At 28.2% G+C, this 72,089-nt stretch overlaps 1 protein-coding gene and 1 non-coding gene across 3 annotated transcripts; both read right to left on the reverse strand.

Annotated features, from left to right (window-relative positions):
- Window positions 1-3,545: 3,545 nt before the first annotated feature.
- TRNAE-UUC (transfer RNA glutamic acid (anticodon UUC)) lies at window positions 3,546-3,617 on the reverse strand. Its single transcript has one exon. It is a non-coding gene; the product is annotated as a tRNA-Glu (tRNA).
- A 3,123-nt stretch (window positions 3,618-6,740) lies between these two features.
- On the reverse strand, window positions 6,741-37,419 carry LOC107453510 (uncharacterized). Of its 2 annotated transcripts, XR_011638313.1 has the most exons (10): window positions 37,233-37,419; window positions 31,159-31,215; window positions 29,904-29,978; window positions 23,059-23,110; window positions 22,100-22,263; window positions 18,122-18,502; window positions 16,279-16,399; window positions 11,014-11,154; window positions 8,605-9,085; window positions 6,741-8,556 (listed from the first exon to the last, which is right to left on the reverse strand). XR_011638313.1 is itself a non-coding variant. In XM_016070378.4 (9 exons), the coding sequence occupies exons 1-9, from the start codon at window positions 37,347-37,349 to the stop codon at window positions 8,958-8,960; spliced, it is 1,236 nt and encodes a 411-aa protein (XP_015925864.1). In that variant the 5' UTR covers window positions 37,350-37,419; the 3' UTR covers window positions 6,741-8,957. The 2 variants fall into 2 exon arrangements, 1 of the variants encoding a protein (XP_015925864.1); XM_016070378.4 differs by having other exon boundaries at window positions 6,741-9,085.
- Window positions 37,420-72,089: the final 34,670 nt, after the last annotated feature.

Below are 72,089 nucleotides of genomic sequence, written 5' to 3' on the forward strand. Positions count from 1 at the left end.
ATGTTGATTTTTCTGTTGTAAGGCAGATGTGTTCTCTTATTTTGTTATTGGCCATTAAGGAAGAGGGGGTGCGACTGTTCTTGTTTCCCAATGGCGCCATCTCTATCCAAGAATTCGACTTCTACCACAATAATACGTTGCACCAGTTTACAGGATGGACCCATTCATATATCCATTCATTCAACCACAGATTGTAGTTTTTACTTTCAGGTCAGAGAATGATCAATCTCTAATTCAGTAACCCCTGAAGTATAATTTGTGTTGGGAACATGGAAGACTTTGGGACTCAACAGATTTAACGTGTACCAGTCACCATTTACTGCACGGGGAGACTTGGGCTGGCAGGATTTGAACTTCTGTTCTTATAAACTTGAGTCCAGCATCCTTCCAACCAGGCTACTTTGGCCTTACGTGCTCTCTTATACAGTCCCTGGCCAAATTATAAGATGCACTATAAGATTCTATGCTAAATCTTAATTATCAGGTGATACTATACAGCTTTATTGTTTTTATGTCACTGAAACCGGTTTGCACTTGTATTTAAATTATACGATATATAATATAAATTTAATGATATATTACTTAAATATAGAATATTTATTATATCAGGTATTATAGTTGTATATTACAATAATTAGACTAAATTATTAGATGCACTGTAGTTTTTTTAATAATTACATGTTTTGCATGAGTTTATATGCAACACTTTTATATTTAAACATACATGTAATGGGTTTTTATTTAGGATATATTTTATATACTTCCTATTTGCATTAATATATTATATTTTCAATGTATTGAATTACAATGTTAACCAATTGATACGCGAACATGAACAAGTAGAAACTGGTTTCAGCAGCGTTAAAACAAAAATGCTGTATAGTATCACCCGATAATTAAGATTTTACATACAATCTTAGAGTGTGTTTAATAATTTGGCCATGCACTCTAGATTTGAAAATAATAGAATGATGGAAAGGAATAACGATGACAAAGGATCTGCATATAAAATAGTAAAAATATATTTTAATTATTTTAAATAAAGTTTGAATTTTTTTTTTATTAAAATTATATTTTTTAATATAAAAATGCATTTTGAAAATATAAGAATGAATAAAACATAATTGATATGTAAAATACAAATTTTTTACATTGATAACAGGAAAAAGACTTCTAAAAATAACCTGAAGCACAAAATTTAGAAAAGATCTTCACATTTTAGAACTAGAAACAGGACTTTTTTAAAAAAAAAAATTTTTTTTTTTATTTCTCGGGAACAATTTGAACGATTTCACTTAAATTTTTTTATTTATTTTGCAATGCAAAATTATTGCATTTTTTGAAATGATGTAAAAAAATGTATACCTTACAATTCAAATTTTTTCGATTATTATTAAATAAAATTATAAAAAAATAATAAATGTTTACTAAAAGTTATTTTTTTGCATAGAATTTTCTTTGGATAAACGGATTTTATAATTGTGTGCAAAATTTTTTTTAATTCGCTTAAAAAATACTCGAGATATGGTAAAAAAAAGTTAACAGTTAAAATAATATTAAGAGATCCAAACTATTGAGTTCATGTTTCCTAAATTGCGCATATTTTGGGCTCAAAAATCCGAATCCTGCGAAAAAAGGATAAGTTCATTGAAAGTAAGTGCATTTTTGTTACTGATTTCGTTACTTAAAATAACGTCTGCGCTAATTAATTAACATATTTGAGGACTCTCCTTTGAACCATTAAGATTGAGTTCTGAAACGATAAGATCTGATCATCAAAAATTAACTAGATAAAACTAAGTTTCTCAAACGTTTTATCTTAATTTGTTCAATATTTATGTTATTTAACTAATTAAAATTCAGAATGCTGTTTTGATAACGCTCAATTTTATTTTAAATATTTTTAGAGACATTATGCGAGACGGCCCTGCATCATGACACTACCTTAAATTTGGTGACTATTTTGTTTCGATGTTTTTGCAAGAACCGAATGATGCACAAATATTTAAATATTATGTATTGCTGTTTATTTTAAGTAATATAGATTCACAGTGGTGATTCAGTAATACAGATTCAAAATGAAAGAATTTTAATTTATTGAAAATTGAGTTTTTTTTTCTTCAAGTATTATTTCCGTATCGTGATCCGTGGCAGAATAATCACCAAGTCTTGGAAACTTCCGGGTAGTGCCCTGCAAGAAACTAAAAAAGCATCACCGAAAGGGACCAAATCGAAAGGTATAAATCGTATCACCCCCAGGCAAACATCTACATGTTTTTTTTTTTTTTTTTTTTTTTTTTTTTTTTTTTTTTTTTTTTTTTTTNGGCGAATGTAGTTGTCGCGACAGATCACGATACGGAAATATCCCCCAAGTACTTATATAAATACTAAAAGTAAATTATTAAAAAATAGACGGTGTTTTTTATAGAAAAAAAAAGCAAGTTTAACAGGCTGAATCTTCCCATTTAATTCAGTATATGGACAGAAGCTACTAGACACTTTCTATTTTATTTCTTTCTAATCTAATGCTCTACAGCTCACAAATTCTATTTATTTTATTAATTAATTATTATTATATTAATCAATTTAGTTCTACATTATATTAAAAAATACATTTTGAAAACTATGTTAAAATGAAAGAAAAACGTATACTCATTATTTACTATTACTAAACCATTAGTACTAAAACATGTGGGACAGTAATGGTAAAAAAAAATAATGTAGAAACAGTCCCAGATGAAGTAGATTTCTTTCAACCCTAGTAGAAGAAACTCTTTTTTAATTGCATAATTTCTCTTTATGATTCAACTGAAAGGCTTAGAGCAAGATATGGTAAACCACATTTTTAAATTGTTCAGGAAGGCGTTTATGATTAAAAAAAAAATAAAAAAAAACATCACGATTTCTATGTCAGTAGGTAAATGTTTCGATGTATTATGTTGTTATGTAGTAGAAATTCCGAAAATTTGTGAAGTACCTATTCGAAAAAAATTCTGACAAATCGTCTGAAGCAAAAATGCTACCTTTAGAAAAACCATGATTTCTTCCAGCTCTTCAAAACATTAAAAATCTATTTGAAAGTAAATTAAAATTTTATCCAGATTTTATTGAATATAAATAAATAAAATCACATTTAATAAATTTTTGTAAATAGTTTTCAGAATCTTAGGATGCGAAGTTAGGGGAACTATAGGTATAAACATAAACTGATTGATATTTGCTAGTCTCAGATGGAACAAATTTTTGTACCATCTATGTTATGCATACAATAATTTTTTTTTTGTACCTTTGGAAAAGGATTTGAATTTGATGTACTGAGAAGGTATAAATATATCTATTGTAATTATTATTTATGTTAAAAATCGTTGAGCGTCCAGGATGTCGGTTGATTAAAAAATAAAAAATGGTTTCTTTAAAGACAGATGTTCAGAATTGTTTAAACAAAAGAGCATAAGCATAAAAATTTATATGAAAAGAAAAAAAAAATTTGAAAAATAATGAAAATCTTTAAAATTAATTTGAATTTATTATCAGAGAGAAAAATTTTCCCATGCCGGGAATCGAACCCGGGCCGCGTGGGTGAAAGCCACGAATCCTAACCACTAGACCACATGGGATCTATTTGAGATATGAAAAATATATAATAAATCTTATTTAATAAATTTTATATCATGTGATGACTCATTTTAAGTGACATGTCTGTGAAAAATGAATACACATTTTTACAATTTCTTCATTGGAAAAACACTGAACAAATTTTATTTAAAGTAGCATAAATAATCGCTATCATTTAATTAATGTTCAATCCGTGCATTTCAATTTTATAAATTTTAGAAATTTTTTTCTAAAATTAATCTCTTACTCATTGAAATTTTTTTTAACTATGCGTCTCTTATAAAAAAATGTTTAAAAAACTGACGAGCCATTTTAAGTGAAATGTCTGTGGAAAACGAATATACATTTCTGCATTTTCTTGATAGGAAAAAGACTGAAAATTGATATTTCAAAAGTGTATGTTTGTTAACTGAACCAATTCTTTTTAAAACTGTCTAATTAATCATTACCACTTATTGAATGTTCAATCTGTGCCTTTCAATTTTATTTATTTCGATGTTCACTGAATTTTTTTTTTTTTAAAGTGTAACTATGTGTCTCCTACAGAATATTTTTAAAAAATTGATTACAGACTATGCTGAAACAGTAACCTAAAAATTAAATCATAAATTCTGTCTGATTTATCTTTTGCAGTTTTTTTTTAAAGAACTTGGGAGTTAGGGAATTTGACAACAATATGAAGCAGACATTTTTAAAAGAAAATTTGCGACACATTTTTTACAAATTCAAATTTTTTTAATGGCGCCATCTAGAAAACTTTTAACAAAGTGTAACATTTGAATTGGAATGCGATATCAAGATTTTACAATATATTTGGTGGCGCCATCTATGAAGTTTAATGTTAAGCGAATAAATCAAACTTTAATATTGGAAACGTATTTTTTGAATAAGTAATCAATGAAAATGCATTGCATATTAAATACTTTGGCTAAAGAAGGTTAGATGTAAAGATGATATGATTTAAAATATTTAAAAGGCACTTTATAGGATTCATATTTATAACTTATAAGTCAGACTCAATTATGAATTCAACAAACTTTTATTTTTGCTACTTTTGTCACTAGTGTTTGAATTGCATTTTTCATTAAATAAATAAAAAAAAAATTTTTTTCGAGATATAGCGAAGAAATAAAACATTGTAATTGTTATGATAAAATTATTAATTAAAATTTAATAGCATTAAATTAAAGACTAAAAGTAGGTTTTGCCAGTTTTTAAAGCCTTAGCACGGTATTACGGGGCCCGAGTCTAATAAGTAAATTATGATCCTATTCATCATAAAAATTTTATCATCTTTTCAAAATTAAAGAATTATTAAGCCAATAATGTCAGCTAGCTATTACTTAGTAAATAGTTTACGGACAAACCGATTTAAATACATTGAAGATTTAAACTTCAAACTTGTGTCAACATGAGAGCTATTGTGTGTAAAATTAAGTAATAAAAACTATAAGAAAAACATTTTGCTAGTTTTAGTTGATTAATTATAGTATGAAATACCTTTGTAGTGTATTTACCGCTCCCCCACCAGAATTATTACTGTGATAGAATTCGATGAACGGATACCCCTAGTTGATTCATTTCACTTGTCGTGAGAAGCCGGGAGAGCTGTTTTAAGATCACCGTACTTTTGAGTGCTGATCGTTAGGGCTGTATTAAGTTCACGGTTGCTCTTGTGTTGCCTTTAGCTGTCGAGTGAATAGGTTGTACATTGTGTGTGATCGAGACTAAGTAGCAAAAGCGCGAGGAGGTGGATAATGTCGTAGTCACAAGTAACAAGTCAACTGTTCAATGTGAACCATCCATCGAAGTAGTCGTGTTCAAATCGAAGTGGGAGTTTCTGTCAAGGCAGGCTTGCTCACATCACGTCCGGGTCACCAATGTGAGGATAGCAGTTATCGACGACAATCTATGAAAAGGTACCCCGCCATAGAATATTTTTTAACATCTCTTATATACTAGTGAATTGGAATTATATTTTTGTACTGGTAGATAGACTTTCAACAGATTTAAATGATTATAATTTTAGATTATGTTATAATTGATGAAATTCAACTTGTTTGACATTGGGTTATGAAGAGTACATTGAATAAGATTTTGAAAACTTTAAATTATATTTTATGAACAACCAGAGGTGAAGCTAGGATTTACAGCGACCTTTATTTTTGCATCCCCGTGCAATATGGTGTAGGACTTAAAAGAGGGCTTTTTCGATATCATTTTAAATTTTAGATAACGTAAAAAATTAAAATTAAAAAACTTGGTTTTTTTTTCTTTCAAATTTTACAATTTTGCAACTTTCCATAATGTTTAATAAGACAAACGTGATAATTTCATAAATTTTCACTCGATTTGGTTTAAAACTCAGCAATTTATGTTATTAATGAAGTTTCCATTACACTTAGATGTTTTTGCCTGTGTTTATTGTTTCCGATTGCGCATTTTTTCTAAAGAAATTTTTCATTCAGTATGCCACCAATTTGTTTAAAACATAGTATAAACTACAAATGTAACTACTATTTGAAGTTATTAATATCCATTTGTCTGTTTTTTAAATTTTTGACAATTTGTTGTTGTAATAATTTCTTTGTTTTTGTGTAATTATGGTTATAAGAATGATCCAAATCGATTTTCATAAGTTTAATCTGTAATAAAATTACATTTTAAAAATATAAAAACTGACAAGATAGAGTTTTAAATTACTGATTCAAAACCATAAATTGTATATTTTTATTGTTTTAAAGTTTTGAGGAAAATTTCGTACAAATTATAAAAATTATCAAGCGCTATTTCTTTTAATCTAATAATCTTCTTTATTTACCACTTTTTTTTTAAAGATATTGTGCTGCCGAATAATACAATAATTACCCAAAGTTTTTTAAGTATAAAATGCATTTTTTTAAAATGAAAGTTTATTAAACTGCGTACTTATAAAAATGACTTAATCTCCCCTCTCAATTTTTTAGCCCAATTTTCGAACGCTACAAACTGCATAAACCTATAGTCTTTCTTAATTTCATTTGGTTGTTTCTAAAAGTTTGTGCACCTGAATTTACCTTGTGTTCAGATTTACCCCTTAATTTTGTTTTTAATAGTATTTATAATCTTTAAAACAGAAAACACAATTGCTTTTTGAATGAAAGTTTATTCAACTTCATATTTATAAAAATAACTTGTATATACATACAAGAAAAATATTTACATATTCACATTAAGATATATTACACTGTGATATTCTTTCAAAGATTCAATTACAAAGTCCCTCAGCAAAGCATTTTTGGCATTTGAAACATTTTCCATAAAAAAAACCAGTCAAATACCATATCACAAAATAGACGCAATTAGATCACAGAAAAATAAGCTATATACAAATGTTTCAAGCAATTGATTAGTTTTAATCACACTATCCATTCAATTATAATTACATAGGAAACTTTTTCAAATATTTACAGTGATACAGTGTGATCCTAGTATGTAAATATTTGGTTTGATATAATTCATTCCATATGACTAAGTTTGACTGTAACAATAATTGCGGTTTGCATTAGAAAAAATAAGTAGTAAAGTTTTTTTCTTTTTTTGTTGTAATGTCAATGAAATACAATGTGTATTCCAAAAATGAGCAACAATCAATTTTAAACAAATGATAGGAGATAAAAATGTATGGTTTGCTGTGTTCTAGAATTCTAGCTGTTTGTAGCGCTGGAGAAACTAGATGCTTATTTTTAAAACGTTTCGAAATTTGTCGACATATGGCATTAGTACCTGAGAAAACTGGAAAACATTGTTTTGAAAATGATCAACATTTACGCAACAACGTTCGCAAGTCTGATGACAAAATTAACAGACGTCTTAGCAAATATATGAGTTGAAATTGTCTGACATGCAGCAGAGAGCATTGCTTATAGTTTCTCTGTCATGTCGCCCTCTGTTGACCAATTTTGTAACTAGCTTTGAAATTTGGCATGAAAAAGATCTGGTTTATTAGTAGAACGTAGAAAATCGTACAATTCTATCTCCTTCTGTTATTTTAAATTGGTTTTTCAAATCTTCTGCCATTTTTGTAATCGGTTTGAGGATTGAAAGTTTTAGCATATGTATTATATTTGTGCTTGTTGTAGCTAGTAGCATTGTCTTACAAATTTTAAATAAATTTTTCTCGGAATTTATGAGTTTTGCGCTTACAGCTTTTATTTTATAATTATTAATAGTCATCAATAGTTGGAGATTAAATTTGGCGAAATTTATAGAAATAATATTATTAATTAAAAAGGGAGACTTTCCTAATTATCATCTTACATTATTTAATTTTAGCGAAAGAGATTCTGTGTGCAACAGGCTATGAATTTCACCAGTGAAAAATACATGACATAAGATATGGGAACTTGCTGAAAAATGTCTATATTTCTAGCATCAATATCATGCACATTTCATTGGCATTCACAATACATTTTGCCAAAGGTACGAAAAAAGATACATGAATTTGCGGAAAGGTTTTTTATTCTGCTGTCAATCTTATCTAAATTTTAGTATCAATCACGATAGAATCAATCATGTAGTGAGAACTACCAAAAAATTATTTCAGATATGTGGACCTGCTAATAGGTTACTGCATTTCTGATATGAAACTTGCACACATTTAACCTGGTGTTGATTATATATTTCACCATTGAGTTGTACACAAAAATGATGTCAGATACCAGACATTTGATTGACAATGATTGACATTTTGTTCCTCAATATTATACACAATTGATTGGTGCTTAGATAAATTTTTCTGTAACACTCGATGAAATTAGCATGACAAAAAAATGAGGTTAGGTACATAGATTATTAAGTTACCAGATTTCATTATTTTTATATAAGTTTCGCATTACTGGCGAAACTTATAATCTCTTTAGGGAATATGAGTAACTTCACTTTACTGGCAAAATGTATCACCTCTTTAAGGAATATGAGTAACTTCACTTTACTGGTAAAATGTATCACCTCTTTAGGGAATATGATTAACTTCACTTTACTGGCAAAACTTATCACCTCTTTAGGGATTTTAGGAAAATCGTTTAAAAGTGTTATACAGCCATCAAAAATGATATTCTAATGAAATTTTTATACAATGCATGGAACTAAGTAAAATAATTAATAATGAAGAATATAAGATGTATTAAAAGATGTTTAAAGTCCATGTTCAACACTTATTTTAGGAATTATTTCACATTTAGAGTATCTTGTAGATCAAACTTATTGCACCCATTTACTAGTTTAAAATTATGGATTGAAAAATTGTAGAAGACATATAGAGATCACTTAGTATTAACAATCACTAGGAACATGAATTTCATCTAAACAACGTGATAGATTTCAGGCTTCAAATTTGATGATTGCGTGGTAAAGGTTTTTTCTGCCTGTTTTTGGAATAAACTTGCCTTGCATAATGTTTTCTTCAGAAAATGTTGGAGAGTATTTTTCTCTGAAAATAGAAATTTGGTAACAGTGAGCAAAACATAAATATTGCAAAGTTTATGAAATAAATATGTTAATAAATACAGAGCCTGACCAAATTATTAGACACACTCTAAGATTCTATGTAAAATCTTAATGATCAGGTAATACTATACAGCTTTATTGTTTTTAACCGACTGAAACCGGTTTGCACTTGCTTACGTTAGTGTATCAATTGGTTAAATTAGACACTATATAATATAAATTTGACGATAGGATAAATTAGACGATATATTATATAAATATAGAATATTTATTACATCAAGCACTATATCAGTATATTATAATAATTAGATCAAATTCTTAGACGCACTGTAGTGTTTTAATAATTACATGATTTGTACGAGTTTATACGCAATACTTTTATATTTAAACATAAATGGGATGGGTTTTTATTCAGGAGATTTTTAATATATTTCCTATTTATATTTATTTTTAACGTATTGCATTACAATGTTAACCCATTGATCCAGGAGCGTAAACAAATGCAAACCGGTTTCATACGAGTAAAAACAATACAGTTGTATAGTATACTTGATAGTATTACCTGATAATTATAATTTTACATAGAATCTTATAGTGCGTACTGTATATAAATTCTGATAATTTTTTTGTTGTTGGAATAATCGGAAATACGAAGAACCACGTAAAACATTCAGAGATTATGAATATATTCATATTTTGTGTATGTAACGCAAATATATTGCAATCTTAATATGGAATGATATTGATGCAATATCATGTTTTGCATCGCAGAAAATGTGAACAAGTGAAAATACAAAGAACCACATGAGAGATTTATAGATTATGACTACTTCCTATACTGTAAAACACTTTTGAGTCAGTTGAATCATGGTATCATTCCAATGCATTACAATCTTGGCTAAGTTTTTAACAGTACCACTGTGCTTCCTAAACTTGATAATACAGTTTTATTTGAATGGAAACATGGTTCAATTTAACCTCTTTTTGACAAATTTGCATGGATTATGATTCAATTCTATGTTGAACTGGTTTTTTGAATTGGTTGCAAGTGGATATTGTATAAAATCTATGGCAAATCTTACGATGGCTAAAATTACTATTGGAAATAATAAATGAAATAAAACTTGTACTTTTCATGACCATTGATGAAAAAAAAAAAAAAACAATTGAAGATGTCATTTAACTATTACTGGCATGAACCTTAAAACAAATACATTTGATTTTGAGATACCTAATTTATAATAGAAAAAATAGTGATATCAACTTTTGTTAAAAGGCAGAACCAGAAAGCGTTATTAATACAGTATCACTGAAATACTGTATTTAAATCAAGTATCTGTATCTGTATTCAAGTTTGTGACTTATCATTCTCAATTTTAACATTATTTACGTTGCACTTGAGCTGCACAATGGGCTATTGCTGACGGTTTGGGAAACATCCCTAAGTATGACCGGAAGACATGCCATCACAATTTTGATCCTCAGCAGAGGGGATGGCACCCGCGCTTCGGTAGCCCGATGACCTGCTCGTGAAGTCGAGCTCCTTACAATACCGATACCGCGCACCCTCGGTTCCTACGCTGGCTGATTAAAGTGGTCACCCCCTGGCTTACTGACCTCTGCTAGTGATGCTTGAATACAGTGTTCTAGTGGGAATCCTATCTTTGCGATCAGTCCACTATGTGAATGTTTATAAAGTAAAATAAAATTTCTTTCTAATTATTCTCCAAAAAGTTCCAAAATAGGTTCAAAATTATAAGGATAAAGAATTATGTGATACAAACTTAAACTAAAACAAAATTGATTTCATAAAATTATAGTTTCAAGATTGGAAAACCTTCGTATTGCAAAAGTTTAGATTTTAGATGTTATTTGGAGATCATAAGACAAAAAAAAAAAAATTCTTCTTACCTTTTGGGTGTGAAGTTTGGTTTTGGATTTTAATTTGTTGAGTTAGCATTCGATGTCTGATTCCAATAAAACAAATTATTGCTCCAAATAATGCCAAAATTATGCTCAAAATCCAAAAAGTCCTTTCTCTGAGCTTATAAGCTGAAAGGAAAAAAATAATACATACATAAAAACAATCAAAATAATTTATACGTATATCAACAAAAACAAACATATTGTTAAATAAGTAATATCGTTTATAAAATCATTTATCTATTATTGACTGTTAATTGTAATCCTCACTTTAAAAAGTTTTGGTTGATAGCTGCCCCCATTTTCGGTGTTGAAGTAAATTAAATACTTTTTTTAAGTACATAACTGAAGTTATCGTTACAAAAATATTTAAAAATTATAAAATAACAATTGTTTGAAAGAATTTGTGCTTATATATTACTAAAAATGAGTTTGGTATTTAGACGAAACGATTTTGCAATGAAGCTATAGAATTGATATCAATGCACTTGAAAATATGTGTAATAAATAAACAAAAAAGAATAAATAAACGATACTATAACTGGGAAACAGTAAATAAAAAATGTGACTATGTGCACTATAAGAAAAATTTAGTTTATTTCAACATCAAAATTGGGGGCAATAATACACCAAATTGTTTTACAATGTAGAGTATAACGTTTTCCCTATTTGTTTTTTTGTTTTTGTTCATTTACGTCGCACTAGAGCTGCACAATGGGCTATTGGCGACGGTCTGGGAAACATTAAAACTTTTTTTNTTGGCAGTTACTGCCAAACAGTGGTCTCATTCAACGTCGTAACTTGGGAACGATCTGCACTGTAACGTGTACTGACATTTACATCATCTTGGAATTGTTGCCAAGCTTAAAGAAGACACTTTAGGCAATTCCAAGCTCCTCGGATATTTCCATTTGAGTACAACCACATTCCAAGCAGTTGATAATACCACGTAATATATCGTCGATAATACCCCGTAAAAAATCATCCACATGCGTCTGAGTCATAATTATTCGACTATGACACTGAGAGGCTTACAGAACACTAATGAACAATTTTACATTTTTACTATCATTCCCCTCTCTTACACTCTCGTCACTGGGACGTACATCTCGGCTTCATTTGGTGGCTTCCTGTAATATATATATATATATATATATTGTTGAACAGACAATCCAATTTCGAGCTTACGCCTAGCAATGTTTAACTTCGTAGCCTCGCATTTGTGAACCCTATCCAGAAGACAAGGAAACTCTTGGATCCAGTATTGGGTGAAATTTGCTTTCGTGGAGCACTTTTTTATGGAACTGTCCCGCACTTGCGTTACATAAAGAAGAAAGCCAGGAAAACTTTCATCGGTTTGTCAGATGGCAAGGTGACTCTAACCCATAATCTGTCTACTATTGAGAATATTTTACGTCGGCACTGTGGTCGGTATCGGTCGGAATTCCCATCGACCAGCCATCGCTGGCATTCGAACCCGGGATACTTCATTGTGAGGCGAGGGCTCTATCCCCTGAGCCACCGTGCTCAAAAGTTACTTTTTAGGAAATTTCGATCCATGAGAAAATCTTTTGAGTTCATTTATTTTAAATTACTCAGGTATTTAAAAAAAAAAGAACAGAAAAACTAGTTCTTGCTTTGTTCAGTTTTAAATAAATAATTTTTAATTTAATGAATTAAATAAAATAATTAAATTTTTAATTTATGAAATTTAATTAAATTAAATAAAAAAATTTTAATTCACCTGAAAAATATTTATTTAAAACTAAAATTTTTAATTAACGGGAAAAAAAAGTTTTTAAATAAATAATTACAAATATTAATCCAAAGTATGATAAATATTCTCCACTACTTTATTGTAAAAATAAACTAATTTTTCAATATATGAGATTTTTCCTTTATTTTAATTAAAGAGAACAGCTAGGAAACTTTTAAAAAATTATAAAAAAAAAAAGCCAATACGCTAAAATAGGTGCTGACTAGTAATTACCAAATTATCACGTCGTAATGCTGACAATCGTTTTTTTTGTCTTGAATTCAATAGCCTCTTTTTCAATGTTTTTTAAGCTCTTTAGTAAAACACCCAAATATCTTCTAATAACCCTTAGCCTTTTTTATAATTAAATTATTTTTTTCTCATCTAAAATTCCCACAAACGAATTTTAGCGGTGCTTTTTTTTTTCTTCAGCACTGAGTTCTCATGAAAGTTTCTTTTTTTTTCTTCTTCATCTAACTGCAGTATCTCATAAAGTGCAAAGAAAAGATTTTTCTAAGAAATGAAAGGATGTAATCTAATCATTCTAGCGGAAATAAAATTTTGATAAAAAATCAGACCTTTTTCACGCATACTTTTAATTTCGTTTACATTGACTGAATTTCTAAAGAAATTTCCATAAATTTTCTGGCCGGGACCCATTTTTTTTGAAGTGGTTAATATTTCTAGNAAAAAAAAAAAAAAAAAAAAAAAAAAAAAAAAAAAAAAAAAAAAAAAAAAAAAAAAAAAAAACAGATTTTGTTACGAGTTATTATTAAATTACTCAGTTTAAACTTGAAATTTCACTGAGCAACAAGTTATCTTTAAATATTTTCGATAATGTTTCGCAATCAGCTTTTTATGTAGTAATTAAGTTTTATTTTCGAATAGAATTTCCTTTTGCAAATTATTCAAGGGTTTACCATTATTTATCTTGTTTAGGTAGAAAACAAATATTTTTATTTAACAGAATTTTTATTACCCAATAATATTTTCGAGAGACCAAATTTTTCACTTTTTAAAAAGAATATCTCAGAAATAATTCGAGCCATTCGTTCAAATTTTGTCATTTGAAATTACTGATTTTAAAATGATATAGAAATTCGTATGTCTTACAATTTAAAATTTTTCGATTGTTTTAAAATAAAATAACAAAAAATATTAAATAATAATTAAAAAAAAATTTTATACAAGGAATTATTTTTGGATAAATGAATTCTATAATTGTGGATAAAAAATGTTCGATTCGCTTTAAAAGTTCTTGAGATAAAGCGAAATAACTATGAAGAACATAAAGCGAAATACATTTATTTTTCATTCCAGAAACAGATTAATGAGCAAAATTAGACACCACATTTTTGTTTTTCAAAAAATATTAAAAATTTGATTTATCACTATCTTGAAATAGACTATACAGTTTAGAGAAAAATACAAACCCGTAAGAAAATAAGCCCTATGCAAACAATGTTGCAAATATTTTGACGACAAAAAACTTCTTACCTGAATTAAATTAGCATTTTCCTCGGAATTCTCGACAAAAAGCTAGATTATATAAAAGCTAACTTACCTCCGAAGATGATAATTTTCATAGAATAATGAAAGTGATTTAATACTTTTCACTTTCTGGAATTTATCATTAGAAAAGCACAGGTTGAGAAGCATTGAGCAATATGATATAAAACATAAAATTTTTAATACTATTGAGTTCAAAAATTTTTTTCTAACTTTAAAAGTAAATACAGATACTCGGGTTAAAAATATAATAAATTTGGCATATAACAAAACTCGGACGAGTAGCGAAATTCTGCAAAACTCGCTGAAGTCACGAAACATAACTTTCAATGATTGCAGTTATGGGAGTGAAAGTTGCGAGTCTGTTTGCATGAGTTTTCTATATTTCTCTGCAACATTTTGTCGCAAAAGTTGAGAATTTGTCGTCTTTGACAATTGAAGTACGCAAAGGAGCGCAGTATTCAGACATTTTCACCAAAAAAATGTACAGTGCGCAACATAAAAAAAATGGATAACTTTAAATAACTTTTGATCTAATGATCTGATTTTCCCGTTCAAGGACTCAATCTTAATGGTTCGAGGAGGCGACTTCAAATATGCTAATTAATTAGTGCAAACTATATTTTAAATTACTAAATCGGACACTAAAACGTACTTTCTCTGAATAAACATACCTTTTACGACGGATTCGAATTTTGGCTCCCCAAAAAAAGGGAGCTCCAGTATTATGGGATGTTTCCCCGGATGACCCCTGACCGTGGCAGGACGGGGTAAAACTTTGATTTATACTCCCTTAATGTTAACTGTACTCTTTGCGTATTTCACCATATCTAGAGAACTTTTTAAGCGAATTAAAAAATTTTTTTCACACAATTATGAAATTCGTTTATCCAAAGATAATTCTATGCAAAATATAATTTTCAGTAAGTATTTATTTGATTTTATTTTATTTCATAACAGTCGGAAAAATTTTGATTTGTAAGGTGCATAATTTCTTACATCATTTTAAAGAATANACTTTGAGACTCGACAGATATAACGTGCATCAGTCACCATTTACTACACGGGGAGTCTTCGGCCGGCGAGGATCGAACCCACGACCTCTTGGATGGGTAACAGCCGACCCATGCGCCCTACCATGAGACCCATGCGCTGGGCCCATTACCCGACCATGCCTAATGGGCCCAGCGCCCTACCGACCCTCTCTGTACATATTATGGGATGTTTCTCCGGATGACCCCTGCCCGTGGCAGGACGGGGTAAAACTTTGATTTATACTCCCTTAATGTCAACTGTACTTTTTGCGTATTTCACCATATCTAGAGAACTTTTTAAGCAAATTAAAAAAAAATTTTCACACAATTATGAAATTCGTTTACAATTATGAAATTCGTTCAATGCAAAATATAATTTTCAGTAAGTATTTATTTGATTTTATTTTATTTCATAAAAGTCGGAAAAATTTTGATTTGTAAGGCGCATAATTTCTTACATCATTTTAAAGAATACAATTTAGATTGCAAAATTTAAAAAAAAAGTGAGAAACCAGTCGAATCGCTCCTGAGAAATAAAATTTTAAAAAAGTCTGGTATTTAAAATTTGATATATTTTAGAAGTTTGAAATCCGAATCAGCCAAAAAAAAAAAAAAAAAAAAAAATTACGTTTTTTCAGAGAAGGTACGTTTTGTGTATGATTTCGAAACTTAAAAGACCGTCTGCACTAATTATAACTATTTAAAAGGTCACCCTTTTAAACCCTTAAGATTAAGTCCTCTAAGTCCTGACGATTCGACAATTAGATCAAAAGTTATTCAGGGTGATAAGTTTTTATTTCAGCACTGAAAATGCACTGGCTTCAAAAGAAAAAAAAATATAACAACCTGGTTGTTATTAAATTTCAACAATGGTTCAAAAGTTATCAATAATTTATTTTTCATAGAGCTCCATAATTGTCAGCCTGTGTTAAATATTAATTTTTGTTATCTTACCTTCGCATTTGTAAAAAGTAGACTCTGATATGATTGGATAATTATCAACGAACTTAGTATCGATAACAAGGGGTTCACTAGTTTCTTCATATCCCTCTCCAGATGGAGTATATCTTTTGACCTGTAAATAAAAATAAATACTTTGTACAATTTATTATCACTTCCATGTTATCAATCTACCACTACAAAAATACAATTCCAATTCACTAGTATATAAGACATGTATTCTATGGTGGGGTACCTTTTCATGGATGAAGGTTGACATTGTCAATAGTCACTATCTCCACAATCAAATTATGTAATTATTTGAAATTTAAGTGCAAAAATGTGCACGAAAAGTTTTGCTGGATTCAGTAAGGATTATATTATTATATCACAATACTATAGCTCGTTCACCAGGAGTTGGCACTTGGTTCCGCCTTCATCACGTGGTATGCGACAATACTATTTCGTTATTTTTAGGAGAAGGTTGCTAACGATCGTATGGCAAAAATATTTATTTCGCAAACTTTATATGCATTTTTTTAACATTGAATATTTCATAAATCTGATGATATTTCGCACCATTTTTTATAGTATTTCTCTCTTTTGAATGAATAGTTTGTCCTTTTTGAGAAATTTTGCTGGGAAAAAAAGCAGTTTTTAAATTTAAAATATATTTAATTAGCTAGAGAAACGAAGGGTATAGTAGCAGATAATAAAGCGAAGTAAGTGACTGAAAAAGAAGTCGCTATTTGTGTTCGGTGAGCATTAAGGGTTGTCTCAATGTCAAGCGCGGAGAGGTTTCTCTTCTTACTCCCGCGCTGAAATGAACTATAATACAGTTTGCGGAATTTCTTATTGCTTTAATTAGCTAACTTAGTTCTCGATTCTTTCGATTGTTCAGGAAGAGGATTTAAAATCGAATTAAAAGAGAAATTTCTCCTAAAAGCCAGGCTGAAAAATCTTTTGTTTGCTATGCTAATTAAAATTTTGATCAGTGTGTTTAGCATGGGTACATTTTATGTAATGTTCATTAAATTTTCCTTAACTGAATTATCTTGGATGATTTTTTTTTTTTTTTTTTTTTTTTTTTTTTTTTTTTTTTTTTTTTTTTTTTTTTTTTTTTGCTTTTCACTGTTTCACTGTTTGCTTAGAAAAAAAGTAAAATTTAAAGAACTGAAATAATTTAAAATAAAACAAAATTTATTTTAAAATAATAATAATTATTATATTTTGAATTTCATTTAATTTTTCTCAGAAAAAGAAATAGATTTTTTTAGCAACTATCTGTTATAAACGTAGGAAAAAAGTACTAATAGTATTAATAACGTAAAAAAATAGCTTCACTGAATTAGGCAAATAAAAAAAACTTTTTTTACTAGTAATGAGTATAAGAACCTCAATTGGAGAATACTTAAAAAATGCTTTGCTTAGAAGTTGCTGCTGCAGTTTAATAATATATCGGATCATATTGTACAATAATATCGTGTAATTGAGCTTAAGACTGTTTAATTTGCACCATATTATGACACAACTTAGAACCATACTGTTCAAATTTTTACGATTAAACAGAGTTTGGAAAGCGTTACAGTTCCCTCCAGCTCGATCGTTAATGCTATTTGAACTTCACAGCACATGCGTGAAAGTTTCTCAACAAATCGCTGCTGGTTAAAAAATAAGATTAACGTTAACATGCGACAAACTCTACACAAAATCTCTCACATATGGTTTAAATCATACCAAAATTTCTAACAGTGTCGAACCATCTTGTTTTGTAATAAAAATCTAGATTCTTATATCCTTAGTGAGGTTTCATTAATTTTGCTATAAATTTTTTTTTTTAAATTGAAAAATATATTACCTGAACTAAATAAATCGAATCAGGCCAAAGAGTTAAAACAGATATGTTGTTGGCTGTGACTAAATGTCCGGTGACTTCCATAGCGTCGTCCATTACATTCCATGAAACTTCGTATTCTGTGAGACCTAGATCATTTGGTGTTTGTGACCAAGTAATAGTTGCCAACAAACTGTGAGAATTTTTACTGCGTTCTAAAGACATTAGATGAGGACCCCAAGATCCTTCACGAGTGTAGCCTGGAGATTTGTAGTTGTGAATTAAACTGTTGACATAGGTCGTTTCGGCATAAGATATAAGGTGAGTTGCATTGGCGGCAAGTAAACCAATTGCTGAATCTTTATTGATCACTTTACCCTTGATGTGCACAACATGGGATGTTGTCTGAAAAAAAAAATCAATAAATTATGGGGACTGAAAAATAAGAAAAAGAATTTTGTTTTATTTCATAAACGGTGTTGAACCAATTCTGAGTTTATGACTAGCAAAGCTCAACTCCGTAGCTATTTAATTTTAAATTCAACCTAGAAGACAAAGAAACTACTGGATCAAGCATTTTATTTTATTTTATAACCATAGGTGAACAGCCGACCCAATTTTTTGGTTTACGACTACTAATGTTCAACCCCGTAGTCTAGTAATTTAGAACCCAATCCAGAAGACAAGGAAACTCTTGGATCAAGTATTGGGAGACATTTGCCTTCATGGAGGACTTCTTGATGGAGCTAACCAGCATTTGCGTTACATGGAGAGGAAGACCACGAGAACCTCCCACGGTTAGCCTGCCAGCAAGGGGACTCTAACCCATGATCCGTCTACCACTGAGGATAATTTACATCAACACTGTGGTCAGGGCGAGTAGGAAGCAGTATACGTATCAGCCAACCATTGATGGGACTCGAATTTGGGTCACCTCATTGGGAGGAAGATTTATGGATTTTTATTTAAAATAGTAATTTTTCGGTGGTTGAAGGGTAAGGGTGTAGGTAATCCAAGTTCGGAACTACCAAACTCTCACAGACCATAGTACAAATTTAATTAGTGGATAATTTAGAATCCCATATCCGTCAGGCTAATAGTGGGAGGTTTGCAGGTGTTTTTCCTCCTTGTACCGAAAATGAGGGGCAGTTTCAATTAATAAATCTTTCAGAAAGGCGAAATTATTTGAATGCTTGATTCAGGAGTTCCCTTGTCTTCTAGGTAGGATTCAAAATTACAAGTTGACTTTTGGTAACAGCAAATCCGACAAAAGATGAGCTGTTAACTGAAATAAATTATTTTGATAATCTCTTAAAAGATGAGAAGAATTAAATAATTAATGTACATGCTAAGTAAAAGGCCTTTGGATTTAAACCAAATTAATTCTATTTTTAAAAAAATACTTTTTTGAATGTCTTACAAGGGTTATTAGGGTTCAATTTAAAAATTTAGTACTTGTAAGCATAGGAGAAAAAGGGCTCACTCAATATAATCTAGAACTAAATATACATCTTACTTGAATATAAAATGCTTTAGACCAGCTTATAACACAAGAGAATTTAATATTATTTGTTTCTGTTAACTCAGAATTCTAGTAGACTATTTTTATGGAAAAAAAAAAAATAATTTGCTAAATTTCTGGGTTAAAATTTTTTAGTGTTTTTCCGACTAAACTAAGGTGACCATATTTTCCAGATGGCGACCTTGAGGGCAGGCATCCAAATTGACCCGAGGAAAGTTTTGTTTATTCAGAGATAGTTATTAAAGTGTTCCGTTCTTTTTATTTTCGTTAGTACACTGTGAATAAATCTAGTTCAAATTAGAGCATTCAGAGCATACCAGCATTCAGAGCACCGGTACTTTTTACCGTAAAATCCATATTTACTGAATCTGATAAACCAAAATCTTACCCAAAAAAATCTGATATACCGTAATTTTTACAGTAATAATTATCGTAAAATCACTGAATTAAATCTAATTAAGTAACTATTACTGTAAAAATTACGGTATAATATTTTATGGTAAAAATGGATATTGTGGAAAAATGGATTAGAGGATTGCACCCTAAGTGCCCGTACTTTATACTGTAATTCGATACGAAATTTTTTACAGTGTAGCACTTAGAATATGTACCTTAATTTAGTTTTTTTCCTTTTTTTTCGCGTGCCTTCGGTAAAATATTAAACAAATAGACGTAGTAGTTTTGATATCAAACAATTGAAATAAAAAATTTTACTTTAAAATTTACATTTTGATTTTCGTTAATCTTACAAAATCAATTACATTGCCGTATGGGACAAACGTAAACTAATTTTTCTACTTCAGTTTAGCAACTCAATGAAACACTAATTGTTAGTTATTTTCATGTACTATTGCCACCAACCGTGAGTTTCTCAGCAAGTTTCCATTCACAATCGTTCTCGTCACGCACGGCATGAGAATAATCATCTCAATAAGGGATTGTCTACAAAATAAATACAGTCTTTGGCTTTTATAAATGATTACTCTCGGAATTTTAAACCTACATTTAAATAATTACACGTTCTAACAAAATTTGTGTAATTCACTGCGAACTCCGTTTAAAAGTTCGTTGTTTAATCAACACACTTGCTTTTAGTTCAAAAGTTTTTCAAAGTTTCTTAAATTCCATCATAATAAGATACTCTTTTTTAAGTTTTTCAAGTTCGAGATAAGTTTATTACACTTACAATTAAGTTATTTAAATTTACAAGTTGAAGTTATAAAGTTCAGTTGCAATAATTAACTTAAGTTTCAGTTATTAAGTTTAAGTTATTAATTTAAATTGAGTTAATTTTAAGCAATTTTAAGAATTTTTTTCAAAAATTTATTAAGCTAAAACTATAAAATTGAGTTATTAAATTGATAGTTTCAAATGAATTTGTACCTGTTATATAGTTAAGGTAAACTAAAATTTTGAAGCTCATACAGAGTATTTGCTATATGTTAGATTTTTAAATTCACGACTTTTCATGACTAATTCCAAAATTTTTCATGACTTTACGAAGTTACTATTTTCTCCAACAAAAACACAGCAATGAATTCAAAAAAGCATTATAAAAACATNCAAATGAATTTGTACCTGTTATATAGTTAAGGTAAACTAAAATTTTGAAGCTCATACAGAGTATTTGCTATATGTTAGATTTTTAAATTCACGACTTTTCATGACTAATTCCAAAATTTTTCATGACTTTACGAAGTTACTATTTTCTCCGACAAAAACACAGCAATGAATTTAAAAAAGCATTATAAGAACATGAATCGAAATGATAGGTATAACCCAAACTGTTAAACTCTGCATCTTCATATTTATAGATTTTAAATTTAAAAATCAGAGTAAAGAAAGAGTTGAAGCAATAAAATATAAAAGCAAATATTTTTTTTCTGCAGAATTAAATTCTAAAGATACTTTTCTTGCTCATCAGAAAGGAAGAAATACTCAAGATTTTTCTGTTCTCATTTCGGAATAAAAAAAAAATTCGCCAATGACTGGCTTGCTTTAGCTAGAATTTTAAATTCATTAAATAAAATAACAAAAATTCTGAAAGTTCACAAAATAATTCGCTCTAGAAATGATGTTTTTTCTTTCATTTTTTGAAAGAACACCATAATTTTTAAAAAAACATTATAAAAACATTCGATATTTTAATAAAATATGACTGTGAGTCGGGATTTTGTTACAAATTCAGATATTCGTAACTACATGAAATTGGGGAGGGGGTAAACTCCATTTTAAAAATTAGATTTTCCAGCGACCTAAATCCATAACTTGCCATGATTTTTTTTATAAAAATAGTTAAAATCATAACATTTCATGACAAATTTTGTTCAATACCGAAACTCATGACTTTTCATGATTTTTCATGACTTTCCCGAAGCACAGATACTCTGCAACCTTAACTTAGCTTTAATCATTAAGTTAGAATCATGAAATTTTGACCTAAGTTTAATAAGTTAGGAAAATTGTTGATTTATTTATACCTGAGCTATTTGTTCCCATTCTTGATTTTTGTCTTTCAAGAGTACTGAATACAGTACTATCCCACTCATATCAGCTTGTTCCTTAGGCATCCATTCCAACAATACTCTATCAGTACTAAGGTCATACACTGATTTTACAGCCAAGTTAGATACTCTAGTTTCGTCTGAAATATTCAAAAATGAACAGAAATGATTAGAGCTCAAATAATAGGCGTTGTTTAGTAGAAACAATGAATACATTTATAAAGTGGGAAAGATTAAAATATTTAAAAATACAAAACAGGCATTTACGATGACGTTAACGATAAGTTGAAATTTTTTATATGCAATTTTTAAGCATCATATTCTATTTTAAGAAAGAAAGATTTAATAAAAAATCTATATAAAAAATGAATAAATTAAATTTCTATGAGCCAAAGCCAAGGAAGAAAAATTATTAAAACTAATTACGTGAAATTTAATAAATAAATAAGAATTTTAATTTAAAAGTATAAAGAAATAAATAAAATTAAGAACAAATAAGTTATTTAAAAGAGGATGCTTACTTTTTTGCTACCAGAAAATACAAAAAAATGCTGGAAAAATTAAGTTATATTTTAAGAACTGAACGACTTGAAAATCTGATTTGTCCAGTATATTTTCCGGACCTGCAACTTCTCCCAACATGGGAAATTTTTCCATTTTTTTAGTAATATTATCAATAAAAAAACTGAGAAACCGCCTCTGCTAAAATTATTTATTGGATCAAAAGCGTATGCATTCTCTAAAACTGCTTAACTAACACTATGTAATTGATGGCAGATAGAAACATATATAAATATTTGAATAAAAATCGAGAATTTTTTGTTTACGACTGATTAAAAATTGAGAATGAAAATTCTCTACACTTGATACTACTATATTTTTATTTTGTCTGGGATGACCAAATAAATATGAAGAATTGAATTGATAATACTCACTCAAATTATTTTCATTAGAGAGTGATTGGCATGCTTTCTGGCACCCAGGAAACTGCAAATACAAAAAGTAATAAATATCATCTAAACAAATTACAAAATTTTTTACAAATTCAAAATCGATAAAAAATAAACAGCATTACCAAAGATAACTTTCCTTTCTACACTGTTAAAAATTTCTAGGAAAAAATGGCTAAATAACAATTTATTGAATGGTTATTTTGCCACATTTAATCAAAACAGTGAAATAACCATAAATAAAATGGTAATCAAACTGTTAAATTTGAGAAAAAATGTTTATTAACTGCTTTCACCTCATACGGTTAAGCAACCAGAATTTTATCGCACCAACAAGAACCATCAACTGAAGCTACTTAGTTCGTCGCAACTGCATACATATCATAACCGAGCGGGCTTATCTGACAATTTCATGACCCGCAGAGCTGGAGTTCGAGTCATAGTGTTGACAACCACAATGTTTTCTCCATTCTCTTCAACGCACGAAGAATATCCAGTGTCCGACACTCTCCAACGCCCAGTACCTTACGAAAAGCCGAGCTCTTATGTCTAGTTAAATAAGTAATTTCTTTATGTTTTAGAAAATGCTAGTTATAAATGGGTAAAACTTGTATAGTTTTGTATTCATGGTTTTATAACCATACTGATTGTAAATGGTTTCAAAACCATAAAGAAAAAAAATGCTCTTCACCGTAAACTTTACGGTTAATCGGATGGACAGACAGCTGCCGGTTATTTTACTATAATTTTAGAATGAAAATTTTAACAGTGTATAAACAAATTCCAAAAATTCTACAAATTCAAAAAGGATATAAAATAAACAGCATTACGAAAAATAACTTTCCTTTCTACTATTACGCCGAGAAAAATTAAAAAGGAAAATACCAGCAAGATAACTATTCTAGAAAGTTTGATTACCTTTGAATGGAGGAAAATTCCTATAAAACTAGATTCAATTTTACTGCCCACTTACTTTAAATCCTTTTTGTTGCGAAGTTTTTTCCTAAATATTTTTTTCGTACATCGTCAAGTGAATGAGGCATCATGCCTATTTTAGAACTCATCGTGAACCGCAACTACCATTTCGTTTAACTTCGTTGTCTGCATCCAAGAGTATCGTAAAGGGCCATTAGTATTGAATCAAAAGGACATAAAATCTGTTATTAGTGGTAGTAGGTACATCTAATGGTTGTCGCGACAAGGGGGGGATACCATCGTTAAGAGAAACGCCAAAGTTCGAAATAATGTTATCGTATTCGTGGATGTTTAAATGGATCTTCTCCTGAAACAAAAAAGTTTTTTTTTGGCAATTTAGCGTGTTAGTAGGAATCATGTACAAGTCATATTTCTGCAGAGCGCCTATCAATTAAATTTTTTTTCCCTATCATGATTATGTTTTCCGTGAATCTTCCCTGTTTTTGCTGAACAAAATTATCGACGAGTTATAATTTATAGTTTGTACCATAAAATAGGAGGTCGGAAGTACCATTTATGAGTTAGGCAAACAAAATTTATAAGAATATTCAATGAGCGAGATTTTTACAAAGTTGATTGCTTTTAGTTTACGTTTTGCATTAACCATTCTCGCGAAAACATGGATTGTTATACAGTAGCGCTGAGCAATATCGTGAAATAGCAAGAAATATCGATATTTTCATATTATATATCGCATATAATATGGTAAAATAATTAAACTTATTAATAATTAATAATTACTTATTAATAATAATATTTTCATAAAAACATTTTAATGGCTGTTCTAAATTACTCCGTTATTCTACAATAAAACTAAAATACTGTTTTTCATTTATCCTTCTTTTTTATTTGTTATAAAGTTGAAAACTTAGACATTCATGTTATTAAAATTTCGTAACAAGATGGATGAACCACTCATATCTTCCGAAGATAAGCACCTGTTTTGAAACAAGTAATTACTTTTTAAATAAAAATTACTCACAGTTTACGAAACTATATCTTCAAATCTTAGCCCAAATATTTTCTGAATTTCATGAAGCAAAATGAGTTATTTATTGTTTAGAAATAAATGAGACAGAAAGTAATAAACATCGTATAAGCTTTTGTCTGAATTTTAAACTTGCCTTGCTTTAAAGTAATATTTTAAAACAAATCCAAAAGATGCTTTTACCGAATACATTTCGGATGTTATTACGAATAAATAATTATTTTTCTGTTATTATTTTTCCCTGTTTTGTTGAAAATATTTTGATGGCAGTATTTTCATTTATTGAAACAGTGATTCTTTTTCAGTTTCTGAAAATGTAAAACTATCCAGCAAAACACTTTATAGAGCATATAAAGTTCCTCTGGCTATTTTTTTTATGAATGTTTAAAGTGCAAAATATAAGACAAGCAAATAAAATGTATAGTTAATAGCAAAATAGTGTTTCGAACAAAATTTTTTTGAGCTACCTGCTTTAAGAGCTCTTTTTTTACTTTTACATTATATAACGGCTATCAATTTACAGAGATTTTAAAATTGTCTAGTAAATATTTTAAAGTAAAAGATAGCAGATAGTAAAAGATTTTTAATTCTGATGGAAATAATAAAACATGTAAAAAAAATTCTTAAAATAAATGAAAGAAAATAGACCTCAAAAATTTTTACATTTAAACAGTGATGAAATTTCATAGAAACTAAACTCATCGTATTAATAAATTTTATTTACTTGAATTTTGAAATAGAGCGTATAATAATATGCTTGTTAATATCTTTAATTCATGTAGGTTAATTTCTACAAAAATTCGAAGTTTTAAATATCGAATAAGTTCCATTGTTGTAAGTATTGAATAGAATTTTATTTCAAAATCTATAAGTAGCAAACACGAAGTAGTTAAATTACATGAAAAATCAATCAAACTCAAATGTGCTGATAACTTCTTTAAAAAAAGATTAAAATTATTTAAATAATGTTTATAGTTGTTGTTGTTAGTTTGCGTCGCACTAGACCTGCACAATGGGCTATTGGCGACGGTCTGGGAAACATCCCGGAGGATGATCCGAAGACATGCCATCACAATTTTGATCCTTTGCGGAGGGGATGGCACCCCCGCTTCTGTAGCCCGACGACCTGCGCGCGAAAAATAATGTTTATGGAAGCGTAATATTAGTTTCATATTTCTTGTCAGGTGTAAAAATTGTTAACAACTTAGTTTCCGAGCAGACGATTTTAGTCAGGTTTCAATGATTTTATGCATTTTTATTTTTATTAACATTTATGAATCATTTGAAAACTATTGGTCGCATAATTTGGTCTATTAAATATTAAAATAATTTGTGAAATATTTTATTAAAGCTACAAAGACGGAGGTTTAAAATTTGTAACTTCTTAACTATTAAACTCTATGTTAATTCCTTAAATTGTTATAATTCATTACGAATAGTTTATGCAAACCCTTATATCGAACGATAAATAATGAAATGTCAAACGATAAATTTTGAGAAATTTAAAACGAAAACGATTTTCTTTTCTCCATTTTCTTAGCTTTGAAATAATTTAATTTTCGTCTGCTTTCCTTTATTTCATTTGACTCGATATTTTTCGTCTGCTTTTATAGCTTCAGTAATGCAGTAATAGCTTCAGTAATGTTCTATAGAGAATAGTGCAAAGTGTAATGGAAGAAATTGCAAAGAATTTGCGGGTAAAATAACAAGAAATATACCTGGGAAAATATATTTAGTTACAAGTCCATTTAAAGCAATTATCGATATTGCTATTGAATACAAAAATAAACTGGATTTCTTAAAATTTTGTTTAAAAAATGCGAACATTCATGAAATCAATGACATGCAATAAATGTTGATCATCTTGAAGTGTGAAAAAAAAACATCTTTGCCTACAAATCTCATGTGAGTATTATAAAAATTATCCTAAATTACGACTTAATCAAATTCTTAATTTTAATTTAACAATTTTGAGTGGTTTACTTTAGAATGTGTCATAATGACTATAACGTCACAAAAATAAAAAAACTAATAGACATTCTAATTTAGCTCTTACATATTGTTGGAAATTATTACAAAATGATGCAAAATAATATAAGTAGTTTTTGTATTATTGTGTTAATAATTGTGACTTTACTAAAATGTAAAATCTAATAGATAAATTTATATCAGATCTAATACTGTCATCGTTTGTAAATAACAAATTTTGTTAGACAAATTTTATTAGGGATAGTGTTATAAATCTAATATTTAAATGTCGTATTTTTCTTTTTTTAATACACTTCTAAATATCTAACCTTGAAGAATTGAAACAATATAATGAATAATAAATCAAGTAAAGAGAAAATTAAAACAGATTTTTAGAAAAGTGTTGTTTAAAGCTTGTTCTAAGACACAATCTTTAATTTCGTTATCATCATTATTATAAATTTAAAAGCGCATTTAACCATAATCTTGTTCAAGTTTGTGAAACAGTAATATAGGACCAAATTGAATAATATTATAGCGGAAATAAATCCTAGTTAAATTTGATCATACGGTAGTAGATTCAAATCGAATGATATTGTGTTGCAAATAAATCCTAGTTAATTTTTATTATACAGTAATATTTTCATCCTAAATTATATTTTCGATCAAGCAAATCTTTGTTATATTTTCTAACCTGGTACTAGATTTACTTGAACGGTAAGATTGCTGAATTTTCAAATTCAACGTTTAAGTTCTGCAACACTTAAAAAATTTGCAATACTTTGAGAAAAATTGGTTTTATTTTGAACCGTAATATCCGGGCTTTACTTTACAATGAACCTTAAAATCTTTCACATTTGTTGCAACGTTAGATTTTAAAATAAATCTCATTACCTTTCAAGTTCCATGAAGTTTTAATAATATGAGATGTATTATTATGGTTTCAGCAACTTTGAAAGATGTTATGGTTCTATTTGATATTCAAATGACTCTAATTACTGAGAAGTCTTAATATTATGGCTCGAATTAAGGTTGAAGTAAACTTGAACGATGCCGTGGTTAAATTCCATATTAAAATTAATCTTGTTTCCTTTCAAGTTCTGTGAAGTCTTTATAATATGGAACTCATTAAGGTTGGGTTGCAGCAAATTTGAATGATATCATGGTTTAAGACACTCCAAAATTTCTATCGGTATATAATGTCTCAAAATAAAATCTTAATCATAAATAAAATATCAGAATCATATTACCTTACTTCATTTGCAAGTAATATATGTATTGATTCAAATTAACCCTTTTAATTCAATCAAATTATCATTTTTATCAAATGTTTCTGCGTTTTTACTCCTGTTAAAATCTTAATCAGCAATTTAAGACCTCAATTTGAAAACTTTTAGGTCATGGTTATCTGGGCTTTAATTTTATTACGCATATCATGAGCTAATTTACGACAATATCTAAATATCAGGAACTATATCAAAGCATTCATTTTATGAACTATGACACGTAAAATACATAAAAATATTAGCAGGAAGTATTCACGTGAATAAGAATGTGGTTTCTTTTCATGGTAGCATTTATTTATTTTGTTACGATTTTTCACTAAAATGAATAAAATAACTCATTACTAAACAAGTAACGAAACCACTTACTTATGACATTATGACACTTTTCAGAACGGTTTTGCAGACATAAATTTTGGTAAATTATATTGAGTATGAATTAGAAATGAATACCCTCGTATTACGATTCTATTTATTGGAATAAATTATACGGCATAGTTTCTCATCTTACGTCGGTTTTCCTAGTCAGCTTAACTTTTTATTTGTTCTCATTTATTTCCACGTGATATTAAACAGGATATTATTACCTCAATTTTTCTTTCGTTCCGCTTTTTTATCGAGCCATTTAGTTTGTATCTCATTATCTATATACTAAACAAATTTAACTGTTCTCAATTAAATAATAGGATATTACGATATTTTCAAATATTTCGATCCACTTTAGGGAGAAACTTTTAATGATGAAATTGATGAAGCAGCATAAATAGAATCATTCTTTGAATAAAAACGGGGTGGATGAGTAAATATAATTATTTCTTTAAATATTTAAATGAAATAAACTACTTTTCAAATCGAATATATTTCAAATAAAAAACTTTTTCCCTCAAATTTTGTTTTCAGATTTATTAAGATTTTAAATTAAGTACCGTTTTTCCTTGTTCAGTTATCTTAAATAAAGCTTGCACAAAAATGGAAAATTGCGCGAAAATAGCTGAAGCTTGCGCGAAAAGAAAATTGAGGTTGTTGCAAGACTTCGAGTTCAACATAGGATAATGCTTATTATTATTTATCTTAGGGTGATATCGGAAGGGTGATATCATTTTTTTACTAACATAAATCAGTTAAAGTTAATATTTTAAATGAATTTTTGGTTTCGTTTATGAAAAGAAGGAAAAGTATTATAACCTTAGAAATGTTGATTTTTTTAAAATTAGGAATGCGAATTTCTTTAAAAACTGTAAAAAAGACAAATCTTATCTAGTGCAGTAGTGCTATTAAGGAATAATATTTACTAAAACTATAGCATAAAACATTTAAGAAATAAGTGAATACATACTTCTATTCCAAGTGCGTGACACTCTTAATTTTCATGTTCTGAAAAAAAAATNAAAATAAATAAAAAAAATTTTTTTTTTTTTTTTTTTTTGAACGAGTTGTAATTCTTATTTTTTTTTGGGGGGGGGGATGGAAGCGGATAAAATTTATAAGGTTTTAAGCGAATTTTAAAGCAGCTGAGGTAAAATATTTTCTCGTAAAACTTTAAAATATGAAAATATGTACACTGAAAAGAAAGTATATATATAATTCGAAAAAAGATACAAAATAAATCTACTTACACAAATATCGGGAACAGAACACATTGGTCCCCAAAGTTCAAAATTTTGATTCAGCATTTCACATGTTTCCCAACACTAAACACAAAAAATAATTATTATTTTAATGTGATTCAAAAATTAAAAAAATTCTTACTATTTTACTCATTTAATTTAAATGTTGTTAAAGTTTATGTCACCTTCCGTAATAAAATGTGTAAAGGAGAATATGAAAAAGAGAACAATAGCTCGTACGGGAGAATTCCAAAGAGAAAATAACAAAATTTTAATCGTACCCCCTATTCGGGTGAAACGTTCTACTCGATTGAGAAAAAGCTCGCTTCTCTAATCAGGGAATCTTGGTGAAATTTCTGAATGGAGTGATTAAGCTCCAATTGTATTTAAAAGTAAATGATGTAACGAAATATAGAAAATGAAGTTATACTGAATATTTATGAGGAGCAGAACGTTTTGCAAACAATTTTGTGCAATACGCAAGCGGACCATCCTGAAAACTTTTAAGATTAAGATCTCATGTTCTAGGACTCAATGGTTAGAGAGGGAGACTTCAAATATGTTAATTAATTAGTGCAGTCGAATAATTTCTGAGAAATCGAATTTTAAAATACGAATTTTTTAGAATTTGAATTCTCAGGAGCTAATTGACCAATTTCGCTCAAATTTTGTATTTTGCCATGTAAAATTACATTCTTTAAAATGATGTCAAAAATTGTATTCATAACAATTCAAAAATTTTTAAACTATTATAAAAAAATTATAATAAAAATATTAAATATTTACTAAAAGTTAGTTTTTGCTTGAAATTATCTTCGGATAAATGAATTTTGTAATTGAGCGCAAAAGTTTTTCAATAAGAATTTTTTTTTTTTGAGATATGTCGAAATACGCAAAAATATAAAATTAACATAAAGGAATCCTAACTTTGGACCACTATTGGGTCCATATTTTCCAGATATTTTGGAGGTCAGAAATCCGATTCCGTCGAAAAAAGATATTTTGTTCAGAAAAAAGACGTTTTCGTGTCTGATTTCGTAACTTAAAATATCGTCTGCACTTATTAATTAATATATTAATAAGTGCAGACGATATAGTAAGCCAATAAAATTGAGCTTATTTTAAGCCTTTCGAGCCTTTAAGATTGAGTCGTAGAATGTGAAGATCCGATCATTAGATCAATAGTTATTCAGAGTAGTCCGGTATTTTTAATATTTGTTTTATATATTTCGCTCACTACATAATAATAAGTGTTGAGACTTACCATGAGACAATCCAAATTTTTTCGACAATTGTCTTCCGTGCGGATTTGATGAGAAAACTGAAATATGAAAAAAAAATTCCAAAAATTAAAAAAATGCATCAATACGAATCAACAAAATTTTTAAGTCGTTATCTTGATGTTTTTACGAATTTAGTATTTTTATCGTAAAACAAACAAGATAGCAACTCTGATTAAAATCAAATCTTACAAGACAAGCCGTCAAAATTTATAAGACTCTGAAAATATTTATTGAGTATTATGATTATAATTGAAAATTTTCATTAATTTGCTAATTTAATTTTCTTGTTTTCTTTAAGTAAATAATGTTTTTCGAGGGAGCTTTAAGGAATAATCTATAGTAATGCAATTTTGATGATAATATTATACTATTTCTCATTAACTGTATGCAAACTTTTTAAATTTCGCATAACGAAAATATAATTAATAGAATAAGAACATTTATTTGAACTTTATTTAAATTTAAAATATCTTCTTATGTTTGGCTAATTTTTCTGCAGTATTGTTTATAATACTAGGATGTTACACATTTAGCGTTTAATAATAAATTTTTTTTCAGGATATAAAGTTAAATAAAATTTGCATGATAGCTCAACTAAAGACAAACAGCCAAATTATAGAATATGCAGTAGCTTAATAAAATTCACTAACAAAATGACAGTGAGTCGTGATGTTTATACACTGAGAAAAAAAGAATGGTCAAATTTTTTAGGGTATGGTCAAATTTATCGTGTTCTTCGGTAAACTTAATAAAATATGTGATAAAATTTGGTAATTTTATCTTGGTACCTTAGAGCATGGCGTAAAAACTTTTTGTTCGGTTAAATTTACTTTTCATTTTTTGTATTTTGTACTAAATGTGTGATAATAAAAAGTGTAATTTTGAAAAGCAGGATTTCTGGTAAACCGTTGCCATATGAACGAAAATTATTGGTTTAAATGCAGTGTATGTTGGTTTCAATTACCAAAATTATATATTTTTTATGACCAGAAATGCTATTAAAATTCAATACGGTAATTTTACCAGAATTTCTTTCTTCGTCTAGCAATGTTATACAATAAATGAAGAAAAAAAAGTAATGTTTCAAAATATTTACTATTCATTTAATGCAATATATACTGTTTAGGTGCTAGCTCCATTTTATTTACTTTACTCTTCTATTCGCATATTTTCTGAAATCAGAGTTAATTATAAAATTTGCGTCATAAATTTTACAGACTTTTCGTTTTTCGTTTTGTCCTCTAATCAGTCAAACCTAAATAATCTGACTTATTATTTCATTTCGCTATCATTTTTTACTAATATGTGTTTTAAAGTATGTCTTAATCCTTACGTCTCATTCTTAAAGTTATTCCTAATCCTTTAAATTCTAACTAAACATGGAAAAATGAAGTGAAATTATAATTACGTATTTAAATCAAAGAGCTATAAGATTATTTTTCTTGAATTAGTTTTTGAACTATAAAAGTTACAAAGTCAAAATGGATTAAAATATAAAAGTATAATAAAACGCATTAAAATAAATCAACGGATACATGTACAATAAATATAATTATTTTCTTTTTCTGTTTTCTTAGCTCTAAAAATCAGGTTTAAATATTTTATCTTGAGCTCCGAATACACTATTATTTCAAATTTCCCGCTTATTTTCCGAGCGAAACTAAAGCAGACATGACAAATGAAATGGTCTATTAATCTACATACTGGAATCAAAGAGCAAGGTTAAGACATCATTGATGCCAAGTAGAGCGCTATAGAATCATTTTTGGTATTTTTCTTGAATCCGAGAGCTGGGGGAAAGCGATCGTTATTAACCTTTTCCGACCTTTTATCATTTTATCTTTTTAGCTTGGCTTCTCCTTTTTCGAGGTAATCCCACGCTGGGGTACCAAACAGATGGTTTTGTTGGTGATGCACCCCTCCCTTTTGGATATCTGTAGAAATTCGTGGCCTAGTAGGCCCTACTGCAATCATCGCCATCTACCAACAATACGGCCTCCGGTGGAATTGCCCGTAATTGAAGAAAGCCTACTTTTCTTCTGAAAATATATATGTGTATCTTTTTTCAAAATAAAAAAGAAGTCGAAGTGATTATACAGAGTTACGTTACTGCAGCGTTTTTTATAGTGTAATGAGAGGTTCGGCAGGACGTACTTAAATTATATTTACGGAAGAATTATGTGGGATGAAAGAAAAAAAATGAAAACTTAGGGATAAACTTGGTTTTAAGTTTGTTTGGGTAAATATTTAGACAAGTAGACTCAACATATCTTTATGGATTTCAATGCATCATAACCAGTTTCGGATTATGAAAATCATTGTGGCTATTATTTTGAATTTTTTTTTCATTTTTCATTCTTTAAAGTAAATAAAGAGGGGTTGAGAAGTTAGGAAAATAAAAATGGAATATTTTTTTGTTGCTGCTATTTCTAAATAAGTTAAGAAAATAAGAACAGAATTTTTTTTGGTTATTTTTAAAATAATTAAGTAACTCTTTTTGTGATCTTTAACGGTAAAATATAGTTTAAGAAATAACTAGCGAAGAATTTCAATTGATGTATAGGTTTAATAATTTTCAACTACGTTTGTGATACATGGTGATCGTAGCTATAAATAATGTAAAATGTATAAATAAATAAATTAATAAGTTTAATAATTTATCTTTTCAAAGAACTTTTGATTATTTATAATTTTGATAGTAAATAATCAAATCACCTGCAAGGTTTTATTACATTTTAATTGTTGTAAAGGATAAATGGTAAAAAAGGTTAAATGAAAAAAAATAAATAATAATAAATATATATAAAAAGATGTTACGCGCTAGATAGTTCAAATGGACAGGCTATCTTTTAGCATTTATTATATTTTTGTAGACTGTATTGGGTAATTAATGTCTAATAATTACAAGCAAGAGTATCATATATATTTAATAATTTCTGCTGCGTCTTTTTATTTTATGTCAAAGTCAATTATTTTACATATAGATAAGGGGATAGATAAAATTTAAAGAACATAATTTTACGTTACTATGAATATACAAATAGTTAGAAGATGTAATAATATTCATAAAATGTAATATTTAAATGATATATAAAATACCTTCAATGAAAATCAGCAGTTCAATGCTTAATAAAGTTACAAATTTGATTAATTTTTCAGCAATTTGAATTACTCAGTAAGATTTTTTTAAAACATAGTTTGCGTAAATATGGTAAATATGTATTCGTATTAAAGTGTACTTCACTGGATAATTAATGTTCTTAGAACATTAAAATTCAACTTAAATTTATTGCATTTGATTTTACTCTTAGTGAGTAGAATATCTTAGATGAAGATTTTTTATTACCATCTCAGAGGTTTCGATTTGCTATAGAATTTCACATAAATCAGTAAAATAAGTTTGAGAATATTTTAACTTGAATTTAGATGCAAATTTGTTTGAGTTAATGCTGCAGTAAAATGGTTTTTCATTTTTCGAAATTTCTCTACATCTTCTTTCTTTATGTACTATAATTAGCTACATTGAAATTATATCTTTAAGTATGTGATTTTATGATTGTTTTCATCATTAAAATGATAAGTAAAAATGAAGAGAAAAATTAAGAAGGTTATTTTTATTGTTATTGCCCTTAATTTTTTAAATAACATAAATGTTTCAAAATAATAAATGGAATAGTTGGATAATTCAGATCTTTTTTTTAAAAAATAACGAAATTGAACAGACGTTTAATAAATTAACAGACCTACTCCTTGAAATAAAATCTTTTAAAAATTTTAATAGCGATTGAAATATGTCTTACAGTTATGTATTTATTTAATGCATTAAAATATATTAAATTAATTTATAAATAAATTGCAATTGATAATAGTAGATATCTGCTTCAATTGAACAATTTATCGTTATTTTAATGCAGAAATTTAGGTCATCTTAAGAAACCTTATTCTACTTTTCATATTTGTGTAAATTATTAAAACTGAAAAAATTAAATAAACATACAAGCAAATGAATAAATAAGATCGAATAAGTTAAACACATCATTATTTATTTTGACTCATGTTTAAATCAAATGAAGAATCAACTATTTTTCTATCAGAAAGCTAATTTAAATGTTAAATTAAATGTAAAATCAATGTTAAAATAAATGTCAAAAATAAAATGATTTCCAGTCATTTCTAAATCTTGTAATTTTAACCACTAGTGTTAGTTTTTCATTATTATAATATTTTTCACTAGAACACCAAATTTTTTTTCTTAACACAAATATATAAATACAAGAATATATAAATATATAAATGCAAATTTAGAAATATATAAATAAAAATTATATTGTATATTTAGAAATGAAATTTTTAATTGTACATATTTAGCTCACAAATACACACTATCTCACTAATTTTACTTTCCTAGTTCAGCTTAATATTAAATTTTAGAAAAATTTTGTATTTAGAAAAATTTTAAATTTTAGAAAAATTTTGTATAAACTTTTTTAAAGGAGATGTGATAATATAAGTAAAAATATACAAAATCAATTAATCATATAATAGATTTTTTTACAAATAGCATATTTTACAACCATTTTTTACCTTTATATTTTACGCCTTTGCTGTATAATAAATTGAAACATAATAAAATGCTATATTGATAAGCAGGTTTGCAACATTATGAGCAAACTTAAAAAATTATTGTATCCTAGCTTAATGATGGTGTTGTTAAAAAGTTTGTCAACCTGATTTTGAAACCCTAAGTTTTACATTATTCAAAGCCTTGATTTCAAATTTTGATTATTACTATTTTTATTACAACTGCTATATTCTATTTATTTTGAGATTATATAATTTATTTCAATTCAAATAAGAGAGAGAAATGTGTAGAAAAGTGATAGTGATTATCTGACGTACAAACGGTTAATTTGCATGCTTTAAAAATGTATTACTTACTGTCTTCAAGATTTTAGTCATAGATGTTGATTAAGAATTAGTACCAAACATGTTCATCATATTAAACAAATGAAAATTGCAGTTTGGATAAAATTTCATCACAGCGCTGTTTTACAATCTATTTGTTTTACTTTAAATTTTGTTACATAGACTTAAATATTTACTTCAGGGAAATTCCATTTTGACAAACGTTATGTTAGTGAACTTTAAAGACATGTTACTCACTTTAAAAAAGGCAAGTTCTTAAATATTTTTGTTAAAATCAATCTTGATGTTATTAATACTTTCTTTAATTCCTTTTTAAAAAAAATAAAAATTAAAACTAAATTTATTTTAGCGAAAATTATTGTAACATGAGTTATTTATATAAAGAGTAATAAAAGTGCTCAATTTTTTTTTATTATCTTAATTTCTATGTGTTAAAAGTTCTAGTACATCTTTTTCCAATCATAATTATGTTCAAATGAAACCACGGATACAAAATTAGTCATTTCTTTTTTAATTTTTAAAAAAAGTAAAAAAATAATAATGATAAAACTTGTAACAGGAGTTATTTATATAAAGAGTAATAAAAGTGCTCGATTTTCTTAATTATCTTAAGTTCTACGTATTAAAAGTTCTAGCTCATCTTTTTTCTATCATAATAATGTTCAAATGAAACCCCCGATACAAAATAAGTCATTTTTTTTTTAATTTTTAAAAAAAGTCAGAAAATAATAATGATACAACTTGTAACAAGAGTTATTTATATAAAGAGTAATAAAAGTGCTCGATTTTCTTAATTATCTTAAGTTCTATGTATTAAAAGTTCTAGTTCATATTTTTTCTATCATAATAATGTTCAAATGAAACCACGGATACAAAATAAGTCTTTTTTTTTTAAATTTTTAAGAGAAGTAAAAAAATAATAATGATAAAACTTGTAACAAGAGATATTTATATAAAGAGTAATAAAAGTGCTCGATTTTCTTAATTATCTTAAGTTCTACGTATTAAAAGTTCTAGCTCATCTTTTTTCTATCATAATAATGTTAAAATGAAACCACGGAAACAAAATAAGTCTTTTTTTTTTTTAATTTTTAAAAAAAAGCAAAAATAAAAAAATAATAAAACTTACTGTATCAAGACATGAAGCTCTGCACCGAGTTATTGCAAAAACGGTTTCAATTCCTATATTCCCGGCAAATACCGAGTCCACGACGAGCACAGCAAGAAGAAATCCAGAGTACAACATGATCAAAACGAGTCCAACAATGTTTGGTTTCGGGACGAGTGGTGCTCATTTCTTAAATCTTTTCGGAGGACCCCCGCAAGTTCTTCCCTCCCCATCCCTAAATTGATGCTCCTGGCCTTGGCGAGTTATCGCTGGAGACTTAGTATCTGCTTGGCGATATGCTTTACTAGAATAAAAAACGGACTTAGTTCCGGAATTTGTAATTGACTACTTGAATATAAAGAGATATGAAATAGGGAGAATTTTATGACCAGCTGTAATGCTTTTGATTAGTTGAGGTAATTGATTTGTAGCGAAAAGTACTTGTTTAGAAAATTCCTGTAAGAAAAAATGCTGTTATATTATTGCTTCGTATTCAAAATCAAATGATAAATGCTCTTTATTTTTCAGCTTTGATTATCCAACTTAATTGCAATACAATAGGAAATAAAAGTCTGGTTTTAGAAGAGTTTTAAAAAAAAAGTTATATTTGAAATTGGTCGAAATTTTTTTTGGTGTTTTCTTCTAATTTCTGTACATTGGAAGCGTCTAATAAATTAAATCACTAAAAAAATGTCCTTTTAGCTTTGAGATATGAAAAATATATTCGTCCTACTGTTGCTCTTATAGAAATATTAACATGTAGTATTATTGAAATATATAATTATTAATATTTAGAGTTATTAATATACAATAAATACAAAACATTCTTGCAGCAACCAGTTTGTAGATCAAGAGGTTCACTGAGGTTAAGGCTTTAAAATTTCAATATAAGCGACATTATGCAATGAGCGGCCTACATTGCGCATCGGCCGCCTTCACGTCCCAGACAAGCTGGTGCTCATCAATACTCGGCTCCATTGGGATAAATATATTATAAATTTTTTAATAAATTTATATTGTTTTCCTAAAAATTAGTGTCGAAATTTCACTTGAGCCTATACTATATTTATATCCGTCGTTGAACAGCTGACCCAATTTTTAGGTTTGCGACTAGTGATGTTCAACTCCGTAGCCTTGTAATTTTGAACCAATCCAGAAGACAAGGAAACTCCTGGATTAGTACCTCCAGAGGTATTGATTTGTTGTGGGAACATGGAGGACCTTGTGACTCGACAGACTTAACGTGCATCAGTCACCCTTTACTACTTCTTCTTCGCCAGTCTTCGGTCAGTGGGGATCGAACCCATGAACTCTTGGACATGGGTTCAGCTCCCTACCGACCAGGTTATCCCGGCCCTTGAGCCTATACTATGAAAAAAATATAGTCAGAACTACCAGAATGTGGTAAAATCTGGCTCTATGGGGACACCAAAGGGATAGGTAATTTTAACCGAAGCACTTTAGTAATGATTTTAGTAAAATTAACAATTAAATATTGTTTTATAATGTGCAATAAAATTTGGTAAATGCGATAAAATTAAGTCATTTTATCATAATGCCTTAGAGCATGGCATAAGAAACATTTATTCGGTTAAAGATATTTTTCAGTTTTGTATTTTTTACTAAATATGTGATAATAAAAACTATAATTTTGAAAACTAGAATTTCCGTAAAACCGTTACCATGTGAAATGCAGTGGTTTACAAAATTATTAAATGAATTTCCAAAGAAATGGTTTAAATACACAATATTTTGGCTTTATTAACCAGAATTATGACTATTTTTCAAATTTTTTAAATTTTTTTTCCCCCTAACTATGCTTACCATACACGGTAAATTTACCAAATATTTTTTATTCTTGTAAATCCTGATACCTAGATTAAAGATTCATTCTTTGGGGGGATTCTAAAGATGGCATCATAAGCTTGCTGAAATTATTATTTCTTAACATAAATCATTTTAAAGTATCCTTTTTTTAAAAAAATTTTGTAATCAATAGAAGCAAGTAGCAACTACTTTTAAGTAGTTACCTTGGTAGTTTCTTGAAATGCCCGTAAAGAAAATGTGACGTTAGTTTTGTTAATGTCTGTCAAATCTAGTAATTTTGTCTGTTTCATTATTTAGTAATTTTTGTTTGCTTAATAATTAGAATACTTTTTCTTGAGACCTCAGTAATTCTAAAATTTCATATTTTTTTGACAGTATGAATTGCTGAATGTAATTTTTCGTAAATTTTTCGACTTTTTCGAATAAGATAAACATTTTTTAAAAGCAATTTTCCAGTTTATCACACGACATTTAAGGTTAATATGTAAAATAATATTGGAAAATTGCATCGCAGTTATAATGGGTAGATATAATTTCTGTTTCAATTAAAAAATATTATAATTCATTGTCACTGTAATTTAGGTCACTCCTATAAAATAAATAATCTTAAGAAACTGAAGTGATAAGATACTACTTGTTTAAAAACTTCTTTTATTTCCAAAGTATGCACATTGGGAATAACAGTCGACATGTTTCAATCGCTCAAAAATAGGTGCCCATTTTCAAGACTTGCCAAACGTGAATGAGAAGAAACAAAAGTGATTTGAAATATAAATGCAAAGTTGCCACCGAAAAATAGAAAAGTAAAAGGGAGAAAAACTAGAAAAGTTTACTAGTTTTGTTTCTTTATAAGGATGAAAACTTAACTACAAAAATTTTTAAGTTAAGTTTTCGTCCTTAAAATCTATTTTTAACGCAAAATTTTATAGCGTAATTTTTACAGTAATAAATATTTAATTAAAGTGGTTCAGTTATTTTATAGTAAATATTACTGTAAATAAAATTTACGAAAAATCAGGTTTTTTGTTATGTAAACTTTTTGCGGTAAATATTTATTTTTCGGCAAAAAGTAATGGTATATTTTACCGTCATTTGATCCGAAATTTTTTACAGTTTAAGGTCAGTTGTCATATTGCATTCAAATATAGTTAATTTGTGTAAAAATTATTTGTATATTATTACACGTAAAGAATATACAGTGGGCGAAATAAAAAACGGACTAAACTTTTTTTTATTATTATTCAAAAATCAAAAATCAATGGTAACCACTAATCAAAACCACTATCAAAAATCAATGGTAACCACTAGAGTTATATGCTTAAATTAGATCTTATTTTTCATAAAAGTTGCATATATCCTTCTCTTTTGCTCCGTTATTCCTTTCCTCCTAGAAACCTATTTTTTGAACTGGAAACTTTGACATTCGTATTATCAAAGTTTTTAAAACGAGATGGATGTATCACTGAAATCTCTCTAAGATATACATTATCTCTAAGATATACATTATCTCTAAGATATACATTATCTAAAGATAAAGATAAACGTATTTCTGTTTTAATACTAGTAATTTTTTTTTTGAATAAAAATTATTCTTCAGTTTAAATAGCTGTATTTTCAATTCTTAACGAAAAATAATTTTCCGAATTTTATGGAACAAAATTAGCTACTGATTGTTTAGAAATAAAGGAGAATATTTAAGAAAGTATTAATTATTGTATAAGTTTTCGTTTGAATTTTCTATCTGCGTTTTTTTTAATTATTATTATTAATATTTTAAAACAAATTTCAAATGAATTGCATGCTGAATAAATTTTGGAAGTTAATTCGAAAAAATTACTATTTCGCTATTTTGAAGTATTTTGATAAAACTTTTTCCATTTATTGCAACAGTAATTTATTTTCAGTTAAAAAAATATAAAAAAATATCTCAGCTAAACATTTTATAGAGCATTTAAAGTATAATCGACTATTTTTTTTTATGAAGGTATAAGGAGGGAAATGAAACTCAAACAAATAAAATATATAGTTAGTAACAAAATAAAGCTTCTAACAAAACTTTTTTGTGTTTCATTTTTTAGCTTAAGTTGGAACTCGATTTGCATTTTTCTCTTTTTTATATTTACATTTTATAACATCTATCAATTTTCAATTATTTTTCTAATCGATGTTTAAAAGGTTAGGACGCCTGTGCTTTTTTTTCTTTTTTAAATTTTCTGCTTGTAATTTTTCAATTCGCACGGAGAAAAAAATTCTAGTAAAATTAATATACTATATTTTAATGATATTTCAGGTAAATAAACCCTCTGAAATTCTGGTTATTAAAATTAAAATGTAAGATCTTTAAAAAACTCATTTGATAATTTTTTCGTTCATAGGGTAATGTTTTACCGGACACTCCGGTTTTCAAAATTATAGTTCTAATTAGCATAAACTTAGTAAAAAATGCAATGCTAAAAAGTAAATTTAACCGAATAATTGGTTTTTATCCCTGTTCTGAGTTATGATAAAGTTACTAAAATTTGCTAAGTGTGAATTTTATAAGACATTATAAAACCATATTTTTTTGATATTTTTTAAAAATTATTGCCAAAGAGCTTCGGTAAAAACTATTTTGGAGTTCTCATAGAGCCAGAAACATGGTAAATTTTACCATATTCTGATAGTTTTGACCCTACTTTTTTCTTAATGTGATGGAGATAATAATAAAATATAGGAAAACTAAAATATATCCCTAATAGCGTAGGAAAAGAGACTACATTTAACTGCTACATTACATCATATGTATATATTTTTCTCTTTTTACTTTTGAGACAGAATGCATGCACAATTAGATTTTTTTTAATAAATTATTGTTGGAAATCAATCTACAAAAAAATTATCCTCCAACTTTTCACCATAAAATTACACCTATTTTGTTGCTTACAGAGCAATAGCCGGAATTATGAACCTTCTATGAAAGAAAGCTTTCAATTATTCAAACAAATTCTATGGTCAACACACTTAACAGATTAAAAGGTCAATATAACTTCTCTATAAATACTTTGCTTTCATCCTACAAACTCTTCATTACCTAATGTTTGGGTTATTTAAATTGTAGTTTTGACGTTTGAGTTGTATTGTAATTTACAAGAAGATTTAATATTTAGATTTTTTTTTCCATTTGTGAGCTACATCTTTTCAATTACGTTTGTGGCAATAGTAATTGTTTCTCTAGAAACGCTATTATTTAAAGTTTATCGTCTGATACAATTCACGCTCTGACTATGCTTAATTGGACAACAGTTACAATTTTTACAGTCAACTATTATTTCTGTACACATTGCGTTTACTTTCGCGCATATATATTTTAATAATCATGCAATTCTTGATGAATTTATGATCACATTCTGTTGTCTTTAAATAATTTAATAACTAACGCCCGAAAGTAAAAAATGCGTCTTTATAGTTATTCTAATGACGGGTTTTTTGGGATGTTTATTTATATCAATAATTGATTTTTATATGGTGAGCTTGTTTTTTGCGGAAGATTACAAAAGAGAAAAAAAAAACACATTTATTGTGGAAAATTTTAAAATTAAAGTATAGGGTCACGCGAGAAAAAAATGTTCATAAAAACAGGCTTCTTTTCTTTTTCTCTTTAAAAAAAGTTGAAGTGTAACTATGACTCTTTTTTTTACTAAAAATATTTGAAAATTGTATAGCAAATAAGATTGTAAAAATTTATCTAAGATTTGACATTAGGAAAAACAGTTTAATTGCGTTGTGATTTCAAACTGTTTTTTATATTTCGCTTCCATTTTACTTGTTTTTGTTTATTTAAGTATCAGGTTGGTTAAATAACCTATTTTAGTTCCTTTTTATTTGTTTCTGTTCATTTAAGTAACATGTCGAATCAAAAATTATTTAAGTAACATCTGTCTTTAAAATGCTGCAGAAAATAAAGTACTATAACCATTTAAATCAATCTTATTGAAATTAATATAAAACATTACTTACATGAAAGACTGAAAGAAAAATTGGATTATAGAAGAAATTGTACTGTTTTCATGTAAAAATACCCCGTTAATTCTGCTTGAAATGTTAATTCTACAAAAATTCTGCTGAATTTTCGAAAATACGCAAGAAATTCTGCATAATCCTCGTTTTATCTATTTTATTCGGATTCAGCCATTACCTTGTAATTTGTTTATTTCAAAAATAAATATATAAATAAATCACGAGAAATTCTGAATAATTCTAGTCTTATCTCTCTTATTCTGAGTATAACCCTTTAAAAGATGCTCTCAAGTTGTGTTAATGCATTCATCAGTAATTTGTGAATATCAAAAATAGACGATTAAAAGCATATTTAAAATTTTTGCTCCCTATCTATCATACTAATTATAAAATTTAGTTATTTGCGACTCATTCTCAGACGTATTAAAAACAGATTTTGCTTGTCTGGAATTTGGAAATTTTATTTAGTATAGTCCATATTGTCAAATTGAAGAGACACAACAAAGTAAAATTCTCATAAAATTAAGATAATAATTCAATGTATTTTGCTATATATTATCCTTTTAAGATTATTGTACCAAAATTATTGAACTAGTTTTCGGTAAAAGTTAAATTTTCACCACAATATGTCGAGCGTGACGTGGCTCGCAAGACGCGCTCTGACATGTATGAACAAGTAAATTTGTGTTTTAAGATGATGAATGAATTTCCTCAATCCTATCAAAACATTTTAGTAAATTTTATTGATCAGTATATTTTATTTAAATCATTTTAATTATTATATTGAAATAATTTGTTTAAATTGTGTAAGAAAAATAATTAATTGTACTTTCATCATAAATAGTTGAGATTGCAACTTTTATAGCTGCAATAGTTTTTAATGAAGATTGAAAAGGGTTCTTGACGGTTTTAGAACAATTAGAAATAAATGTGGGCTTAGCAGCCAAAGGATATACTCAAAGTGAAGAATCACGGCAGAATTTCGGCTGCTACTCTAAAAAACATATAATGCGTCACATGGGGGTAGCAAGCAAAAGTATTGGACTGCATTCTCAGAAATTTCTCGGAAAAAGTGGTTAAATAACAATTTATTTAATGGTTATTTTGCCATATTCAATCAAAAGAGTCAAATAATTATAAATAAAATAGTAATCAAACCATTAAGTGTAAAAAATAAATAAATAAATAATTTACTGCTTTTACCCAATGTGGTTAAACAACCAGAATTTTATCACGTTAACTAGAACCACCTAATGAAGCTACTTAGTTGTTTGCAACTGCGTACATATCAAAGCCGAGCCGGTTAATCTGTCAATCTCATGACCGGCAGAACTGGGGTTTGAGTCTCAGTATTGACACCACAATATTTCCTCCATTCCTTCAGCATACGAAGAATTTCCAGTGTCCAGCACTCTCCAATACCCATCACCTTACGAAAAGCAGATTAGAAGATCTAGCTAAATATTATTTTTTACGTTTTTGAAAAATCCTAGTTGTAAATGGTTAAAAAACCATAAAGGTAAAAAATGTTCTTTACCGTAAACTTTACGGTTAATCGGATGGTCAGACAGCTGGCAGTCATTTTACCATACTTTTAGAATGAAAATTCTAACAGCATTTGTGACTGCTGAAAATAATGGAGAAAGAACATCTTATGGACCTGGCATTGATGCATTATAGTTAGTTGCAAAATGTTATATATTTATATGGATTATTAATCACAAAACTTCTAGAGCATTTCACTCGAAAATATATATCTCATGATGCATCTTTAACTAGTACAATTTTCAACCGATTTACTTCTATTTTTGAATCAATGTTTGCAATAAATATAGTATTCCTTGTACGTAGGATTTTTTTTTAAAACTTGGTTTGGTTAATCCGCGAGAATGTAATTTACTTTATGTAATTTATGATTTTTTTTTTCAAAACACTGCCATTTTCTAATATTTAGAAGAAAAAAAATCCAACGTGCCAATATTTTTTTATTTATCAAATTTGAATAAAATTGGGATAAAATTTTTTTTCTTATAGAAAAAACTGCAAGTTAGGGATAATTTTTAAAAAAAGTTATAAACATTGTATCGTACAGTCGCTAATTTTTTAATTTTTTTAATTTGTCCCATGGCAAAATGAAGATTAAAATATGAACAGTATTATGAAAAACATGTATTAAGTTAAGTTAATCACAATCGTTGAAAGGTTTCCTCTTTTTTACCGGTATCTACTGTGTTGTTTCCCCTCAAAGTAAGGTTTTATAACATTTTACGAGTGCAGACTAGAAAAAAAAAAAGAATTTCACTGATTATTTTATGTTACCAAACAGAAACATTTGCAAAAGCAATTATCCTGAAAGATGATGGACTAAGCTATTTCAGCTTTTTTTTCTTGCGTTAATATCGAAGATAAACCACTGAAACCAACGAATAATTTTAAAGCTTTCAGAGGCTGATATTGTAATTTCATAATATTTTAGTATTTTAGTACAGATTCTAAATAAAAAGTCTTAGAAATGCGAAAATTTAGAAAAATACATTCGCAGAAATATTTTATTCAACATTAAATCACAATAATGGTACTTTCAGACATACAATCTATGCTTAAAGCTATAATAAATAACCTACTAATTTACTGATAAATAAACCATGTTTTTTTTTTATGTCGAACTGAGGCATTTTTGAATCTACTTTCGGAAACATTTACTGTAGGTGATGTATATTTGAATGGTAGCAAAATAATTTTCAAACAAATAAATTATCTATCCATTGTAAAGGCAGAAAAAAAAGAAGGAAAAAGAAAATTAAATTTTATTCCAATGCAATGCATCCATCAAAATATATATGCTCTTTATTCTTTAAAAAATCAATAGCTAAGATGTTAGTTTTTATGGAAAGATCATATTGAAATTTACGATAGTTCATGAAACTAATTTAGAAAGCAATTACGAAAGAATAGTTTTAAGAATATTTTTCTGTTAAAAAGAAGAAGTTTAGAAAATTAACGTGAATTAATTTGATGTAAATAAAAATAACTGAAAAGCACTTTCTTTAAAGAAAAAAAAAGGGAGAGATAATTTGGAGGGGAAAAAAATGGTACGTTCAGGTGCGTAAACATACAATTAAGGAAAGATCTGAAAAAAAAAAAAGAGGATAATATTCCTTATATTTTATTTTTATTTAATTTATCAGCTTTCACTAGACTGAGGGAATTCTTTTCATACGAACATTTTAAAATCTAGTTAACTGAAAAAAAAAAATCCTTCCCATATCTCACCCGTAAATCCTGTGCTGCCAAAATCACTGTTTATTACCGAATTTTGTTGGGTGGTCGTGTCGGTAATCAAGAGCTCTTCTTCTTTCTACCAATACAAGAACTTTTTCGAAAGATTCCATAAAAAAAGAAAAGAAAAAAAGAGCATTTTTATTTCTTGCTGAGGAAAGATTTTTTCTAAGTAGGTAATTACCTACCTAAAGAAATGGACAAGGTTAGAAGATGTCAAAATTCTGTAGCAAATCCCGAGGGTTTACAGCTCCGCTACTCATTTTTTTCTAATAACTCGGTTGGCGAGCAAATTGAGAGAAAAGTAAAACCGGAGAAAAAAGTAAACAAGGAGAAGGAAAAAAAATGTAAGCTTATTTGAAGTTGGAGAAAAGCATAGATAAAAACTGTTATTAAATTAATTCGTTCAGTAATGAGCTTAAATATTTAAGTTTTTCTTTTTCTTCTCTGTCAACATTTTTTCGTGAAAGATGATGGAATAAATTATTTTGGCATTCTTTTGTGCGGTAATATTGAAGAAAAACCGTGGAAACAAGCAAATATATTTTTGGAAAAAGTTTTTATACATTCAAACCCCGCTATAGTGAACACGGTTTATAGTGTACTCCCGGATATAGTGAATGAAATGTTCTCTCTCGTGACTTGCTATAATGTTATTTTTTGTGGCTATAATGAACCCAAACAAGAGAGGAAGTTGTATAATATGAACTTTTTTCTGTCTTCGATTGATTTATTTTCTTCATTTTTTATGTAATAATTTTGAAATTTCTACTTCAAAATAAATGCATATACCGAATTTTAAAACCTTCTACAGCGTGGAATGTAGCAATAAGCCTTTTTCTCGTTTGCTTCTTTATTGAATAGCATTATTGAATTGGTTCAGCATTCAGAGAGGCCGCAATCTTCCAGTATCTGGACAAATGCTGATGAATTTGCCGATGAATTTGTTAAGCGATTTGGTGAGATTACTTTTATGTGCTCGAATGGATGGTTAAACAGGTTTAAAAACCAGAATAACATAAATTCAGGAAAAATTATCGGAGAGTCGGGAAGTGCATCTGATGTTGAGGATTGCACATCAGCTAAAAATTACTCATTTTTTTGTACGCAAGACGAAAAGTAATAAAAAATAAAAGTCAACATATTTTTGTTACTATACGTATTATTTTTTAGTCATTTTTGTATTTCATTTTATGGGTCATTTATTTAAATAATGTGTAATAAAAGGGGGGAGTTTGGAAAGATTTATTAAAATTGTTTACGGAATGGATATAGTGAAGTTCAGGTTATAGCGAACCGAAATTTCGGTCCCTTGAAGGTTCACTATAGTGGGGTTTGACTGTATTTTTATTTCATGAGACGAAAGTTCTAATTTTTCTAATTTTTTAGCACATTCAAACTTGTAAAGTTAAGCACTCTCGTAAGTTGACCACTATAATCAATAACCAAATTTATCGTTAGAAATAACAGGGACCAAAACCTCAGTAACCTGACCATTTGGCTATCTTAAATGTCGGTTGCTAAAATAAATCACATACTTCTAGAGTTATTATTGAATACTGTTCTGAATCTTTCAAAAGTAGACCCCAAAAAGGAACTGCTGTAGGAAATTTTCTATGCTATTATGTTAAACAAAATTTCACTAAATTAGCGAGATAGAGCCACGATGGCTCAGGGGATAGAGCGTACGCCTTCCAATGAGGTGAACTGGGTTCGAATCCCAGCGACGGCTGGTCGATACGAATCTGTATCTTGCACCGACCACAGTGCTGACTTGAAATATCCTCAGTGATAAACGGATCATGGGTTACAGTCACTTTGCTGTCAGGCTAACCGTGGGAGGTTCTCGTGGTCTTCTTCTCCATGTAACGCAAATGCGCGTTAGTTCCATCAAAAAGTACTCCACGAAGGTAAACTTCTGCCAATACTTGATACAAGAGTTCTCTTGTCTTCTGGATTGGGTTCAAAATTGCAAGGCTATGGAGTTGAACATTAGTAGTGGTGAGCTATGAGTTTATAAAGCAAAATTGGTCAAACCCTAAAATAAAAAAGGGAATTGAGGAAATGATAAGAAAATTGTTTAGTAACAAGGCACCTCCATGAATCCTGATGGTCTTTTGCTGCCTCTTGTTAGGAAAGATACACTCTAAATCACGGCTTATTAATTTAACTGTTTTGGTTTGATTTTTTCTTGAATTTTCTCTTAAAATGTTTTTTTCTGTGCTTTAGTTTCATGCTTTTGTCAAACTCTGCCCCTATGTGATTCCTCATTTTTAGAATTTTAATCACTTGTGTTTCTAGAGTTTTTATATATATATGTCTTTTTTGTTTTTTTTAAAAAAAAAAAAAATTCATGGAATTTGATACCTTTAGTACTGTTGTGCCAGCCGTAATTATATTCTGAGTTACAAACATCCTATATTTTCCATGCGAAATTGTTTCCTTTTATTAGCTTTGCACCCCTACTGTCCTACTGAAGATGCGACATCAATATCTCTTCTGATTGTTACTGTTTATTTTCTTTGTAATGTTTGTTGGCATTTAGTTTATTTCTAAGTAGCACTGTTTTTTGGATTTCATATTTAATATTCTACCTATTTGTTAAAAGTCTAATCTGAAATTTTGAATATGTTTGCTCATGTAATTGAACTGTTACGCTCACTTCGAACTTTCGGAGTGCTCCCGGATGCCCCCTTACGGGGGCGGGACGGGCTTAAGCTTGTTATTAGTAGTGGTGAACCCAAAAACTAGATCGGCTGTTCAACGACGGTTATAAAATAAAATAAAATTAGTGAGATAACGTTAAAAGTTAACCCAAACTCCTTTTCGAGTTGATCAAATGGGAAACTTATGTAGGCTTTTATAACAAATAGCTTTGTAAGTACATAAAATAAAATGAAATGTAAAATGTTAAGATTTTAACTTTCATAATTTCATACTGCGTATTGAAATTTTAAAAAAGATATTGTTCAGTGTGCAAAATAAGCAACTGATCACTCTGAATAATTTTTGATCTAATGATAGGATATTCACTCTCAAAGACTCAATCTTAATGGTTAAAGTGGGTGACCTTACATGTGCTAACTAGTTAGTTCAGACGATATTTTAAGTTACCAAATCAGACTCAAAAACGTACCTCTGAATAAACATACCTTTTTTTTTTGAGGATTCAGATTTCTGGACTCCGAAATATGGGGGGTAGCCACAATCTGGGAAATATAGTCCCAATGGTTTAGTCAGGTGAGCGGTCCAAAGTTTTGACCTCAATTACAATTTATACTCCAAGATATGGGAGACCCCAATTCCAAATACAATTTTTAAATTTTAAAGAATCCTTTTCTTACAGAGAAAAATAAAAAGTTTGAAGGAAATCTGACGAATAGTTTCTAAGAAATTGAATATTAAAAAAGTCATATATATTTACTTTATTATAATTGTAGCAAATTTTCACGATACACTGGTTTAACATGCTTAATTAGTTATTTAAGTTATTTTTCAAAACTCTTTTCAAAGAAACAAAACACTTTTTTCTCGGTATTTAAAATGTAGAGGCGGAGCTTTTTATTTTAACTGGAATGTAGGTACTTGCTATACATCGTATATTGTTAATATCGTACATCGAACAGTGCGCAAAATAAAAAAAGTGATAACCCAGTAAAATTTTTGATCTAATTATCGGGTTTTCACGTACTAATACTCCATCTTATTGGTTAGAGGACCCAAATAAAAAAAAGACCGGTTCAAATTATGGTAAAAAGGACCAGTTGTATCATCCGCATTTTTATTTTATTTTATAACAGTCATTGAACAGCCAACCCAATTTTATGGGTTTACGACTACCAATGTTCAACTCCGTAGCCTTGTAATTTTGAACCCAATCCAGAAGACAAGGGAATCGAGTACAGGGGGAAATTTGCCTTCGTGGAGGACTTTTCCGTGGAGCTAACCCGCATTTGCGTTACATGCAGAGGAAGACCGCGAGAACCTCCCACGGTTAGCCTGATGGCAACGGGACTCTAACCCATGATCCGTCTACCACTGAGGATATTTCACGTCAGTACTGTGGTCGGGGCAGGCCGGATGCGGAATTCCTATCGACTGGGATTCGAATCCGGTTCGCCTCATTGAAAGGCGAACGCTCTATCCCCTGAGCCATCGCGACTGTATCATCAGCATTTGAATATATTTAAAAAACACGGTCCATTCAATGTTTTTATTAATAGAGCATTACGAGAGGACTACGTTGTTTAACCTAGAGCTAAACGCCTTGGCAGGAGATTTCTCTATCTTTAAACTGGACCGAAAGCGTTACCAGCTTGATATATTTTGAATATCATTGTCTTACGTTAACTGTGACCCTAACTTTATATCTATCATTTAGTAATAGTGTGATTTTTTAGCAAATCTTGCGCATGTGCTCTGAAGCTCAAACAGAGTTAGCGGGAAATCGTAATGCTACGAAAAATCTCTCTATAACTTTCAAAAACTTTAGTATTTCTTTGAAAGAGGGAACCATTTGAGGGAACAATTTTAATTCATTTTTTAAAAGAGGTCTCAACGCTAAGTTAGTTAAAACTATCGCAGCATTCGATTTCTGAATCTTCGATAATTCGTAATACAACCTGAAAATAAATCTGAATAAAAATCGGGAAGCTTTTAACGAATATTTTATTTTACATTTAATTTTGTTTAAAACTCTGTGTTTGGTATAAAAAAAATGTGTATTTTAATCGTTGAAATGCGACACAAGTTCTAAACAGCCAAAATGACTTTTATTGCAATATAAAACTAACAACTGTTACTTTCATAATTAATCATTTTTATGCCGTTTTTCAGTAATATTGTAAATAACTTCTCAAATTATTATGATAAATTCCTGAATAATTTAAAACCCAAAAAAATTTTATCAAGAGTTTATCAAACGCTTTTAGCTCCAATTCATTTTTCCTCGCCATCTCTCTCAGCCAATAAGTGGAAAGAAATGTGGATGGAAAAATTCAAGAAGGGGAAAAATAATGTACGCTTTTTTGAAGTCTTCCATAATAAGCTCAAATATTAAATTTTTTTTTTTTTTTTTTTTTTTTGAGATGGAGTTTCCNTGGCGAAGGATGATGAAATAAAAATATTAGGTGAATATTGAACTATGATCATACGATTATTTCTAAGGACATTTTTGAGTCAAAGTTTTGTGTGAAAACAAATAAATTTGCGACGTGGTTTTTGTAAATTTTTTACACTTTTCACTAATGTTTTTCCTAACAGTTGTAGAAATAAACATTAAATAAATATAGATTTTAAGCAGTTTTAGAACAAAAATATAAATCACATTAATATTTTTAATTCCTTCTCTGAAAATAAATTCCGAATTAAATTACGGTAAAAAGCAGTGGCTCCCTGAGTGTATCATCTGCGAAATGTGGCATTATATGTAACTATGTATATATATATATATAATCGAGTGTTAAATAGAGTTAAAATGAAAACTTTAGTTTTTTTATATAGAATTTTTAGTTAATTACAGTGATTCAGTGGTTTTACTGTAAAGATTACTGTCAAAATTATGGTATATCGAATTTTTCGTTTCGTAAGATTTTTTGTACTGTAAAAATGGATTTCACTGTAAAAAGTTCCAGCATATTGAAAAGTTGTTTTCAACTGATACTGTTAAGCAATCGGAACTTTATTCGAGCCAACTAGGCCCACCTTTGAAAGCCAATTAGTTCCTCGCAGCTGTAGACGATAGGACTGATTTGTCAATATTACATGACCGGCTGAACGGGGGTTCGAATACCTGGTTTGACACCTTAGTATTTCTTCCACTCCTTCAACACGTTAAGAGTTTCCTGCGTTCCACATTCCCCAATTCGTGACCCTGGACTATTAGAATACAAAATATATCACGCATAGATTTCAGCATCACAGAGCTTGTTAACGCGAAAAATCTAGTATTTTTCATTTCTCATGATAGAGGGCACCACTAGATAAACTAATTAAGCCTAATCCAATATCAATCACCTAACGGAAGGCTTAACGTAACTTCAACGTCCAGTTAAATTTCATTTCGAAAACATGCTTTTTGTAAGTGGTTGCAAAACCATACAGTTTTTGTATTCAAGGTCTTTTATCACCATATCAGTAGCAAACGGTTTTTAAACCGTAAAGGTAAAAAAATGCTCTGAACCATATATTTTATGGTTAACTGAATGGACAAACTTTTGACGCCTATGTTACCATAATTTTAGAATGAAAATTCGAATAGTGTATACTACAGTAGAATTAGTAAAACTAATTTATGAGTAGAGATGCATTGATTTTTATAATTTTGCATTTATTTATTTTTATTTCAAACCGAAGTAATTAGATGTTATCTTTATATCCATTCTTAGCAGGTTGTTGCTAAAAAGATGTAAATAACCCATTTTTCATTTTATTATGCTTAGAATTATGATCCGCAGTAGCATCATATTTTTTATATTATCGTGTAAGTAAGTGTTCGTTTATAAAAAAAAGTCAATGCAACGGAAGTAGAAAATTTTAAGGTTTGACTTCCTATTTTCTTTGTAAACATTCTTCGAAAACTTTATGTGATGAATTATTTATTATTATTCAAGGTAGTATTTATGCAAAATATGTTTCATTTTATAATTGAACAAAACAGTTTCTTTTAGTCTTGTTTCTTATTTGATCATAATTCATAACGGAAAGTTAAAAAGCATTTTATTCTTAAAATATATAATTTTTACTCGCATCTTTTTAAATTTTTATTCAGAGATTAGACTCGATAAGTTTTGATGAAATTGGAAATTCAAAATTCGTACTCTCGTAGAGTAAATAGGTTAATTCCTCTTTTCAAAAAAGATTTTTTATCTTTCCTTTCTTTTTTAAAAAAAACTCGACTTATGTTAAAAATGTTAATTTACTGTAATTAGTTGCTTCTAATTATACGTTGAAATATCAAGAATTTTTTTTAAAACAACGAATTTGATAATCAAAATCCGACTATAATCTTCAAAAATAAATAATTGATGAAAATAAAAGGAAGAAATAGAATTAAAAAATATATAAATAAAATAAAAAAGTAATCAATAAAATAAAATAAATTAATAAATATAAAATAAAATAAAATGAATAGATAAATAAAAATGAAATAAAATGAACAAATAAATAAGAAATAAAATAATTAATGGAATAAATAAATTAATATATGAATAAAAAACAGCAATTTTTCTTCTTTTTTCCATTCAGCATAAAAAATTATTCAAATCATGATGTAGAAATTTAAAAACATTTCTATATATTTCTTGTTTTTCTATACATTTCTATATATTTCTATATATTTGTATTATGTCATTAAATAAATCCTCTAAATTACTGTAGTTTATGAATGAACTGAATCTGATATCGATTAAAAATAGATAGACTCTCAGTGTCTACACCAAAGTCTGAAAACACGTATTACGACGATGAATAACCACAGGAGCTCAGTAGTATTATAATTAACGCATTAATTTTTCGAAACCTGATATCGATTCAAAATAGATATACTTTCCGCGTCAACATCAAAGAAATTATACAACTGCTCATATCTTAAAACTTAAATACTAAAAAAAAATTTCAATTTCGTGTTAAGAACTTGGTATATATTAAATAATATTAAATAAAATATTTATAAAATTTAGAAATTTTCAAAAGTTTTTTTTTATTTTTTTGAGAAAAATTCAGAAGAATTTTTTTGAAAAAACATTAACGATTTCTGTTGACATTTTCGCTACAAGTAACGAAATATACAATTATTATCCGGAAAAAAGTAGATAGTGGTGTATAGCTGCTCAATAATTTTACTTTACTTTTAAAAAATCTCGAATGAAATGATAAAATATTTATAAAAGTTTAGACATTTTCAAAAGTTCCTAAAAGTTAATTTTTTTGAGAAAAATTCAGAAGAATTTCTTTGAAAAAACATTAACGATTTCTGTTGACATTTTCGCTACAAGTAACGAAATATACAATTATTATCCGGAAAAAAGTAGATAGTGGTGTATAGCTGCTCAATAATTTTACTTTACTTTTAAAAAATCTCGAATGAAATGATAAAATATTTATAAAAGTTCAGAAATTTTCAAAAGTTCCTAAAAGTTCATTTTTTTTGAGAAAAATTTTTTTGAAAAAACATTAACGATTTCTGTTGACATTTTCGCTGCAAGTAACGAAATATATAATTATTATCCGGAAAAAAGTAGATAGTGGTGTATAGCTGCTCAATAATTTTACTTTGCTTTTAAAAAATCTCGAATGAAATGATAAAATATTTATAAAAGTTTGGAAATTTTCAAAAGTTCCTAAAAGTTCATTTTTTTGAGAAAAATTCAGAAGAATTTTTTTTGCAGTATATTATAATTATTGCAGTATATTTTGCTTCTGAAAAGTATAAATTTCGTGTAAGTGATTCTAGATACGCGTTAACGTTCGTTTAGAGCATTTTTCCATCTGACGAAGAGAAATCAATGGCGAATGTGCTTTAAATTAGTGATGGTCATTTCTCGAGCGATTGCCCAATTAGGACTAATGTCTAATCCTTCATGTGTTCACCGTTACTAATGGCTGGCTGATTTAGTCATTAATCGCAGCAAGCTTAAGACTAATTAATCTCTTACAGCTTCGAGGATCGATTAGAATAATCGTTAACTAAATCTTGATAGATTTCAACGTTTTAAATTTATTACGGTTATAAACCTTCAACTTATTTGCATTTATACATGCTTTACTAGTTATTCGATTCTTAACATTTTTATCTAATATTAAAACAGTTTGTACAGGCAAAGAAAAAGAAAATAGAGAGACTATTAAAAAATCGATATTTTAGGATGCAATATTTTTTTGTTCACAGGGTTTCAATTATGTGTGTTAATTTATGAAAAAAAAAATTTAATTATTACTTAATTTATTAAGTAAATTTTGTAAAAAAAAGCAAACTGAATGTAGATATAAACAAATAAAAGATAAACAAAATTATAATGTAAATTATTACATATTAGAAAAGTACATATAACAGTTTTGGAATCGATTTTGATTTAAAGTTTGATTTGAATAGACTGAATAGTACTATTTTCAACATATTAATCACTACAAGAATTAGTATATTGTTTTACTTAAAATAACACTGTGACAAACAAAATTAAAAATAAATCTTTTTCAGCAAATTTCATTACAAGGTTTATACGACCGTGAAAGTTTGAGAACATCCCTAGATTTAAAGCGAATGCCTCTTACCAATAATGTGGAAATATTGAATTTCAGTAGAATTCACTGAACTTGTATAATGTCGTCCATATCATCCTCATTGAAAATAATGCTCCCAAATATATGTTTTTTAATATGTAATATTAATACTGATAAATTTTATGGATTTTTCGCTTTAGCATAAACAAGAACCACTATTTCAAACGACATTTTTTTCTATTGAAATCAAAGTGCGCATGCTTGACGGCACTTAATTTTTAGCGCGTCCAGCAGAAATTTAATTTTTTCATTAAAATAGAAAATATTTTATGGGGTCTAATTTCTTTAGGATAGGGATGGTTTTTCAATGTTCAACGTTAAAAATTTAATGAAGAGTATCAAATTTCATTAGTGTGATATATTTCTAAACTGCGAAAAAAAGAATGGTTAAAACTAAAAGAATATATTGAAATTAGCCGTGTTTCTGGCTGTATGGGAACCTCAAAGAGTTCAGTAATTGTTCGTTTTTATAAAATTAACATTGAAATATGGTTTTATAATATATGATGAAATTTGGTAAGTACGGAGAAAATTTGGTAGTTTTATCATAATACCGTAGAGCATGGCATGAAAACTATTTATTCGAATAAATTTACATTTCAGTCTTGAATTTTTTACTTTATGTATGGAAATAAGGACTGTAATTTTTAAAACCAGAATTTCTGGTACACCGTTACCATGTGAACGGAAAAATTACCAAATAAATTGTTTAAATACCGTATATTTTGATTGCATTTGTCAGAATTAATTTTTTTATTACTGTTTTCATTACTATTTAGAACGGTAAATATACCGGAATTTTTTTCTCCGTGTAGAGTTGGTAAATGCATTTTTATCTTTATTTTTCTGAAAGCGTTTGAAATTGCTGAAAATTAAAATGCGTTTGAAATTGCTGAATTAGTAGAAAATCTCAATATATCCCTTCAGAATTATTTTGGCGAGAAAAAAAAAACATTTGGCGATATTTATCTTATTTTTCTTCTTATAAAGTTTTTGCAACCCTGCCGCGATTCGTTTTACTTTTATCACCGACTGCGATGGGTGAGCAGGGGGTCAGTAGACCCCCTAGACTTCTACCCCCCTGTAAATGAACAAACCCATAACCAGGACCTCACCAAGGAGAAAGAAATCATCTTTTCTGATCTTCCAATTTTCTTTTATTTTCCGTTTTTACCGAAAATATTTCCTCCCAAATAGTTAAGGGAGAACGGAAATTGGCTTAAATCACATTACCCCTCTTACAAAAACAAACCTTTCTTAAGTAACAAATCTTACTTCTTCAAAAGAAGAAACTTATAACTCCCTAGTCACGTTTTGTGAAAATATATGGTAGTTTTTCGAAAAATAGAAAGGAAAATAATTCATTCTTATTGTAGGTATAACTGTTTATGAGTCACAGAGATGATTATGCTTCCGATTATAGTTCTTTTCCTTCTTTTTACTAAAATGAAGCATGTATGCACACTTTATTAGAACTCTGTCTAAATTACTCAGATTTCTTACATTTGTAGATTTTTTCATGCTGAATTAAACTCGCTGTAGTAGGATTTATTATTTTTCTGGCATTCATTTGCAATACTTAATTGAAATCGTACTCATAATTTAAGCGTAATTTTATCATCACACAGATGCACAGAATTCAAAATATTATTTCGTTTAATTATTGACTTTACTATGCGTAACTTTATGTGTTTAAGTTTTAAAACGTAACGTGTTAAGTTTGAATCTTAAATATATTATTAGTTTAACAGCAAATATATCATTACATAGAAGCGTAGCAGTCTTATTTATTGTTTCTCTTAATGCATTGTACAGTGTGCAAAATAAAAAATGGACCACCCTTTAATAACTTTCGATCTAATAATGGGATCTTCACATTCTAGGACTCAATCTTAATAGATCGAGGGGGTGATCTCAAATATGCCAATTAATTAATGCAGACGATAATTTAAATTACGAAATCAGACACAAAAACGCTCTTTCTCTTTTAGCCTTAAAATATAGGAGGGAGGAGGCCACAATCTGGAAAATATTGTCCAAAGTTTGGATCCCTCAATGTTACTATTGCTTTTTACGTATTTCATCATGCGTCGAGAGCTTTTAAAAGGAATCGAAAATTTTTTGCACCTTATTATTAAGTTCCTTAATCCAAAGATAATTCCACACAAAAAATATAACTTTTAGTCAATAATTATTGTTTTATTTAATAATAGTTGAAAAAATTTTGAATTGTAAGGTACAAAAATTTGTATATAATTTTAAAGAATGCAATTTTAAATTTGCAAAATGCAAAATTCGAGTGAAATCGTTTGAATAGTACAAGAGAAATTGAATTTTAGAAACATGACTTTCTCAAAATTCGATTGTTATGTCATTTATTAAATTTTTAAAATTTGCTGACAGTATTTCTTCAATCTTTTCCATTTAAAAAAATAATAAATTTGTAAATTTGCAGTTTAAAAAAAAATTAAATTTGTTCTGATATTGTATGTTAAAAAAATTATTTTTTAAATTTGTAGTGAGGAAAAAAAGTATGGTCAAAACTATCAGAATATAGTAACGTGTTTTTGGTTCTATGGGAACACTGAAAAGCTCGGTTATTTTTACAGAAGAGCTTTCTTAATGTTTCTGGTAAAATTAACAATAAAATATAGTTTTATAATCTGTGATAAAATTTGGTAAATGTGGTAAAATTTGATAATTTGTTTACGATAACTTAGAGAATGGCATTAAAACCATTTATTCGGTTGAATTTACTTCTTAGTATTGTATTTTTTATTAAATGTGTGGTAATAAGAACTGTAATTTTGAAAACCAGAATTTCCGATAAACTCTTACTATATGAATGGAAAAATTATCCAATGAATGGTTTAAATACCGTATATTTTGATTTTATTTACCAGAATTATATTTCTTTTAACCAAAAATGTCATTACCATACAGGACGGTAATTTTACCAGAATTTTGTTTCTTCGTGTCCTTACGCAGTGTTTGACAACATTTGACTATATAATGAAACACTTTGTTACAATTATGTTATTCAGTCGTAAAAATTGTAAGAATAATATTGGATTTTTAAATGCATTCGGACCATTAATTAAACATTATTTATATCATCAGGGAGTGGCAGATTAATTAATTTACTGTTTTATATTTTTTGTTACATTTAGAAGGTGTTTCTTTAATATAAGTTTCACCCACCATTATTTGTACTGCCTACTTAATAATGTTGCAATTCCGATGAAAAAAGTCTTCGTTGGAATTAAAGAATTTTATTTATACTCATTTGCACGAATATTTTTTTATCGCAATTAATAGTCTGCGAAATAATCTTTTAATTAAGAAAAGGAAAATAAACTTTTTGCTGCAGTTTTCCAATCTTTTTTCTTTTTCTTTTTTAATCTTTTTAAACATTATCTTTAATTGCTTTTTTTTACATCTCTCGTAATAATTTAGTTCGAATAAGTGTGATGTGTTTAATTATTAATTAAAACTTTTAATAGGTAAAAGACCTTACTTTTATCAATAAATTAACAAATAAAATAGATAAATAGATGAATAAAAATCATTGCTTAATTAAATCAGTTCTTATCATTCAGCCAGTTTTTAGGACGACTATTAGAGAGAATTTCATTGCTAAATAAATAGAGGGTGTATATATTTTTAATGAAATATTATTTTAAACTAAGCATTACGATAGCTTATGCAAATAATTTTGACGTATAGGATTTATGAACAGAACTACAAATTGAAAGATTTTCATTTGATTTGCTTACTATCATAAATTCGAGGAAATCAAAATTTCATTAAAAACTTGATTCATTTTTAAAATTGTATTGCTTTTATAAAATTCTTTTGTACTTTACACGAACTGCGATTATTTGTACAGCTAATTTTAGTATAATGTTAAAGATTTATTGCATTCAGGATAAGTTTACTAAGGCAAACCTATAATGGAAATTTTTTAATCTCTCTTAATCTAATAATCAGCTTTGGTTTTTTATTTATATTTTTTGAACGATTCTTAAATTTGTAAACTGATTGTATTAAAAACAAAATATTTATTTTATGTATAGTTTGAAATTTCTCAAGTAAAATTTTTCAATTTACCCGAAACAGTGAGAAAATTTAAATAAAAATGCATTTTATATAGTGTAGAACAAATTGAAAAAAAAATCCTAGAAATAATTTTGGGAAAAAGAAATATTCCTGTTAAGTTGATATAATCTCTTGATAAACAAATACTTGCTGGTATTTTGCGATAGAATGAAACAGTTTATTTATTTTTACTATAGATAAACAAGCTTCTTTTCATCAAGATATCTATTTTTTTTTTTATCACAACTAGGGAACTTGTCAACAAACTGAGTCTGATAAACGTCAAAGTAAACAAAAAAAGACACAAACCATAAAATGCATTATTTTGAAGCAGTGGCTTTAAACTAGCAGATAAAACTAGATATTTGTAAGATACAACTGATTGCAAATGGGCAGCTTCTTTAACATTTAAAAATAAATTACTTAATATTATGTTTCAACTTATGTTTACGTGAAGTGTGTTTGAGTTTTGTTTCAATAAACAGTTCATCAAATAATGCTCCATAATTATGTTTATATTTTTCTCTACATTTCATTTTGGTTCCTAAGTATAATGCGGAAAAAAAAGTGAACCTCCTGAATTAAATAACTTTTGACCTAATGATTGGATTTTCACGTACTAGAATTCAAACTAAATAATTTAAGGGTATAACTTTAAATATGTTAATTAGAACAAGCGAAATACGAAATCAGACACAACTTTTCTAATAAGACTAACTTTTTCTAAATAAACATGCCTTTCGAAGGATATGTATTTTTAATTCTAAATATTTGGCAATCTTCAATCCCCAATCTGAAAAATATATTTTCAGTAATTTAGGCAGGAGAACAGCCGAAAATTTGGACCCTTTACTTAGTGCTAATTTCACGTTTTACATATTTTACTATAATTAGAAAACTTTGAAATAGTATCGAAAAATGTTTGCATAAAATTATAAAATTCATTTATCCAAAGATAATTTCATGAAAAAAAAAGAATTTTTAATAATAATTTATTATTCTTTATTAAATTATTTAATAATAGTTGAAAAAATTTGAATTTTTAGATCATTTCAAAGCATATAATTTAAAGGAAAAGAAATTGAGTGAAATTGGTTGTATAGTTTATGAGTTATCTAATTTAAAAAGTCATATATTTGAAACTTTGATTTCCTGATTGTTTTTTTGCGCACTGCACACAAAATTCATAGTTTTTATTCAATTAAAATTATTTTTTCACTAAAAAAAATCAGTTTTATTTTTCCAAAAGAAATTTACAACACAATTTGGGTGCGCAACAGAGTCGCGCTGTTTTTTAAAATTTTTTTAGCGTCATCGCAAATGTTTTAGCTCATCTAATTTTTTTCGAGATATGGGAAATAAGATTTTGTGATATTTTTTAATTATAAAAATAAATCAAGAAAGAAATTTTTGCTGAAATAATCAAAAACTTTCTAAGACTGATGTTACTTAGTTTGCCCTCCGATTGACTTAGAAAAAGAAAATTTTTTTCTTTGGTGCATTGTCACCGAGCGAAAAATTTTATTGGATTACTTTTTATCATATACCTTGCTAACAAATTTACAGCTACCTTAATGAAGTGCTAGGATGAATACACTGTAAGAAAAGGCTTTTCAAAATTGAGTAAAAACGTGTCAAAATACCGCCGAATCAACTATAATCGACCTTGAAAATCCCATGTACTTATTATTGAGAATATTGAGCATAGTGACAAGCTCAACACAGCATATACTCATTTTTGAGACAACGCCCTGTCACGTTTAACAACAAATTACTCAAAATGAGAACAAGCTGTGTAATTTTTGAGAACTCGCATTTCGCTCATAAAGGACTATATGCTGTTTTGAACATGTTACTGTGCTCAAAATGAGTACATGAGGTTTTCAAATTCGACTATATTTGTTTCTTGCGCTATATCTGTTTTTTGAAAAATTTTGCCCAATTTTGAGAAACCCTTTTTTACAGAGTACATTACCATGCAAAATAATCTTTCTTAAACTTCACTGCACTATATCATGGTTCAACTGGAATAAAATTCTTCAACTTGAATTCAACTGGGTACAAAATTGGTTTAATTTAATTCTTCATTAAAATCGTACAAATGCGTGTGATATTTTGGTACATGGTACAAATATTACGGCTGAGACGATTTTCTGTGAGTGTACTTTATGGACGTACAACTTTTTTAATGTATAGATCAAAAATAGCTTGTGGATGTAGCTTTATTTTTTCACTGGCCAGAAACCGTGCTGAAATACCGTACTGTGAGGTATGGTGCATGTTTCATGGTATGTTAACAGATTGCAAGGCATGCCATCCTGTTGCTTTTATGAAGTAATGAGTTTGTATAAACGACCTTTTTGCATGTGCTATGAAATAATACATCGGATGGGCCAATGATCGTTTGAATAATTTGATCCCGAATTTTTTACAGTGTACACGGGATTTTATCAGACATATAGTGTCCGTTAATTCCTGTAAAGATAAAAAATTTCGTTTATTTCTAAATCGACTTCCGCACACAGGAACGAATGTATTGTATACTTCCTATCTTCACCTTTCACACTCCAGTAATTTTCATGTATCGTATCTACTGAGCGTAAATACGAGACAGAAAGAATTTTTGAGTCAACACCTCGTTTTAGTTCATCTCATACTTAGCTTCTTTGATAAAATGCTCTATAACCGAAACCTAATTAGCATATTACGATTACCTCAGCAACGAGTGCTTGCAAGCGTACGTAACGAGCCAATCATTTTATGAATAAAGTCAGAATGTTAACTTAACCAATCTAGCGTAATTTAATTCGCACCTGCAATTCACAATTTGGCATTCTCGGCCCACTGGATCGCTCTGAATTTTGATGAAGTCTAACTTCATTTTTTTCTATCCAGACACTTCAATGCAACATTTTCAGATCCCAGCTGATGAAGTAAAGAGAAGGTTTTTACCATCAACATTGGATACATCCGATATATTCACACGAAAATCTTAAAAATCTTAAGCCGGGATGAAAAGATTTTTCCCTGCGTGCAGGAATCACAACGTTTAGCAATAGACTGTTCTGGTGGAACAAAAAAACATAGATACAATACGACGAACATTTTTTTACGGCTCTGGTTGAATGTAGTCCCTCATAAATATTCACGCTGCCCAGCTTGTATAGTCGAAGCAAACAAGTGAAGATTTATACATTTTTTTTTCTTCCCTTTTTGATTTTTTCCCCTCCTATTGAATAGTCCCCTGTCTGGACGTTCAACAGAAAAGTTGCGTTGAATGAAATCCAACCTTCTTTTCTTTGGCCTAAAACTGGCTCTTTTGGGATTTTAGAGATGAGTGTTTTATCGAGGGGAGGCTCATAATACCGATACTTTGAGTTTTTCAACATGTGGTGTGCCACACTGTCTCAAGAGACGCTCGATTTCGGATTTTTTTTCCCTCCTTCAACCTTTAACTATTAGATAAATGTTATTCTTAGCTGTACTTAGAGTACTTAGGGTAGAAATAAAAACACGCGATTAATAGAAGATTAAGAACGTATAGATTCCTTAAAAGTACTTTTTGATCTTGTGATATAATTGCGAAGTATCCCAATAATGGAAAAAAAAATTCTTTTTTTCCATTCCATCCTAGAAAAAAAAAAAAAAAACAGAGCTTTGATTTCTTGCTCGATATTTCATTTTGGAAATGTATTTTAATCTTTAATTTTTATATAATCTAACTAGAATTACAATTGATTTTTGACCAAAAAATATTTTTTATTAAGTAAAATGGGACGTTTTATTGTCAAAATGTTACTTTTTTTATTATTCTTTAATACATAGTTTTTTACTCATTTCCCAAATGTCCCCTAAATTAGGTTAAAGTTTATTCCTACGATTTAGTTTTCAGAAATATATTTATTATTTAAAATTAATTAAATTTTTTTTATACTATTCAAAGTCAATCTCGAAATCAGACTGGGTTGTACTCAGTTACTTTGTCGTTTTGCGAAAGGTTTTTCTGAGGAAGTGAAGGAGTGATCGCTTCCTAACAAGGACCCAGGTTCGACTCCTAGAGGTGGTTGATTGATATAAATTCTGCTCCCGACTCACATCGATTGAAGTGTTCACGTAAAATACCCATAGTGGTAGACGGATTATGGTTTAGAATCCGTTTGCCATTGGGTGATTTTCCTGATTTTCCACTCCATGTAACGCAAATGTGTAGTTCTATCAAAAAGTCTTCCACGAAGGTTTGCTTGTACAAATGCTTGATCCGGGAGTTCTTCTGTTTTCTGGTTTCAAAAGTACAAGGAGTTACGGAAATGAACATTGATAGTCGTTAACTCAGAATTGGGTGAACAGTTCAACACTAGTTATAAAATATGTATAAAATAAAATTCGACCGAGTAGTTCGACAGCGAAGCCAATTATAGGGTTAAAGTAAAGTGCCTAGTTTCAAAAGTGTTTCATTTTATCTGCTTTCTTGTCTTTCTTGCTGCATCTTTTATAATCTGGTTAAACCCTAGACCTGTAAATGAATTTTTGCATAGCAATGGCACTTTTTTCAACTCAGTTGAAAAACATGGTTTTGCTTGAAAAGCGGGAAACATTATTTCGATTTTTCTGAGATATTAGACAATCTAATAGCATTATTTTTCCTACTGAATATATTTGTGATTTTCATTTATTTTGTATTGATTGCGATATCTTTAGTCAAAATTATTTAAATTTAGGGGAATGGACTTTTTATTATCTCAATTAATCTGAAATTTAGTCACGTTATGTTTTTATACTGTTCAAAACTTAAGCAAAATCGTCAAAAAATGTTTACATATCGGGTATTAACATTGTTCTTGATGTTTAAGTCATAATTCAATTAAAATAATAATACTTCCTTTTTAATATCGTTTGTGTAAAAAACTTGTTAAAGAATTTTTTAACTTTAGAAAAAAAAACTTTAAAACTATTATTGTTTTTACAAGCTGAAGTTTTTTCTAAAATTTATTTATTGGATTTTAATCACAGTAACTTGTTTTATTGTACTGTAACAAAAATACCTCCGTTATATTATTCTTATATAATTTTTAATATACATTTTGACACATTTTTCAGCCATTCAAATTTAAACTTTTCTAACAAACAGAAGCTAAAGTTAAACACACATGAAGACTATTATTTTTTATTTAACAGAATTATATATACATTGATAAAAACTATGCTCTAAAATGTAAGCAAACTAAATTTGCTTATTTATTATCTCGTAACTGAAAAGCAATAATTATGGTGATGAAGTGGGTATGAAATGTCTATATATCGTTTATTGTATGATTAATGAAAGCTTCTTTCCCTTCCAAACCACTATATAATTAAAAAATGAAAGTCTTTAATCGCTCATTAAAATATCCTAACTTTGTCTCGTTCCCTTTTTTTTATTAATAAAAATTTTAATTCGATAATAAGCGGAATTTTTTAATTCTCCGGGTGATTAATGAGTTTAAAGTTGGCAGTTCAGTCTAAAAAATATCACCGTTAAGTTTTTCTTCCAGATAGTGCTAATTCTAGTATGGAATTATTGAATGATAATCGGTGATGCTGCTGTAAGAATAAAGATGATTCTACATCATTAATAAAACTACGGTGTTAGATTAAGTTTATCTATTTTTAATGCTTATTGGAAAACGGTATTCCAGATTTTTGCTTAGAGTTATAGAATAATTAACTGAAATTTTATATAAACTAATCTCATAGAACTAAATAAAACTTTATATATTTATTTAAAATTTGAAAGTAATAAGACAAATTAAAATTTTTTCCGTTTCTCATATTGGATATCATGAAAATAAATGAGGCATTCAGATTTAAAACACGTTTTCATGACACATCTGTTCCAGACTCATGTATTTCTTAACATGACTATTTCATGATAATAATTTTTTGCGTGACAATAATGATTCTCTTAATATGACATTAACAAAACTTCTAAAACAAACTACAAGTTTTTTTAGAAATATTCAAAATGATGTAAGGAAATAATTATGAATATTGCACTAAAAACTATTGACGATGATTGAAACAGCATGTTGGTAACTAGGTAGGTATTTTATTTACGTCGCACTAAAGATGTACAATGGGCTATCGAAGACTGTCAGGGGAAACTCCCTGATTATTATCCGAAGACATGCCATCACAATTTTGATCCTCTGCAAAGGTGTCTCTTCCGCTTTGATAGCCCGGCGACATGGGCGAGAAGTCGATCACTTAACGGTAGAACAGTTGAACTAGGATTGATGCAGCACACCCTCGGTTTCTACGCAGGCTGATCAAAGTGGTCACCCACCCGCCTAATGACAGTAGTCAGTGATGCGGGTGTTCTACTGAGAACAGTGTCTTTACAATTAGTATATTGCGAGATTATTGACAATATACGGTGTGAATGTCAATTCCTGAAATACTAGCTTGATACTCATAATTACGTATTTTTTCTCCTTATGTTCTTTAAATAAGAAATATTAAAATTCCAAAAAGGGAGTTTTTTGTTGCATCACATTTTTTTTTAAAAAAAAGTATTTTTAATTTCTGTGCTATAGAGATAAAACTCTTTGTGCTAGAGTTGTGCATATTGATTTAAAAACAAATGTAAGAAAAAATTCAGACGAAAATTTTTTTTTTCTTCCAATGTTTGTGAAATTCCTCCAGATGGAATATTTTTTCCTTTAAAAAACGTAATATGAATATTTTTTTTAAATATTCATTTTGAACTATTTGCTGGTAAAGGTAACTTTTTAAAAGCATTTTGATCTTAGCAGTTTTTTTATAAAGAGAGTTGAGTTTTCGATTTGTTAATAATTAGCTTTCTTTAATCTTTCTTTTTTATTAGTAGAATAAAATTACCTCAATGCTTTGTGATTGAGCTGCATTTCTGATTGAACTTGACGTCCCAAAAAATACCAATTACATTAAAAAAAAAAAATTAAACTAATTTATCATATTTAGTTTTTTTATGTAATATAAAAATCTTAAAGTTTTGTAGGAAAAAAAAAACACAAGAGAGCGATAGAGCGATTTTTTTTTATTGAAATAAAGAAGCTTGAGGAATATATATTAGATTTCAAAAAACTGTAAAACGTCAGTTTTGAAAATAAAGAAAATAAATCGAGTTGATTCTTGTATTAAACGCCTCAATGAACCTGACCCTACAAGCAGTTTTTAAAACGATCGTTTATATCAGTAAAATATCTCTGATTTAATTTTGTCGTAATTAAGGTGGGATTTCTTTTCCATCCTTTCTATCTTCGTATCTATTTTTGATTTGTTGTATTGCTGAATGAAAGTTGAAAATCTAGATGCTTGACGGCGAGTAGGAGTCAAGATAATTGGACATGATGAAAGTTTTTCGATACTCTATCCATAGTTTTTTGATGGTCATCCAAGTATATCAGTGGGCGAAATAATTTGGATCAATTTTCTCATAAAAATGTCTTTTAAAGTTGTACTTACGATGTAGCTATTGACCTTGGAAATGAGTCATTCTATAAGAAACTGTGTAGATTTATCCTCAAAAATTAATGTACTAGTTTACAAAAACTGCATACCAAATTATTAAATGCACTAGAAGATTCTATGTGAAATCTTTGTGATCAGGTGATACTATACAGCTTTATTGTTTTTATGCGACTGAAACCGGTTTGTACTTGTTTAAGATAGTGTATCAATTGGTCAAATTACACGATATATGATATAAATTTCACGATAGGATAAATTAGACGTTATGTATATAAATAGAGAATATTCAATATATCAAGCATTATATTAGTATATTATAATAATTAGATGAAATTAATAAACGCACTGCAGTTTTTTAATAATGACATGATTTGCATGAGTTTATATGCAATACTTTTATATTTAAACATATATATAATGGGTTTTTATTCTGAAGATTTTTTATATACTTATATACTTCCTATTTGTATTTATTTTTAACATATTGCATTACAATGTTAATCAATTGATACAGGAGTGTAAACAAATGCAAACCGGTTTAATCCGAGTAAAAACAATACAGCTGTATAGTGTCACTTCATAATTATAATTTTGCATAGAAACTTATAGCACATCTATTAGAAGTATTGTACAGGGAGTGTAGGTAACAAATTACTTTATTTTAATTTAAACCTTTTGCATTCACCCTTTCACTTTTTTTGCTATTCTTGATATTATTTTATTTCGTTACGAAAGCATGTATTTTCTTTCATTTTTCAAGTCAATGATTTAAGTAAAGCTAATAATTAACGATGCATAAAGTTCGGTTGAGACTATCTCTGATTTGCACACTCTATTATTCTAAAGCAAAATATAACTAATGGTAGCCAGATAAAGAGTTATCCTTGCCGTCGGGCTAAGTATGAGGTGTTAACATACTTTTCCACGCTATGTAACGTAAATTGGTTAGTTTCACTCTATAAGTTTTTTAACAAAGTGGTTTTGCTGACCCAGTATTTCTCTTGTTTCTGGGTTAAGTTTTGAATTACAAAGGTACGGAGTTCAAAGGGTCAGCTGTTCGAAAATTTGTCCAAAGTTTAATGTTTAAGAAAAGTATGCAAAATTCCCAAATTTCTATACTGCAGTTTCTCGTCTCATTCTTCCGAAAGATTTTTTTTCATATATTTAAATATCTTTTTAGTTTGAGAAGAAAATAAAAACATATAAAGCAATTTTAAGAAATTTTTTAAACTGATTTAAATTATGTTTGTTGCACAGTTAAGCATTCATCAGAAAAGAAAATTACAAATTTTTTTTTTAAATTAAAGCCGCTAATGTAGTGTGGTTTTTCATTCTTACCTTTTATATTTTCAAATTTACTTTTTGGGCTTTTCGTCATAGCTCTAAAAATTGACTCTGTTTGAATGAAAACATTTTTACACACAATTTCGAACTGGTTTGTTCAAAGATTTCCATGCAAAAGTAAACAATAATAATTTTTATTATCTTTCACAGATGAAAAAATTTTGGTAAAATTACCGTACTGTGAAGTCAGGACATTTCTGGTAAAAAATATCCAAAATTCTAGTTAATAAATCCAAAATCATTCATTTCGTAATTTTTCCGTATATCTATTAATGGTTTATGGAAAACTTTGGTTTTTAAAATTATAGTTCTTGTTGCTACACAAATAGTAAAAATACGAAACTGAAAAGTAAATTTAACCGAATAAATGGCTTTCATGCCAAAAGTATCAGGATAAAAATTAAAAAATTTTATTACATTGACCAAATTTTATTGCATATTATAAAATTATATTTCATCGTTAATTCTATCAAAATCATTACCTAAACGTTTCGGTAGAAATTACCAAATTATTTGGTGTTTCTATAGAGCTAGAAATACAGTAAATTTTATTATATTCTGGTTGTTTTGACAATACCTTTTTATTCAGTTTTGTTTTAAACACTTTAAGTCGTTTTTTTCCAACCCTTTACTTCTTAAAACTCCAATGTATTCTTTTTAAAAAAAATCATCCTATCAATTTTTATGAATTTATAGAAACAAAATTTACACAAATTAAAAAGGATGTTCTTATGTATTGAGTTACAAATATCTTTATACTGATTTGAAATCATTATAAATAAAAGGACTACCAGAAATCTTGAAGATACCTTTAAGATATATGAAGCATAAAAGAAAAAAATATCAGAAAAGTTAGAATATATAGAGAACGGTGTTATTGCAATTTATATGCAAACAAATACTCAAACTAAAAACCATAGGTAATTTTTTGTGGATCATTTCTACTTCATTTTCTGCTTTTTTTTCAATAAAATATTTTCGATTTCATTTGCACATCTGTTCATTTTAGTAGGTGGCGAGAAAAATGATCTCAATTTTTCAAAGCAATTTTCTTTAGCCAAAAGTAGAGAACTCAATTTATTCTCTTTGAAGGTTATGAGCTTATAAAACTTCCATGACTTGAAATATTATCGCATCCATCATATATATCATTAGTCATAAGTTAAATTTTTACTTTTACGCCATATATTAACTGACTTATTCACAACGAATTTTGTACATAATGTATACAGCTTGAATACAGGGATAACTGTAATAAAAAATAATTATCAAACGGTTGATTATTAACGATTTTAACATAAATGGAGAAGGAAACGTCTGTTCAATACTAAATTATTCTTTGTGCAATGTTGAAAATAAAATTGTTTGAAACTGTTTTCATTATTTGATCAAATTCTTTTTGAAAAACAAATTTACATAAAAAGAAGTTCAATATTTTTATTGAATTTTTTCTTAAAAAAAAGAAGAAATTACGATTAATTGTAAAATAAGCGCACTATTTATATACCACACTCACATTTTTACTTACATTTATGATTTTAAGTCTTAAATTAGAAGTAATTTTTTTTATTTTGTTAAATTTAACCCATTGTTTGCTAATTCACTTAAAATCAAAATTGTAATTAATAAAGAGCCGTTAGAAACTGTGTAAGTATTAAAATATTCAATTGAACTATTTTTATTTAACTTTTATAATTTAATATAAATTGGACGGGAATGATTAATTGACGTAAGATGTTTGACTTCAAATTATCACAGATTAAAAGGTATGGTCCAAACTACTAGAATAAGGTAAAATTTACTATGTCCTTATAGGAACACAAAAAAAACGGCGACAACTACCGAAGCGCTTTGGCAATGATTTTAGTAAAATTAACCATAAAATATGGTTTAATAATACTGGAAAAATTTGGTAACTTTATCATGATACTTTAGATTTAGAGCATAGCGTAAAAATTATTGTTTCGGTTAAATTTACATTCCAGCTTTGTATTTTACTAAATGTGTAGCAATAAGAACTGTAATTTTGAAAACCAGAACTTCCGATAAACCGTTATCATATAAACGGAAAAATTACCAAGTAAAAGGTTTAATTACCGTATATTTTGGTTTCGTTAACAAGAATTATTATTATTGTAATTACTTTTTTATCACAATTGTTTTTAATATAAAGTAAGAAAATTTTATCAGAATTTTTTTCCGAGCACTTATGAGAAAAATGGGCCTTTGAGAAACCAAATCATCAGTGTTTTATAATCAAAGTCACGAATGTTTCCAATAAATCACCATCTTACTATCAAATTCGTAATATTTTCCAATGAATCACATTCATAAATCATATGCCTTTTTGCTCAGAAATATGTAGTTTAATATTTAAAATAATACTTGATTGATTATGAATTATTGTATTTTTAAATATGTAAATGATACAATGCATCCATACTTACGAAAGCACTTTCAAAATATGGGATGTTTTAATAAAAATTGCGAAAAAAGAAACAGGAGTTTATTGGGCAGTAGAAATTTTAAATAAATTAACGGCAAGATTAAACTTTTATGATATCGACTAAACAACCCAAAACAGAATTTTTTTTTTAAATTTAGAGGGGCGTAATAACTACGTTTTGCAAAGTGAATGATGATCACGAAAAGTTTGGGAACCTATGATTTATTTAACTGATAGCTTGAAATATACGTGATTATGGTGTGGGAAATTTACCGAAACTAGCCTATATGTCCATTTACTTTTTCGCAAAAGAATTTTCTGTCATTTAAGGAAAGCTGTGCGCCTTTTAATGTATTCCAAAATGCTGATTAATATTCCCAATAAGATATTAAAAAAAGATCAACCTATATTTATTTCGAAGGTAAAAGTAATTTGATTTAACTTTAAAATTTCTAGAAGAAATATCACTGTGGGAGGTATGACGGCAGTCTAATTTCAGGTTTCATCACCGACGCTTTCGATTTCCAAATAAGTAAATAAATAATACTGAATTACAGACCTAATTTCAATTTCACTCGGTAGTTAGATTTTTTCATTTTTTACATTAAACATTACTACTTCACTCCGCCTTTGAAAGTCAAGGTTGCCGGGATTATGGTTTTCTGATTTTCAAATCGCATCCGGCTTGTCATGTTGACTTCTTTGCTGTTAACACAACAATATATCTTGAGAAATTTCACAATGACTACGAAGATCATAATATTTCGCATTTCTAATAGCCTCTGTAAAATTACTGTGCGGTAGCCTCTTTTCTAATTTCAAAAATTTCTCAGAGTTCGTTGGTAAATAAGAAGGATTCGTTAAATATTTCTTAATTTTTTTTTGCCGTCTGGACTGCGTATATATTCAAGTTTGATGCTTTTTTTTTCACTATAGGGGAGAGTCGGGTAGCACCGCCCACTTAAGGAATATTGCTTATATTTCTGTATAATATATAGTAATAATCAATATTTTTGTATGTTTCTATTGTTTTACCATAAAATTAAATAATGCAAAATAATAAACCAAAAAAAGAATAGTTTAACTTAAAAAAATAGAAGTTTAAAAAAACATGTTTTTCA

The sequence above is a fragment of the Parasteatoda tepidariorum genome, chromosome X2, assembly GCF_043381705.1.
Source record: "Parasteatoda tepidariorum isolate YZ-2023 chromosome X2, CAS_Ptep_4.0, whole genome shotgun sequence".
NCBI lineage: Eukaryota > Metazoa > Arthropoda > Arachnida > Araneae > Theridiidae > Parasteatoda > Parasteatoda tepidariorum.

Coding starts and splice junctions, on each gene's coding strand:
- LOC107453510 (XM_016070378.4), bottom strand. CDS start 37,349: ATGTTGTACTCTGGATTTCTTCTTGCTGTGCTCGTCGTGGACTCGGTA. Junction 18,503..22,099: donor AATGGGAACAAATAGCTCAG/GTATAAATAAAT, acceptor TTTTTTTTTCAG/ACAACATCCCATGTTGTGCA. Junction 16,400..18,121: donor ATTCGATTTATTTAGTTCAG/GTAATATATTTT, acceptor TTTTATTTACAG/GTCAAAAGATATACTCCATC.